Source organism: Saccostrea cucullata, unplaced genomic scaffold, assembly GCF_032062105.1.
Source record: "Saccostrea cucullata isolate Sc308-1 unplaced genomic scaffold, CSIRO_AGI_Scuc_v1 ctg1506, whole genome shotgun sequence".
NCBI classification, from domain to species: Eukaryota; Metazoa; Mollusca; class Bivalvia; order Ostreida; family Ostreidae; genus Saccostrea; species Saccostrea cuccullata.
In genome coordinates, this window is record NW_026922712.1 from 35170 (window position 1) to 107258 (window position 72089).

Consider the following 72089-nt stretch of genomic DNA (forward strand, 5'->3'; position numbering starts at 1 on the left):
ACTATATTTGTCAGAATTCGTTGAATGAATTCATTAAGAAACAGTACAATAAATATTTCAGAACCAGGATAATACATTTCACTGCATAAAACAGCTTTGTGTGCAACCAACATGGAAAAATAGGAATCTAAAACTAGAAAGTCTGCTATTGCAAGCAATAGCGTACATGTATGTCGCCCCGAATTCGACAAGACGTTCATTTTTTGTATCACTACAACAATAACCATTAGCTAAGCTTGGACAACCATCACGTCATATCAGTCCTTTCAGTACTCTGATTTTAAAATCAGAGTTAACGAGGCCCAATCTACTTGAACTGTGCATACGTTTTAACGCAGCGTCGACTCAGGCACGTCACAGTACCCTTGACTGCCGTCACAATTAAACACAGTAACGTCACAATTAAAATGACGTCAAATTGCGCTAAAATGTTTCGCTCATCTTGGATACCTGGTAGCTCTATAGAATAAACATGTTGAAAGCTGGTATTTCTATTATTTACATGTTTTTTAAAAATATTTTTTTTAATTAATGAACAACTTTGGAACATGATTTATTTTTAGGTATCAATTTCTTGGTACTTATTCATTAATTTTACCTTGTTTTATTTCAATTTGTGAGTTAAAAAAACACTGCAACCAAAAGTAAACGATTTTAGTCTTTCTCGTTGAACATGTTGAAGTGTTTATACACACCTTTTTTATTGAGGATTTAAATATGCATGGATCAACTTGAGTTAAAAAAAAATCAGTCTATGAATAATTTAAATGCAACCCCTGAAATATTTTATTTTTCTATATATTACATGATATTAGTAAAATTCGTCATTTGTCGCCTCCCCCCCCCCCTTTTTTCATGTATAAGAACGTCGCGTGTTTTAGAAAAAAATGCAAGGAGAGAAAAATATTTCAAAATGTAAGAATTGTATATTTTTTAGAGACTAATACAGTATTGCAATCGTTTATTGATGTTATGTAAACCCATGGCGACTTATTTCATATCTAGTTGGATAAAATAAATCCTAATTTTGTGTTCTGATATGCCCCCTTTTCACTGCAATAAAGGCTACCTCCAATTTTCTTTTCATTTTTTACAAGAAGAATGAAAATTGCATGATATATGTGAAAAACAAAACATTTCATCATGTATTTTTTTTTAAATTTTCAATTTCTTTGTTTATTGGATAATTTTACTATGTAATTGTGTATAAAAACACGAAAAATGGTCCATATCTTGACAGTGCCTCCATTTTACAACAATAAAGGCAAGGTAACAAAATTTCATTCTAATTTTTCTAAGCATAACACATACAAAAATATTTCCAAAAATTAAAATTTTTTATCATTCCGTTTTCGTAATTTTGAACTAGATCGGGCCTCGTTAAATATTTTTCACTTTCCCCTGGTTTCCATGGCAATACTCGATTATTTGAAAATTTTAAATGCAAATTCCAAAACTACAATTACTAATCACTAAAATAAAAAAGTTTCATGACGAATGTTCAAGGGGCCAGAGAGAACACTTGCTGAGAAAATTCGTCGCTTTTTGCATGTTTCCATGGCAACAGTAGCCCTTTTAAAACTGAATGACCACACAACACAACTACAACCAGGGATAGTCCTTTGAAGAAAGTTTCAGGATTACTGTCTCAGCCATCTCAGAGAAACAGCCTGGACAACAAAAACATGCGTACAATCGCAATAGGTCGTCCCCGACTTCGTTCGGGGCGACATAATTATTTCGTGACATTGGACCAAGACAATAACAGAAACAAACTTGATCAGATTAACCCCAGTAAAAGGTTTACGGAGTCTGAAAATACAGTCAATAAAAAGAAGACTTTATTTGTTTTGGCGTGCTTGTCATGGCCATTTAATAATAAATTAGATATAACACAATGTATGCGCCGATCATTATGATTATATGGCAGCATAGGTAAATGAATATAGATGATGAGCAAGAGAAATACCACCTTGATCCAAGGAGTCTGGAAAAAACAGTACCCCCCGGAGACAGCATTCTTTGCAAAATTATGCCTAACAAAGTCAATAGCCACACGCAAGTGGAACATTGAAGGTCCGCAAAGTATCAACATCGAAGATCCGCAAAGCACATCAACAAGCTGGTGGATCCTATTCAAGATTCGATCCATGCCATGACGCTGAAACGAGAAATTAAAAGAAAACGAAAAAACAACCGGAAAAAAAAAACAGTTGTAATGAAAATGCATTAGAAGAATGGCAGAGGTGCTAAAGGGGGATAAAATATAAAATTAAGGGGAGGGAGGGTGGGTTTTAAAAAATCTTTGCGTCTGCTTTGTTCAATTTACAGATTCAAAAGGAATATTCTAGAAGACATGCGCATACAAGAAATATCAAGATTTTTTTAAGCACCGAGCCCGATGATTTATGACGTTCAATGTTAAGAAACTAAGAGTTATCTATCTTTGCATGTAAAACATTAAGCTGCACGAAATAACCAGGTTTATCCATATTGGATAAACCCCATTATTTCGTGACATTGGACCAAGACAATAACAGAAACAAACTTGATCAGATTAACCCCAGTAAAAGGTTTACGGAGTCTGAAAATACAGTCAATAAAAAGAAGACTTTATTTGTTTTGGCGTGCTTGTCATGGCCATTTAATAATAAATTAGATATAACACAATGTATGCGCCGATCATTATGATTATATGGCAGCATAGGTAAATGAATATAGATGATGAGCAAGAGAAATACCACCTTGATCCAAGGAGTCTGGAAAAAACAGTACCCCCCGGAGACAGCATTCTTTGCAAAATTATGCCAAATGGGTCAAGGGACAAAGTCACGTGACCCATCCGCCACAAACTAAAATTGGGGCGGCAATTTTGCGGCCCAAAGTAACAACAGCACAAATCGTGCACAAATTAGGTACAAATCGCACCAAAAATATATGTATTAAGCCAAATGGGTCAAGGGACATAGTCGCATGACCCATCCGTCTCAAACTAAAATTGGCACCCAGATCAACAATAAAAGCACAAATCGTGCACAAATTAGGTACAAATCGCACCAAATAACCAAATTGGTAAGTGAAAGGCACAAATTGCGCCTTAAGATTGAAATTTGAAAATTAATGCAAATTGCATTGAAAATGATAAATGTGCAACTCGCACATAATGGGGCTCACGACAAGCATCGCAGAAATGTTCACAAAACAAAATTACACAATTGATATCATTTCTCAAAGTATAAATAAAATTGTTTCCCAAATCTGAAAAACTCCAGTATCTCCCTTGCAATGCGTCCTAATATGTGGATAACTGATTGATGCACCACGATCCTTAAACTTACTTACCACAAATGTAGCAAATGCACTATTAATCCTATGTCTACACTTCTGTCATTCTAAATTTGCAAGGCAATTTATCAATCATTTTGAGGCAAAATATGTGACCATATATGTAATAAAAGTTTGTGGGAATACTAAGTAAATGTCAAAGCAATATTTGAATTGCAAAGTTGTGTCATAATATAAAACATATATATAAACAGAAGGTAAATTTACGACAATGGTCTTATGTAAGATTTGCAGGCTGCTGACTAGGGTTTTATCAATTTATCGATACGTATCAATATACAAGAAACATATCGTATCGAAAATTTACTTCCAATACGTATCGGACAGGCATTTTTTCTTCTAATTCTGTTAAAAAGATTGGAACTTCAATCACCAAAGATCATATTTCACTAATTAAATCTGTTAAATAATCATTCAATTTTTTGAGGCAATAACACAGTTTTTAGAATTATTACTCAAGCGTAGACAATTTTAATTTAAAATGTTGATTTTACAGTCATTAAAAGTTTTGATTTGATAGTCATTAAAAGTTTTAATTTGAGGTGTAAGTTGTAATGACAATGAAACACTTAATTTTTATGAAATTCATACGTTAAATGATTTATAAGCCTTTTATGATTGACTTGTAATAGAATCCAATATATCGCATATATCTTTAGAAAAAAAAAATATTGTGTCGTATCGTATCTAATTTTTTTCAATTTTGCTCAATACACAGCCCTGGCGCCCAACTGCCACCTTCCGATCTGCGTAATATTTTTTTCTGTAAACACTTTTGTATACAAGTGGGTTGCAACCCCAATGTGAAAAATCAGTACGTCTTAACTTCAGTTGACTGAATATTCAAAAACTGCAAAGCTTTGTTTAAAGTTTATACAATGTTTAACGACCATATTTTGTACCTAAGAAATAAATAGTCCAATATTTTAAATCATGGTAGCAAAATATTTTTATTGATTAATTTTTATTGTTCTACGCCAAGTCGGCAATATTTTAGTCATAATTTGAAGATGTTGTCAAACAAAAATGTTCCAACAAGGAATTTACATGTTGATTACTAACCAATTAATTGCACCTTGATTTTAATATTAAAGTCTATGGACAGCGCATATGTGTTTGAAAGATACTTTAAGAAGTAATCTGAATTTCAAACTAATCCGAGTATTATCTCTTGATGAAAATATGCGTTTGTTTGTTTATTAAAATATGATATAAAGTGAATAATACCGAAGAAATTTAGATAAATAATTATTTTTTTAAATCAAGGCCAGGTAACTCTTGGAAACTTTCAATGTGCAAAATGACCGTCTCTGTACATGTTATTAGTCTAGCGAATTTTGGTTCATTTCACTTTTATCTTTATCTAAAATCGTCGAAAATCCCTTCATTATACATTGAATACCTTAAGATGGACGGAAACTGATATTGGGATAAGGGTTTTGAGTTTAAATGTGAAAATTGAGACGCCCTATCAATATTTGTACATAATACAGCAAAATTCTGCAAAGAGTGAAACAATCACAATTGTAATATTTTTCAAAATGCAAACATGTTCCCGAACCAGTTTGGCCAGTCTAAAATGTTGTAACAAAAAAAAAAACTTGAATGGTATCACAAGAGACAATTATATGCTTGATACCCAAAGCCACTATTTTACTCACTTTTAGTAATGCAAAGAAAGCTCATGTAAAAGCAGACTTAAATAAAGCCGCTTCAAAATCATGTAAAAGCAAAGTTAAATAAAGCCGCTTCAAAATCATGTAAAAGCAAACTTAAATCAAGCAGCTTCAAAATCATGTAAAAGCAGACTTAAATAAAGCAGCTTCAAAATCAGAATACAAATCTGGCAAAACACTGACAATGTTATCCAACATAGGTAATATAATAGTTTTCTTATATCCTGAGACGCATTAGTTACATCCACAGGCCTTTGGATCGCTTAAAAAAAATTGTGTGTGTAAAAAAAAATAAAGGTATGGAACTCTGTTCATGGGGTACCTACTTTCGCCAATAAAATTCTTTTAAATCAAATGCTTTACAATTTTACTTTCTATCCATATCTATTCAAATATAAACAATCTTCATTACTACCAAAGTTCATTCCGTAATTCCTTATACTTCTCGAGATATTCTGAAATGAATTCCCAAATTGACAATAATTTTTTTACTCGACATCAGCTTGGGCCTTCACTAATTGTAAAGCGGGAACGACGGGACAAATTTTCCCCGGAAATTGTTCTAAACTCAATGAATATTTGCTCATTTGCATTCAAGCTTTACAAGGTTTTTCTTTAATTTGATCATGTGGTGTAACTAAGTCATAAACAACATTTTAGCGGTCTAATTGTTTTGAAAATCGAAAGGTATATAATGCATTCCGGGAAAAATTCGTTCTACCATGGCTTCATTTACTTTCATAATCAACATGGCGGTAGTTGTTGATGTAGACGTTTTCAAATTAATTTTTTGCGAAAGGAATATCATTACGGACTTAACGTTACAAACTGGAGTAAGAAATCAACTTTAAATTGTTGAAAGATTTAGCAAATACTCTGCAACTCTTCGCCGCACTTCAAACACCGTCTGTTTACATGTGAATGACCAGGGGCCCAAGCTAATGTCGAGTAAAAGAAAGTAGGTCATTTTTTAGATTGATTTCAGAATATCTCAAGAAATATATGGAATTTCAGAATGAGCTTTGGTAGAATTGAAGAATGTTTATCTATGAATAGATTTAAATAGAAAGTAGAATTTTAAAGCATTAGAATAAAAAATATTTTATTAGCGAAATTAGGTACCCAGTGTAAGAGTTCAGTACCTTTATTTTTTTTCAACACCTCAATTTTTTTTCTAAGCGATCTAAAGGCCTGTGGTTACATCTCTTGTAACCAATCCATATCTTATTAATAATAAATGAATCGATTGGATTCTGTCAACCATGCAAGTTGATGACAAAACTGATTCCTGATAAATAACATTTGACGGTAGAAAAGCCATAATACTCTGACATATATATGCTGTAAAATTAATCATATGATCAAAAGGAGGGGACCAGATCTGCTGAAATGATACCTGTTGCCTGAAATTGAAAAAAGACTTTTGCTTTCTGTCTTTTGAGATACACCAGTTTGAAGGAGACTGGCTACAGCTGGCTCCTAAATAGTTAGATGCAAAACTGAATAGGTACATGTACATGGAGGGAAAAGGTACTGTAATGAAACCTGGTCCACATAAACCGAGAAATAGTATATGGAATTTATTTATTATCATTTTATAATATACCTTGTATATGTTGCTTTTAAATGTACATTAAACTTAAAAAATCTGCATAACTAACATCCCGACTAATGCCATAATTCTTTTTTTTTTGGATGATTTGTGATTAAATTGCTATAAACCAAAGAAAAATTGTCAATATGAAGTTGGTTTTTTTTTGTTTGTTTTTGTTTTTGTTTTTTTTTATATTTAATTTAAACTTTCAACCCAGATCATAATCCTTACTACAACAGATACAATTTCTAGGAAGGCGATATCCCTGCATTACTCCTCAGGCCAGTCAACCGGTCAATGTGGGCAAGACCAATGTTTACTAAACACCACACGTAACCATTGAACGATCTAATTTTATAGATTATTCCTGCCATACACGACTAGGAAATGGTGTGACGTGTCCTACAATTAAAATTCCCAAGAAATAAAATTAATATTAATTACAAATCAATAAGTCTAGAATACCTTATTTTTATTTATTTATTTAATCATTTTGGGAGTTGTTTAGAAAAACAAAATATTGTTAAACGTTTAATTATTCGATTAATTCAATTATTAAAAAATTAATTCTATGTACATGTATAATTTAGTGTATATTTAAAGAAAGAATCAGGGGCAGTAAGCATATATGAGCTGCCCAATTTTTTAAAAATTTTTTTATACCAGTGCTATCCTTAAGCTGGTTTATTTTTCATATAAAGAGATGTCCAGTTTGATGTAAATAGCAATAAAAATCTCAACATTTGACTTGTAGTTGAGTTATCACGATGTGAAGTTGTGTGATTTTTCCGGAATTGAGAAATTTCCATCAAATTCTCACATTCAAAACAAGATTTAGATATGGCCGCACGCAAACAACACGATAAAAATTTAATAGATTGTTTAAAATGGCACAATAAATTATTTCCCAGAGTATCATTCTGTTGTTTGCATGCGGCCACCATGAAAAATATATAAAACGATGTTTTTTTAGGCCGATTTTGATCGCTTCCGGTTTCGGTTTTTATATTCAAACGTAAACAACAGGTGAACAAAGTTGGAGGAAACAGAAAATGTGACAGTAGATTTATCGAAGTTCTAACCATTTAACAGGTAGGGATGAATTGAAAATCAGAGCAATACGTGTAATTTTACATGCACTGTTCAAAATTAAATCCCCTCCTATACTTATAAATGATAGAAGATTCGACATGACAGACTCCGCTAACTCCATGAACTCGGGGGGACGGTTATCATCACATGCATGTCAAACAGTTGAAAATAGAAAATGTGTATCTCAAATATATCAAACAGGAACACAACATGCTATCTTCTTTCAAAGAAAAAAATAGATTATAAACTAGGAGACTAATTGTTCTCGAACAATTAGAGGTCTTTCCACCTTCTTTGAATTTTAATTATATTTAATATTTATTCCTTTGATTTTAAATTTCATTAAAATGAAACCAGAAATGGCTTAAAAGATGAAATAAATTAAAATTTTAAAAAAATGGAAATGACCTTGACCTTTGGCCTTCAAATAATTTTCAAGGTCAAAGGTCAAGGGTCACATTGCAATTAACCCCATGCCTCTATGACATATAGTTTTAAAGTTTTGAGGTTTAATAGTTAGCACAAAAGCGTTAAAGGGCAATAACTTAATTAAGGCATCATCAGATCCTTTGGCACTAAGACATAAAAACTGTGACTAAAGTCCCTTAACACATTAGTGAAGGTTTCATGTCTTTGCATTTTACGGTTACGTAGTAGAAGCAAAAACAAGGTTTTTCGTACAAAGGGGAATAACTTTTAATAGGGTCAATCTTAAGGGACAAGAATAAATTCTTTGAAATAGTTTAAAAAGTATATATTAAAGATGCAAAGATAAATTGTATAGGTTAAAAGACAAAAGAGATAGAAAAAGAGCTTAATTTCTCAATTTTGGAATGACCTTGACCTTTGACCTTTGCAAACATTTTAAGGTCTAAGGTCATTGAATCTTATGCAGTTGGTCCCATGTCTCTACAACTTCTCACTTTGAAAATATTTAATTATTTGTAAAATTCAAAAAGTTTCAGGGGCTATAACTCATTGAAGGGGTCTCCGAATACTTTCGCAATGAATAGATTCCAGAGTCCCCTTAAGTTGTCGAAGACATTAATGAAGGTTTCATGTCTCTACGGTGTACGGTTTCGAAGAAGTAGCGATAACAAGGATTTTCGCAAAAAGGGCAATAACTTTAAATAGGGTCAATCTTTGGGGACAAGAATGAAATCTTTAAAATAGTTTTAAGAGTACATATAAATAATGCTAAGACAATTTGAAAATGTTAAAAGACAAAAAAGATATAAAAAGAGGTTAATTTCTCATTTTTAGAATTACCTTGACCTTTGACCTTTGCATAAATTTAAAGGTCAAAGGTCAATGAATCTTATGCAGTTGTTCCCATGTATCTATCACTTCTCATTTTGAAAATATTTAATTATTTGTAAAATACAAAAAGTTTCAGGGGCTATAACTCATTGAAGGGGTCACCGAATACTTTCGCAATGAATAGATTCCAGAGTCCCCTTAAGTAGTCGAAGACATTGGTGAATGTTTCATACCTCTACGGTTTACGGTTTCAAAGGAGTAGCGATAACAAGCATTTCTTGCGAAAGGGGCAATAACTTCGAAAGCGGTCATAGTTCATACGCGTTGGGTCAAATTTGTTCCTAACTTTTAATGACCTTTACGATGAACAAAAAGTTTTTTCGATAAATGTCGAAATAAAAAATCAGCGGAAGAAGAATAATAATAAGAAACAGAAGAAAATCAATAGGTCTTTCCACAGAAAGGTGGAAAGACCTAAAAAAATGACTTAATCATCGATTCTTTTTGATTTAGGCCCTAATATTTATGATTCATGAACCCGGCCTCGATCGGCCGGTTGATCTGCATGATTAGCCGCGTTTTATCAGTTGTGAAAATCTTTACATATACGGCATTAAAATGTAAATATACTACATTTCTAGGTTGGTGTTTATAACATATTTTTCTGTCTGAGTACAAATACAACCGAGTCTAGCGTTTGTGTATTCAAGTTCAATATAAGAGACCTTACCCTGGTACCTGTGTACTTTGTGTAAATGTATGGTGTGCTATAACAGTCAAAAATAAAAAAAAAATGGTAAGAGTTTTTTTTTTTTTTTTTTTTTTATTATGTTAAAACGTTAAAGAAATAAAAAAAAAATTGCTTATTAAAAATAGGGTAACATCACTAAATCTAATTAATGTTCTTTGCAGAATAAACAATATAAATTCTTTCTATTTTTCTTATGGGAACAATGTATTTTTGTTGTTTTTTTTAACTTATTAATTACAATATTATTAATGTAAAATTAGACTATTGCAAGTATTTAAAAAAAATAATTAGATTACCTTGGAATATTATAAATTCATTTAAATCACCATTTAAATGAAAAAGAAATGTTTGTCATTACAAGGTTCATCTTTTTTGTTTTAATTTAAAGTACCCAATAATGTCCTTGCCTCAGATTTTATTCATTAAACTCAAATAGGTAAATCAATAAAACTGCTATTTAAATTGATTTCATGAATGAAATAATTATATATTATACCTGGTGATATTAATAAATTATTCCCTTTTTCTCATATATAAAGAAAATCTTATGCAAATGTATATACACTGTACAAGTAACCCCCCTCATTCCATAGTTATAGACAAAATGTGCATACATAATATATATAGTAATTTAATTTTGATATTTATATTTTAATTGTAGGATGCCTGGAGATGGTCCAAAACAATATCCTGTTACTGGAGCTGTTACTTGTTGGTATTGTCAGTGTCGGCTGGAGCCAGAGTTGTCGGGGCATGTGCCCATGTGGCCTCAGTATTGTGGTTTCTTGGCTATGAAAGACACACGAACTTTGCAGTAAGACCTATTCAAGACTGGGCTGACTACCTTGAGGATGCAGCTGTGCAACCTGCAGTAATGGATGGCTCAACAGAAAGTGAAATGAGTGCAACGGAAGAGTGACATGAATTGTGACATTGGTTTATTGAGAGTGAACATTCTGCAGATTATAGGTGTCTCCATATGAATGAAAATTTTCAAGAGAGACGTTAAACAATATACAATCAATCAATCAATCAATCTGCAGGTTATGATATCCACTGCATTAGACTCCCATTATTGTTTTCAACAATATAGTGGAAGGCTGTGTATATATTGTTATTAATTAATAGTAAATAGGGATTTTTATGTATCTATGTTTTTTTTATGTTTAAATTGTGATTTCTTATCATCTGTTATATAATTGAGAAATTAAAATATAGTACATTGTACATCCCAAAAACATATTAGATTCATTGCATGAGTTTAATAAGTTCGGTTGTAAATATTGAAAGATGAATTATGTACTTTGACAAATGAAGTGATTTGTTATTATCATATGATTAATTGTTATCAAAATTAATATACTGATGTAAAATGCATAATGCATCACAAAATGTTTCTCAGATAATAGTAACAATTATAATTCATGCGCGGATCTAGAGGGGGGGTCGGGGGGGTAGGACCCCCCCCCCCCGGAATTTACCAGGTAAAAAAATGTATATAATTAAACAAGAAAAAATTTACCATGGACCCCCCCTGGTAAAGGCCGACCCCCCCCCCCCCCCCCGGCAAACGCAAATATGTGTGAAAGGGGTATGAAAGATTTGAGGCAATAAAAGTCACCACTACCTCCCCCCCCCCCACACGAAATAGGTTTTTGACTTTTGGACGAGTTTGTTTTTTTTTTTGTTTTTTTTTTTGTTTTTTTGTTTTTTTTTGCTTGTCAAGAAATTTCTGGGTTTTTTTTTTTTGGACTGGGGTGGAACTCTCCCCTGGAAAAAATTTCTGGATCCGCGCCTGTAGTTTATTATGCAGTGTGTTTATTTGCATATTGAACTTTGTTAATAATTAACATGACTATATATAAGTACGTGTTATTTTTTGTAATACAGTGTAATTACAAAACCTTTCCAGACAAACATGTACTAGAATAACTAATTCTTTGATGCTTAGGTCATTTTTATGACATTGTGAGGATGATAAACATTATCTTATTATGAGTAAATGTAGTGTATAAGGCATGAGTGGTGTGATGTTAAACTTCTATGATCTTTTTGGAAAAAGTATAGGTGGGTAATGGGAGTTCTGGAATTTGTTTATGCAAACTGAAATCCCTTATTGTTATTTTTGTCAAGTTTAATGAATTGTTATTAAAAATGTTAGTTGAATACATTTCTTGTTTGTTCACTTTGTGCATTCAATGTATTTTTATGTTAAATACATACAAGCAAATTCAAAGAATTGTGGTGCCCCGCTTTCGGTGTCTTTGTGAGTGAGATGTTATTTTTTATGACATATTGTGTCTAATATGAACACCCTATCATATATCATTTATTTAGAAATTTTCATTGAAGTTGATTTTTTTAAAGGATGAAAACCCTAATCCTGACCGTTAAAAACTTATGGCCAAAGTGAAAGTTTTTAAAGTAGGTCAACTCCAAGGTCAAGATCAAAGGGTCAAAGTTGTTGACATCCAATGAAAGGTCTTCTTACAAGGATTATGTATGTGAAGTATGAAAGTCCTAGCCATTACCGTTCAAAAGTTATGGTCAAGGTTAAAGTTTATTCATAAGTACGTAAATCTTTAAGGTCAATGTCAAAGTTGTTGATATCCAATTAAAGCTCCCGCGACAAAGAATATATATGTGAAATATGAAAGTCTTATTATCTATCGTTCAAAAGTTGTGACCAAAGTTAAAGTTTTTTAAAAGTAATGAAAACTCCAATGTCAAGGTCAAAGGGTGAAAGTTGTTGGTATCCAGTGAAAGTTCTTCTCAAAGGATTACATATGTGAAGAGGAAAGCCCTAGCTCTCACATTTCAAAAGCTATGGTCAAGGTCAAAGTTTATTCATAAGTACGTAAATCTCAAAGGTCAAGGTCAAAAGGTAAAGGTTGTTGGTATCCAATGAAATGTCTTGACTCAAAGAATACATATGTGAAAAATAAAAGTCCTAGTATCCACTGTTTAAAAGTTGTGACCAAGGTTAAAGTTTAAAAAGTAGTTAAAACTCCAAGGTCAAGGGGTAAAAGTTGTTGGTATCCAATGAAAGGTCTTTTTACAAGGATTACATATGTGAAGTACGAAAGCCTTAGTCCTCACCGTTCAAAAGTAATGGTCAAGGTTAAAGTTTTTTCATAAGTACGTGAAACTCCATGGTCAAGGTCAAAAGGTCAAGGTTGTTGGTATCCAATGAAAGGTCTTGCCACAAAGAATACATATGTGAAATATGAAAGTCCTAGTACCTACCATTCAAAAGTTATGGCCAAAGTAAAAGTTTGGTCAAACTCAAAGGTCAAGGTCAAATTTGGTGGTTCCCAAAGAAAGGTCTTGTAACAAGGAATACACATGTTTAATATAAAAGTCATAGCTCCACTAAATCAAAAGTTATGGGCAAGGTTAAAGTCTTTGTGACGGACAGACTTACAGACTGACAGACAGACGAATGAGATTTAATGTCCCCCCGCTTTCGCGAAAACTGGGGACAAAAACAACTGTTTTACATTCAAATCCGTTTTTTTACCACTTTTAGCTTAAAAAAAGATAGTTTCTATTCACATGTTTAAGATCATTTCTGCTGTACTTGTATTAAACATCCATCTTTTATTTCTTTAATCATATTTACAGGGAAAAAAATTATTAAGAATTTCCAGAAATCAATGAAAAATGTGTTATATTTGTATTGACCCCAAAATGTCTTAATAGTGTTTTTTTCATCAAAATATGTCTGAAAAGGTGTGATTCAATCATAATTCTTTTAATATTTATAATATTTTGTCCATTATGGTTGGGGCATATTTAGGGTCTTAATGCCCCTGATTCTTTAAAAATGTTTATGTACATGCAATGGGACGATTTTTTTTTTTTTTTTTTTTTTAACAAACCCCGATATTTTCATTGAAAATTATATAAAAATGGCATTACTAGATCACCGTAGAAAACATAACAAACGATGGAAATCCCAAATTATTACTATGTGAAGCCTAGATGGATAGTTTATAGACTATTTATGCAGGGTCTTGGTTTTTTAAAGCAAGTTTGTAATTCTGGTTTAAACCACGACGGATACACGTGCATTAGATTTAGGCAAATTCCCAAATGTGCAGAAATACACAAAACACTCGATATTGGTTTTGGCAAATAGCAATGGTGGAAAAAAGGTGTCATATTTTGTGAAAAACATGCATAGGGTTCCCCTTGATAACAAATATATGACGTCATTTGAATGTTGCATTGTATGGAAATTCGTAAAAATTAAAAATATGATAATTAATAAAAGGATTTGGGTCAAATTAAACTGTACCTCTATTATGTTGAGCTGGATTAGCAGGTAACAGGTAAACTAAGGAAGTTACAGTGACTCTGAGTCAGGTGCCTGCTCGACAATGGCGACATCATGTTCAGAACTGCATGAGTTTCTACAGCTAGGCCTTCTCTGTGTTTTAGGTCTGGATACGGAACTTCTTGTGATTTCTCTAAAATAAGGTCTTCTGGCCTTCGAAGCTCTTGATACACGTAACATTTGACCTTATTTGACAATAAATCGGCAGATGATGATCGATTAATCCTTTTAAAAAATTTTTGCGTCTGCTTTGTTCAATTTACAGATTCAAAAGGAATATTCTAGAAGACATGCGCATACAAGAAATATCAAGATTTTTTTAAGCACCGAGCCCGATGATTTATGACGTTCAATGTTAAGAAACTAAGAGTTATCTATCTTTGCATGTAAAACATTAAGCTGCACGAAATAACCAGGTTTATCCATATTGGATAAACCCCATTAACAGCACTGTATATTCGGCTCAACGCACTTATTAAACTCACGTGGTTTTTCGCACAAATTAAGGTCATATTGTTATAATGCAAAATTGGGTAACGTGATAATAAAATATATTTGAAGTGATTTTTAACTTAATTTTGGTCTTATTCCATTACTTTAAATAGAATTCACACATAGTAATTGGTAGGATTGTAATATGCTCTTGGATGATATATTATGAAGGTTCCCAAATGTTTTATCATGGTTTTTCGTCAAATGCAGCCGTCTTTGCATTCGTCCATTTTAAAGTTTTGCCTTGCCTAAATACAAAAAAAAGTGCAGTTTATGCATCTTCTATACTTTCTGTACATTAATATGACACTAATGCACAAGATGACAGAAGTATTTCTCGTCTGTTCGACTGCTTTTCAAGTTAAAAAGATGGGTTTTTTCAATTTTGAAGTTTCGAAGTTTCAGATCATAAATGTAAAAGATTTTTTTTTAAAGTCACAATTCACTATGTCGAAAGAAAAACAATATTTTATTATCCTATCCTTTGACACGATTTCTTCATGCAGTTTTGTCATTTTTCGGCTCTGGATTTCGACAAAACCAAGACAATTACGGACATTGTGCAAAATACTTAGAAAAATACTCATTTGTAAGAAGTCAATTTGAACATTTCAACTAAATAGAATCAAAGAAACATTTCAATAAGTAGTATCAAAGAAAGCTCGATTAATCAATTGTGAATACCAATGGTAGAATAATACACATGTAACATCATGCAATTTATAAACACATTCCCTTTTGAAACATCGAGTTTTAAAACTTAAGATAATGATTTTAGAGAATATGCACCTTTAACATGAAATATTTAATACCAGGTAATATAAGTATTATGTCTTGCACTGATGTTCGATAATTTTTATTGCAAAAAGAAATGCGACCTTAATTTAAGCAAAACAAGCTAATTCAGAGAATTCGTGTCCCCCGCTTAGGGAAAAAGTCGGCTCCCCCTGACTGAATTTGTAGAATTATTAAATGTATACATGTATACTGTAGCAAATAAAATACATGTATGTCAATATGCATATAAAGATTTGATTGCTTATTCTTCATTATGTGTCTAGAAGATTTTTTAATATGGAATTTTTATCACACTGTAATGATGATTTTATAACCTCATAAATTTTTCATTTCACATGCTGAATACTATCATTTAGTAAAAAAAAAGTATTTAAAAATAAAATAAAGATTCGACCGAGGTTCGATCCCGGGACGTCTCACTCATAAAGCGAGAGACATATCCACTAGACCACGGAATCACTTCACATGTAGTGAAGTATATGCAGAAGTGAAGTCACATACATGTATATATTCATGTTTTCATGTTCGGTATTCTCAAAATTTCACACAATTTATGGTGTTTGATTTATTTAGCCCTTATTAAACAGCTCTAATAGATGTAATAAGAACATAAAGTCCGCCTAGAACCTGTTTTATACGCAATAACTCTCCTCATGCCCTTGCGCTAAAAATAGCGACATGTAATACTATAAATACTAATAAAACAAATTTATATAAATTTATATTTATATAAATTTACGACCTTGAACTTTGACCTTTTGACCTCAAAATCAATAGGGGTCTTCATTTGGCCACAGGGAGTTGTTATATAAAATTTCTTTCCAATAGCTCAAATGGTTCTAGAGATATCGTGTGGAAACGAAATTGTTTTAACAGACAGAATTTGTTTATTTATGACCTTGACCTTTGACCTTTTGACCTTAAAATCTATAGGGGTCTTCTTTAGTCCACAGGGAGTTTCTATGCTAAATTTCATAGCAAAAGCTCAAAGGGTTCTCGAGATATCGTGTGGAAACGAAAGCGTTACAGACAGACAGAAAGACAGAAGGACGGACGGACGGACAAACCCAAATTAATATCCCCCACTTTTCAAGCGGGGGACAAAAACATGTGAGTTTAAAAAGTGCGTTGAGCTGTAGTTTAAAAGGGAAAAATTTATCATTTTCTTCTGGAAAAAAAACATTTGCATTGTAGATTCCAGATTTAATGTTAGAACTTAAGAAATTATGCAGAATTTTAGAAATAAAAAGCTCGAAATATAACCACCTCAAAATTTAATATGTCGTCTTTGGAAGAAAATTCAAATCAGATACTTCAATCAGGGTTATGAATAATTTTCAGAAAATATTGACGATATTGACGATTGAAAAAAAGTCAAAATGTTTTCGTTCTTGGAATGAATCAATCTGGTGGAATGATTGTATTCTGTTAAAGTTCCCGTTCAAGAATTTTTCACTCATATAGATATAAATGTCACTAATAACAGTGATGGATTTCAAATTTAGATCTTTACTCGGCACTCAGGGCCGTGAGCGGGGGGGGGACCCTTCTTTAGTGTCAAAGTTCGCCCTAAAACGAACCTTAATTTTTAAGATCTAACCCACAGGACTGGCTTTGACATCAAAGGACCGAGGGCTTGGAGAAGTATCACTTACCTGCTATTTTTAATTGACTCATGTCATTTGCGGTCCAGTAGTCATACCCAGAACCTTGGCTCAAAAGGCAAACGCTTTCTTGATACAATTTGAATAAAACAGGTTACTCTGCAGTCGAAGAGGTGGTCTTGATCTAACTTGTAAAGATATTTTCAAACTGAAATTTGAAAGGATTACAACGATATGAAATGCTAAATTAAAAAAAAAAATGCGCAGAGAAAAGATTAGCTTTATTTGATAATTTACGAGGGTCAATCAATAAGTAATGCAACATACAGTATATCATACTAAATGTTGAGGCATTTTATTTTATTTTTACACAGTTGAAAAGGTCTACTAAAGAGGTTCTAAAGACAAAAAACCCAATGAATTTTCGCATTGTCTTCGCTTTACTTTTAAAGTAAGCATGGTCACTACACTGAGCTGAAAACTGTTTATAAATGATTTGTGCCAAGAAAATGAAAATAACAGCGTATGTGAAAACTGTGCTTTTTACATAATTCGCCGAAGAACTCATATTTAAGGTTTGATTTTATATGTAGAAAAAAATTAATAAATGCTGTATAATTTCAGATGAACACTATAACTCAGAAGAAAAAAAGGAGAGTTTAAATATAACAATCAATTTGGCCGATTGAAATTTAGGGGGAACCCAAAAAATATCGATGCTATGTGCAACATGATATCTGAAAAAAACTAAATTTACATGGAAAGACATCGTTAAGATTGTTGTTGTTGGCATCCTTCTGTCTCGGGAGACAATGGAGATCGTGCCAAGGATCAGCATCAGTCTGTGGTTGAGTGACAGCGCCGGCTGTGGCTGTAAAGCGGCATGCTTTGTTGCAGTTCGCAGAGATGTAATGCTCGCTTGGCTGTACCGGGACTGAAGCTACATGTACCCTTTGTCGTCTGCGCTGTCTTCTCTCATCCCACTGTTCTTCCCTCCTCTTTTCACTGAGTTGGAGGCCTGCCTTGACAGCATGCATCGTTAAGATACTAAACATTAAATCATTATAGCATTTTGTAGAATTTGGACAAAGAAAAAAATTAACAATATTTCTATCAGATAGGGTGCCATATTTTCTTACAAATGCCTAAGAGAAAACATGTGGTAAACGTGGCAACGGTATTTTTAAAAAAGTTGTTTTTTTTTAATAAAAGATTTGATAAAATAGCTTGATAAATGAAAAAAAAAACATAAGTGAACTTTTTATAGCCGAAAAAAATGATAAATAATAAATTTTAAAAAAAAATGTGGAATTAAAGAAAAGATGTCATTTCATTGTGATAAAGAGAAGCAAGGGCTCCAAACATGTTTTATTAATTTTCGTGTATTTATAGATACCTTTAGAACATAGACATATCTCCAAATGAAGGACTAGTGATGGTAACTTTTATGTTCGAATTGCATCAAGTAAAGTTAAGCAGATTTCTTGCAAGGGTATAGTCCACATTTCGGTTACTAGGGTATTTTTCCTGTGTCTGGCAACGCAGTTGCATATAAGCTTAGAGAAATAAATAACTTTTACATCGGTCATATTAGATAGCTCTAAGACATTGTGATATCTTTTTATTCCCTAAACACACGAAAGCAATCAAAGGAAGATTGTACAATGTCAGATATGTCATGAGAAATGATATTTGTCAGTGCCTTCGGGGCATCCCTAAAGATGAGTATGCTAAGGTTTTCTGTGCATGGATACAAAGACATAATACATGTGTAAACGATATCAGGGAATTCCTTGAAGGATTGACGCTATCAAAAGTATTTATTATGTGCTTTTTTATATTTTTCGATCACATGTTGCATCATTTATTGAACGACCTTCGTAAATTTACGATCTATAAGACCGTATTTGACTGAAAATCAGAATAAATTTAAGGAACGCCTTCTTAGTTCTCTAATATATATTTTTGATGACAAAAAAGTTTTCTTCTAATTAGGATTCTATTAATCATCACTTGCAACGGAGTTCTGCAAAGCAAAACGAAAGTGGGTAATATGTTTCGGGGTTGATAGCAAATGCTCCTTTTTTATAATCGCAGCAGCGACCGATCTATAAAGTGCACATGGGTAATGAAACCATTTTTTTTAGTTCAGTAAAATAACTGTTAAATAAAATAATGTACGCATAAAGCATGACTAAAACATTTTAAAATCTTGTTTTAAACTTAGAGTTAATTGTTGTTATTATGTTTCAATTTCATTATCATTATCCATCAGATAATTGATAACTTATGTTTTATAATAAGAGTTTATAATTCGTCGTCAATCCATTATATAAATAATGAACTAACAATTAGTATGAAAAACATCAGTCAGCATTTGACTCCACTATTTACCTGGGTTTAGAAATTGTTCATACGATGATACCTAGAGCATGCTCTTGCGTATCGACTGGAATCAACTGAGATATATAAACTTCGTATGCAGGTGAAGGTACATGCATATTAATTGCTGCATTTAAGTAAGGGGCATTGACGATTATAAAGTTTAAGTCATCACGTTTAACATAGAGCTTGTTTGTAAGATTACCATTATCGCCTTTTTCAAGTAAAATACTCAGTAACCAGATTTTCAACCACAATCAACCTTTAATACACTAATTCTCTGCAGTTTGTCTTTTTTGTCCTCAAAACATATAAAGAATCACAGAGAATGATTGTAAGGACTGTTTGTGAGTTTATGTCTACGAAGACAAAGATTCGGGTTTAAGTTTCAATTTTTATTTTTATCATTTGTAATCCATATTCTTAAAGTTTGAATCCCTCTTTAATATATTTTTTCATTTCTTAATACCACAATAATATGATTTATTTAATTCTAAATTTAGATCCAGTCAATCCTGGTGCAGAAAATGTACATACAGTTGTTGCTATTGCAATGGCAGTATTTCTTAGCGTCGGATCCCTCTTAGTCGTAATAGTTATTTTATACAATAAAAGGCAAGTATGTTGTGACATTTTAAGTAAGCAGGTACACAGTCCTTAAGTTTCGAAAATTTGTACTTGTTAGCTCACCTTAGCAAAAAGCTTTCGTGATCAAACGTTGTCCTTCGTCTGTTCATACGTTTGTAAATTTTTCACATTTTCAACCTCTTAAGAATAATGGGACCAGTTGGAACCAAAGCGTCCTTGGGTAGAGAATGGTTTTAAAATAAAGGACGAAGCCGATTTACAATTGGAGATAATCAAGAAAAGACAAAAAAAGTGGGATTATTTAAAAAAAAAATCCTCTCAAGAACCGCTCGGTTAGAAAAGCTGAAACTTATGTGGAAGCTCATTTAGCAGTGTTGGTTTAAATTGTTCAAATCATGATCCTGGGGGATATGGTTGGCTTCAATAGGGAATCCAACTTTTACATTGAAATATATTTTACATTAAAAAAAATCTTGTAAAATTTTTTTCTCAATAACCCCAGGGTCAGAAAAGCTTATTTGGAAGCATTTGGGGGGGACAGTAGATTCTAAATTGATCAAATCATGACTCCTAGGGGTAGGTTGGGGCCAAAATAGGTATAAGAAGGAGAAAATTCTGGTAAATAACAGCAGAAACAAAGCTACTCAGGTGAACGTTGTTAGAATAGTACTGTTCATTGTAAGGAGGGATACTGCTCTGGTTTTTGACGAGTAGAAATATTCAAGGTATGACTTAGATACATGTATTTAGATGTGGGATATTTAAAAGACCGTATTTTTCTTTCCTCATCACAAATGTACAACAATTATCATTTGACAATGAATCTACTTGTTATTTTTACGCTATCAAAAATTTTAAAATATTTTCAAATGTAAGTTAACTTCAGGATGAAGCACCAATATTTAAAATACATCAAATAAATATGATTTTCCAAACAAACTAGAAATATGTTAGCTTTTAAAAGCTCTCGATCTAAGAGCAGATATTTGCCAAAAATTCGTAAAAAGCGTACTGATCTTGACACATTTAACTTTACAGATTAAAATTTCTTCAACAGTATTTAAAAAGTAAGTAGATGTATTCGCAAAAATTATTTTTATTTTTAAGCATAATTTTTTTTTGTAAGTATATATAAGATATCTATGTAATTTTTAAAGATTTTAGTTTGATTTGTTTATTCAATTCTTTTAAGGTTTTTTAAATTACATATTTTTAAAACATAAGCCCGGACAAATTTTTTTTATTATGACATGGCAAAAAAAAATCAAAATAAAAACATGATGTTTTATTAAGGATTTAGAACAAATCAAATTGAAAACGACAATAATGCAAGCCCTGAAACAGAGGAGGATCAAGAAGACTACTCTCAGATGACAAGGGCCTCTAACAACTACAACTTGCTGAGCTTCAACAGATTTAATGTTGTCTCCAGAGTCAATGTCACAGAGGAAGAAGAAATATACGATCAAGGTGGCGCTGTTACCCCTAGCCAGACGGAAGACGTTCAGGATAGTTACGTGTCGTTAGCTCTCAGACAAAACCATGTGACTCCTTCGTCCAATGGTATCAAGGAAGTTATTTGCGATGTAGAGGAAGAGGTTGTATCTGATAAGACGTATGCCTCTCGAGATAGCTATATTACACTTGCACTTAATCCAAGCACTTCTCCAAAAACTGCAGGAAACACTAAAGGAAATACCAGAAAGGGTTCAAAACAAAAGACACGGGCAGGATGTACAAATAAAAACGATCAGGATATCTATGCAAATACTCTGCCAAGATTTCCTTTAAACTATTACGTACTTGAAAATGACAAAATTGGTTCAAAGGGAAAAAAAGAAATATGAATGATACATTATGAGAAAGTAATCCTGAGTAAAACTCATACAGAGAGGAAGTGGATGGGGGGGGGGCGAATTTAAAAAAATACAATATTATAATGTTTTAACAAAACTGTGACTGGGCGAATGTAAGACAGGGCAAAATTGTTTGCAAGTGTGAAATGGCGAAAATTATCACGTTTACAATGTATAATCAATTTCATTAATGTTTCAATATAATACATGTACTTATTCTAGATGGTATTCTTTTTGTGTGTTTTAAGCAGGCTAGTCATATGAATTTATTATTTCTTATTAAATTATTTTATTATAAATTATTAATTATTAAATTTACACATATACACTGTACATGTAAAGATATACTGTTAACAGGTTAATTGGAAGTGTTTCCTATAAAAAGCTTATTGTTTTAATTTGGTTTTAGTTTTATTATTTTTTTTTTTGCCCGTATATATAACTTTCAAAAGTAAAAAAAAAGTTACAAGAAAGAGTAACTTCAATATCAGTAGTCATGTTGAAAGTCACCATTGCGTAAGTTATATTGTCGATCGATTTTATTGATTTTAAGTTGTATAATCGATATCGGAACATTAAAATTTTTAATAAATGACAATGTTAAAATAAATATATCTCGATCAATTATAAAGTTTGTCTCTAATTATTACATTTCATGATTTGTGTTTTAATTCATGTATATATTTACAATATATTTAATGGAAGATCCAAAGTGTTTTGTGCAGTTAAAGAAGTTTGACCTTCAGTGATTAATAAAATAAAAAGATATCGCCAAGAGACATAATTATAAATAGATGATGCTATTTTTAGCATTATTTTATATAAGATAAATAAATTGATTTCATAGCTACAGTATATATGTTTTCTTGATTAAAGAAACAACAGTGTATTCTTTGTAATTATGCATCATTGGTTAAATCAGTTTCCTATGATAAATAAGGCTTGTATGTTATATTGAAAATAAAATGAGTTAAACTCAGTTTAAGGAACTTCATTTAATATATTTCATCTTTTTTAAAATCCCATATACATATTTTGATAGTGCTTAAAGTGCTTCTATAAATATTTTTAACCAAATGTATAGATTAATTAACTTATATATGTTAATATTAAGTACAAATCCCGATGATCTCTGATTGATCTTCAGTACAATGTAGTGTCAAAATTATCATCACTTTAAGAAATAAGTTTTTCTGGTTATCATTATAGTATCATAGTGAATTTATGAGATTGGTCACCGTCTATTTATATTTTACGTTTGTACATCACATCCTACTGACAGTAAAAAAATCCATAGTAATTTTTTTTTTTTAAAATGTTTCTATTTTTCCTTTGTTTTCTTCTCCATTCCCTTAAATACCTTTATATACATTTATACTCGATTTTACCTGTTGTATATAAAGAATAGATACTGTAGTAAAAGATACCTTATACATGTATGAGACACATGATATCCATTTCATGTCAAATAAGTGGTAAACTAAGCTTATCAGACACAAATACGAACTTCTTCATGCGTGTCTTCAATCTGGGTTAATATTTCACTGCAGAAGTAAACAGGGGCTGTAGCCATCTATTTGATTAAAAAGGGTAATTTTACTGCTTGCAATATGTCTAAAGAAGAAGTCTTGCAGAGAGGAAACTGGAAATCCTGGTGGGAGTTTTTATTTTCTTCTGTCGGTTGTTTAGTTGGACTTGGTAACATATGGAGATTTCCTTATATTTGTTTCAAGAACGGAGGAGGTTTGTTAAAAATTAAGAAAACAGACTAACAGTAACAATTTCAGCATTTGTCCTAATTAACTAGCTAACCAATTCTGTAAAGAACACGTGCAACTAATAATCAATCGGTATTTTTGAGGTTGAATTGAATTTTTAAAAAAGTTAACAGTTGTCCATCTAGCAATTTCTTTATGTGTCGAATGAACATGAAAATTCATGAATTCAAAGTAGAACTTCTGGCATAAATGTAAATATAGTCCCCCACCCTCAGAATCTGCAAAATCTCGGTCATAATGATATTGTAGAAACAAACAAATTATACATAAGTCGATATACTTTTACATATCCTGTGTGTTCTTAGGTATGGCATTTCAAACTTCAATTTTTGCTTTAATAGTTTTTAAATTTGGGTTTTCATGTTTTGAAGTCAGCATTTACAACTCAAATTTTAAGAAGATATTCTAACTTTTAAGTTTTTAATTTCAAGTTAACAATTTCAGGTGGCTTAAAAATAAAAGACTAGATTTATCTGCTGTAAAGTTGAAGAAACCAAGATCAGAGTTTAAAAAACGGGGGAAAAAAACAGAAACAAGATGTGTTTGTGAAACACTATGCGCCCGGTGGCAACAAAGTTAAAAAAAAATATTTTTAGCATATAAGGTCACAGTCAAGGTCACATGGTCAATGGTGTCATTCGAAAGAGCTTAATTGGTATTGTATGTATAACAAATACGAGGTCTCTATCTTTCATGGTCCAAAAGTTATGGCCAAATTTTGAAAAAGATATTTTTAGCATATAGGCACAGTCAATGTCAAGGTCAATGATTTTAGTGTCAATTGAAAGAGCGTCATTAGTGGAGTAAGCATACCAAATATGAAGTCTTTATCTTTCATGGTTCAATAGTTATTGCAAAAGTTTGAAAAAGCTATTTTTAGCAAATAGGTCACAGTCAAGGTCATAAGGTCATTGACCTTGATGTCATTTGAAAGAACCTTTCTAGTGGAGTATGCATATCTAATATGAAGTCTCTATCTCTCATGGTTCAAAAGTTATGGGGAAGGTTAAAGTTGTCAAATAAACAAACAGATAAACAGACAGACAGGACGAAAACAATTTACGCCTCGTATCTATCGATTTGGGCGCATAAACACAAGACGTAAGTTGGAATTACTTACCTTTACGTTTGAATATAACGTGTAAATAATATGCTTGAGAACTAATGAATTATTGCTTACGAATTTTTTATGTGTAAACGTATAGAGAAGACGTAAGAATACATCAAATGTTATTTTAGGACAGCATTGTTGATCCTACATATTAAGCGATGAAAAAATTGTCATCACGACAACAGATACCTTTTTGACACTCTAGAAAGTCAGGTATTATATCACCTTTACAGAGGGTTGTCGCCAAACTGAAATTTACGCTCTTGTAATTTTGTTCGTATTGCAGTCTGATTCAAAGTATTTTGGCACTCCTAGCTTTTTTTTTATTAATATATCTTCTAGAAAGGTCTTAACTTTAATTCTTGAAAAATATTAACAATTCAGATTTAAGCCTCTTTATTACCGGTACAAGACATGTCCTTTATTGATAACTTCAGAAAGTTACAGACCAAAACTAACATTTCAAATTATGATAATAAAGATAGGAAAAAAGTTTTCATTAATTCTAAGACATCAAGTGAGACTAGTTCTAGATTTGAGTATTCTTCCCAAACCTTTTGATTCATAGAGCTAGGCCTCAGACTATGCACTTGTCCTTAAGCTTTTGCATTAACAAAATTCTGTAAAGGATATATTTTCGTATGGGTTTTATATGGCGCCTTTTGTTGCAAGCGTACATTTAACACCAAAAAATCACTGCTAAAGTATCTAGGTTTTCTTCACCTGAAAATATAAACTTTTTTAAATTCTAGGAGCTTTCCTGATTCCATACTTCATATTCATGTTCCTGTGTGCAATGCCAATGATGTTCTTGGAGATGACTTTTTCACAATATTCTAATCTGGGACCTGGAAGGGTATGGATTTGTTGTCCGCTATTGAAAGGTACAAAACAGAGAATTCGAATATAGGATAACTGCACGTAAAAATACATGTATATTTGTTAGTTTTAATTTTGAAACATTGAAATATTGTTGAGACTTGTGTAAGTATACTGAGTATAAGCTCTATGATATTTTACTCAAATAATCAATATCAGTCTCAAATTTGTTTATAAACTTTATTTTTTGCTGTAACAATTTGATAGTCAGCAAATGACAAATTAAAAACATGTTTATTGCATTTTTAACAGCGAAATACTGTAATTTATACATTGAATAAAAATGATCATGACAAGGAGCATACGGCGGGTGTGACCGGTCAGCAGGGAATGCTCACTCCTCCATGGCACCTGATCTCACCTCTGATGTTTCGGAGGTCCATGTTTGCTCTGCTCCTATTTTTTATTGTGTTATGGACTTTGATATTGAATGCTGTTCGTTATCTCCATATCCTTCTTCGTCACAGTGTGAAAGGATATCAAAATGATATCCTTTAACAGTGTGACAAAGATCAGAAGTGTGAGAAAATTCTTGATTTCAATATTTGTTAAGTAATATTTTGTTGAGTTAATAAAGCATTCTGACAGAGATAAAGACTGCGAAAATTTCGCAAATATGTTGCTGAAATTCATGTTTACAATGTTTTTCACTTAGCTTATGACGTAAGCCTAAGACTGCAAGACTACAATTACATGTAAGACATAGGCAAAGGAAAAATCAAAGAAAATGTAATAAACAGAAAATTCAATGTTTTGTAGTTAAATTTGAACTTTATTTCATTCGTGGGACAGGATTTTTTGATATTTTCACTCCTGCTTCGCACTCTTGAAAATATCAAAAAAAAAATTATGTCCCACTCGTGTAATGAATTCCATATTCATTTTCAAAACATTGAAAATCCTCTATGTATTTATTCAGACATTTAATAATTTTTAAAATTTTCCCAGGAATAGGTCATGGAATGGTCGTATTGACGGGGATTGTTAGTACTTACTACAACGTCATCTTGGCCTGGGCCCTGTATTATTTTGGAATGTCTTTCTTCCCCAAACTTCCATGGACAAGTTGTGATAATGACTGGAATACTGAGTTCTGTGAGCTACGTGGGATGAATTCGAGTTTGCCAAATTACACACTTTTTACTAAAGATGACAATGTTAACATCACACTTCCTTCATCTGCAGAGGAATTCTGGACGTAAGTATTATGATAAATAAGTAAGTAGTGTTCAAGTTTTGATTAAGATCACATTATTTTATTTGAGAACAAAAGATAAGTCAAGACTATACTTATCAAAGAGCCATTTTATATTACTTTTGACTGATATATTTCTTTGAAACGTGTAGTTTCAATATTTGTTGATGTATTTCAAACAAACTATAAATTCTGAATAAGAGTTTCTTGATTGCGGAAGTAAATATCGACAATTAACACATATTTAGTGTATATAATAGTATTATAGGAAATTTTAACTCAAAATGCTCATTAATTAATAGCTTGCCCTTTTTGAGTTGAATAGTCGACTCTTCAGAAGTTTTTATCTTAAAGTGACAATAACGGAAACAAGCTTGTCAGTTTTAATGGTACCTTAATTGTGCCTTTAATATTAATATTGCTTTTCTGGGAAAAAGACATACAATTATCAAAAGCGATATATTCAGCAAATTTTAAAAGGATATATAAACCAATTCATTACCAATTTAAATGAAGGAAAAAACAACAGGTGTTACGTCAAAATGGCGCTTAAAATTGGGTCCATTGTTAAAGTTTCCACTTGATACAGGAACGTTATCACGTGCAATACTTTGAATATTTCAATTTTTCAAAAGATGGTTGAACTGAATTGAAATTGAACGGAATTCATTTGCTCTCATTGTTGACACTTAAAATTCTTATCCATAGTTTAAGGTTCATGCAATTTAAGCATTTGATAAAAATTGAAAAACAAATTGTGTTAGAATATATGGCGTTTCAATTACATAATGGTTCTTAGGCAAACGTTCCGTGCATCTCTCTCTCTCTCTTTCTCTCTAAATAAAGTGTTTGTTTTCTTAGGGAAAAAGATTTTAACTTTAACTTTGACATTTTAGAAATCACACAATTTGTGATTATGGAGAATTTCATTTATTTAAAGATGTTTAAGTATTTTTTGACAATTTCTTTGATATATCTTATTCGTCATAAGACAGAAAAAGATTTAACACTGCTAAATCTTGCCTGGTTCTTTTCTTAAATTGATGCATGTGTGTGGTTTTCCTTGTCGGTATTTATCTCCGATATTTGAATATTAATATAAAACCCGTGTTCAGAATCAAATTATACGCTTTTGGATTAAATTATCACTATAGAAATCTCTGTAAAGAAACTCCTTATCTTAAGAATATTTTCAGGGGAAATGTCCTTGATATCTCTGATGGCATTGGGAACCCAGGGACTGTCCGCTGGCAACTTCTGTTATGTCTGCTGGCCGCTTGGTTAGCTGTTTTCTTGTGTTTATTCAAAGGAATAAAGACTTCAGGAAAGGTATTACAAGAGTGTATTTTGGTTTGTGTTATAAAACTATACTAGTATATCATATTTTTAATTGCAAACGGGATTTAGATTGAGGAAAAGTTATGCTTTAGAAGGAATCATTTGCCTAAACCATTTCTGAGACAGTTTTAATGTCTATTTGTGCATGTTAAAAAATTATAATCAGTTATTTTTTCTTCTTTTATTGATTAATGCAATGTCGTCAAGTTACTGTATCGTGGTAAACTTTTTTTTTATTTTGAAAAATGTTAATATGTTATTAAACAACACAATGTTGAAGGAAATTCTGCAAAAATGTGCGTTGTTCTATCGTTACTCGTATTAAGAATCTCGCAAAAATCAGACCATGTGAAAACTTAATGAAAGGAGAAATATGATCCTAAATAAACATTTTATATTTTTACAGGTTGTATACGTGGCTGCCACGGTACCGTACCTATTCCTGTTGATTCTGTTTATAAGAGGGTTGACATTTAATATTGATGGAGCAGCAAAAGGTCTAGAAGTGTTTCTGATTCCACGCTGGGAAGATCTACTTAGATTCAATGTAAATTACGGATGATTTTGTTCAAATGTAGTGTATATTTAAGTATATTACATATGTACTTGTAACTTGAATTGTAACTTTCGTGCAAAATACACTCTAAAAAATTAACATCTATCATTTATTTAAGAACTAAATGATCATTTTTTGGAAATAAGTATACTGCTGCTAAGCAAAATCATACCGAAAAAAATGATGAATTCATCGGATTTTATCAATTTTATGATAGCAATCTACTTTTTAGTATATAGTTGCTCCACTTGTTCACAAACCTTTTTTCTATTACTTCTACGAAGGATAGGTTATTCAAGAACATCTCCGTAAAACGAATTTTTTGCTGTTACCTTCAACATGACAATAAGATATATCGACGGCGCAATATCAATTAACAAGTTATAGTTACTTTTATTCATACTAATATGTCGATTCGATATGTGTCCAAGTAAACAAGACACAAGATGTCTTTGGGTATTTTAAATAAAAAGACCTTAATGATGATATGAAAACAAAACTTCACGATAAAAAGGACGACTTCATTTTTTTCTATTGGCAACCTTTCTTGCTCCGTAGCATAAAATCATATCATTAGCATATGAACTTATGAGGCAAGGGAATGTAGAATAAGAATATCAAAGACTCATTTGAAGTCATCGTTCCAAAACTTCTCAAGTCAATACACTTGTTTAATCTATCTTTTGGTCAAATGCTAACAGACATTTTTCATACTAATTGTTCGTGTTGTTTGGCAATTATTAACATGTACACACTGACATTGTTTTAAAAATTTTCTGTGTACTCGGTCATGGCATGAGCATACGGCGGATATGATCGTTTGTTTGAAGATGCTTACTCCTCCATGGCACCTGATCCCGCCTCTGATATTTTTGAAGGCCCATATCTGCCCTGCTCCCGATTTGTATTGTTTAAAAGAGCTGTGAGCATGAACACTGTTTATTATCTCCAAATTTATGTTTTGGTAAATTTCCTCGATAAGATGTGGTGTGATTTGTATTGCTTAAAGGAACTGATTAATTTATGTTTTGGTTACTTACTTCGTTTAGGTGTGGTGTGATGCTGCAGTGCAGATGTTTTACTCCGCTGGACTGGGATGGGGAGGCATTGCTACCCTGGCAAGCTATAATTCTTTTAATAACAACGTCTTCAGGTGAATTCAAACATATCATGCTACTTTCATTTAAGCTTATGAATAGAGCTAAAAGAAAAAAATTACACTCGTACTTTTTATATCTACACATTAAAATCACAATCATATGATATAAAATTAAAGTGCTGTATAAAAACTTTGCAACTATATGAGGAACAACCTTCTTCAGGAACAAATTGTGTGAAGTTTAATGCACAAATCAAACAAGCAAGCAAAGTACGAATTATATATGCAAGACACTATTTTGGCGACCAAAACAAAATTTTGATTTTTAAATAAGATGCCAAATTAAAAACAATTGTCACATGTGAATTTATCTTAAATTTTTCAAGATGTTTTATTTCCATTTTTCCAGAATAATGGTTTTATCATGAGAAATTAAAACCTTTGAAAATGTACTAGTTATTAAAGACAATCGGAAATAATTTCAAAATGAGTATATGCATATTTTTTCTTGTCTTACAGAGACGCCATGATTCTCCCTGTTGTTGACGTAGTGACAAGCGTCTTTGCCGGATGTGTGGTTTTCGTCACGCTGGGTTTCATGGCGGAGGAAGCCGGTGTTTCTATCGATAAAGTTGTTAAAAGCGGTAACATTGTAATGTCTTGCTAATTTGTTCTTTTCTTTTCTGATTCTTTTACTTTTATTTCAAAATTAAAATATTTTAATCTCAAATAAAAGATAACTATGTAATTCATTTTTGTTGGATTGATTGATTAATTGTATGTTGTTTGAAGTCCCCACCCGACACATATAGGAACTTTAAGCACTCATACAAAGAGCAGTGACTTTAACTTCTTTACTTCTGGTTCCAGTTGGTAAGCAAAAGAAGCGTCCTTGCTAAACTTGTTAACGTCTCCAATTTAACGGGGCGATAAGAATTGAACGCGGGCCCAATCAGATCACAGAAACACTTACTCCTAGGCTTCCATGGCCCGTTCAGTTTGCTTTCTTTGCAATAAATTTGGGGTTAAAATTTCAGGGTTAGACGTTCCATATCTGAAAATTTTACTAGAAAAAGACGTTGGCACTTCATTGCACTTGATCTGATGTTTTGGAAGTCTGTGTGCTCGGCTCCTATTTTTAATGGACTTTGTTATGGATTTTTGAGCTTGATTTCTGCATGTTCGTTATCTCCATTTATTTCATTTTTAAGTTTTATGTTCGATACAATGACATTGTCAGCGAATACAATCTATCATTAAGTCAAAAGCTGATTAACGCTTATCAGAACTTATTGTTAGGTCATTATTTACACACTGAAATGTCAACGGATTTTTTGTTTATTTTCCGATCACGATAAGGAGCACACGGCGGGTGTGACCGGTCGGCAGGGGATGCTTACTCATCCATGACACCTGATGTTTTAGTGGTCCGTGTCTGTTCTGCTCCTGATTTGTATTAGATAATGAACTTTTGAGTAGCATACTGTTTGTTATTTCCATTTTTTTAGTCTATTTGAAAATTTCAGAAATAAAACTACTTGTACCATGTCATTCAATTAATTTTTTTAATTGTTTTTTTAAGGACCCGGAATAGCCTTCATTGTGTACCCTGAGGCTGTCTCCAAGCTCCCTCTTCCTCAGTTGTGGGCAGTTCTTTTCTTTATCATGCTTTTCACAGTCGGACTTGATAGTCAGGTAAGAAAATCTACTGATACACTTCTTAAAATTATAATAAATGTAAATATACTTTTATGTAAGTTGTTTTGTACTTTTTTCAAGCAACAATTGTTTTGTAGCTATATTTTGCAATACATTGTTTCTGAAACGCAAATAAGATAACCGACGAAACATTATCAGCAACTTTATTACAAGCAAACAAAAAAATTACATTTCTTACAAACCAAACAAACAATCAACGCCATTTTCCATGGTATCAGTCGTTTGGCAAAACTTCCACTGAGGAAAGCAGACTAGAATATTTTGTTAAATGTTACTAGGTACAATTTTATTGTCATCTTAATCATGTTCCCCAAACGAAGTTGGGGAACATATTGTTTTTACTCTGTTTCTTATTATTATTATTATTATTATTATTATTTTTCTTCTTCCTGGGAAAATCTTTTCCGCGAATGATCTCGTAAACTACACATTTGATCAAGGTGAAACCTTTTTAGGGTCACTAGGCATGTTATGTAGATTTGCGGAATGAAGGTCATTTTGCACGCACGTGCTTGCAAGAGCGCGCACGTGCAACACGTGAAATGACTAATATAATGGATACAGCCGTAACTTTTCTATTTTTTGATGAAATGTTTTGAAACCCATAATATAAGGATATATAAGTAGTACAGACAAGATGACATGGTCAAAAACGCAAGATCTCATGCGCATGCACGTGCGCTTCGCTCTGATTGGATGAAACTTAAGTCTCCATATCTTTCTTGTTTTTCGACAGAATACTCTGAAATTTTGAACTTAGTCATACATTAGGGAGATCTACAGCCTGATATATAAGAATTATCATGAAAGCATGTGCATGCACGTGTGCTTCCTAGAGCGTGCACGTGCAACACGAGAAATGTCCAATATAATTGATATAGACGTAACTTTATAATTTTTTTATGAAATGCTTTGAAACTCATAATATAAGGATATATTAGAAGCATAGACAAGAGGACATGGTCAAAATAGCAAGATTTCACGCGCATGCACATGCGCTTCTCTCTGATTGGTTGAAACTAAAGTCTTAACATCTTTCTAGTTTTTCGACAGAATCCTTTGAAATTTTCAACATGCTTATACATTATGAAGATCTACAGCATGATATATAAGAATTAGCATGAAAGCATGCGCATGCATGTGTGTTGCAATCTGATTGGCTGAAACTTTGAATGCCTATAGCTTTCTTAGTTTTCAACAAAACGGGATGAAATTTAGAGTATGATTAGGTATAATTGATTCCTACATTATGGTACTATCAAAATTGAATGCACGAACATGCATGCATGCACGTGCGCGCGCAAAATACGCAAAATGACCAATATACTTAAGAAACAGTAGCATGTATATCTTAAACATTTTTTTATAGATTCTTACAAAATATAGATATGTTAATGGTTTAGACAACATGCCATGATCATCTTGCATGTGCATGCACGTGCTTGCGCGTACAATGCATTAAATGACATATAGTTGAGATCATTGTAGCTTTTATAATTCTTTGATGAAATCCGTCGATACTGATCATATTTTAAAAATGTCTTACAGGAATTAGGCACAAAAGGGAGTTGGGGAGCGTTTGGGGAACATCTGTAACGGTTCCCGTTACAATTAGCACTAGTTTCATTTTAGATGGTGCACATTCAAACTTTGACAGGTGCTTTACATGACAATTTCCCTAAAGCTTTAAACAAATGGAAGACTTCATTAACAGGCATACTCTGTTTTATTGGGTTCTTGCTTGGGATCCCATGTATAACGCAGGTATATATACATAAATGACCATAAGGATATACATTAGCTTTTCGGAATGGTCATTGGATGTCATATTTTATGCTATATCTGTTACTTTTTTATAATATAAAACCGAATTAGTAATTAATGTACAAAGGATCAATTCGAAAGAAATGAATTTTTTTTTACAAGATCCTCATTATTTTATTCTGCAGTTATGCCCCTTGGTGTTGAACTACGGTCACCTAAATTAAAGCAAATATTATACTCTAGTCTATACTATACTCTATTAACCTAAAATGTATCTGACCTTGCCTTTTTTTTAATAACAAATTGTTACTGTTTACATTGATTCCTTTAGGGTGGTATCTATGTCCTAACCCTCATTGACTGGTACTGTGCCAGTGTGTCTGTAATGTTGTTGACACTTCTAGAAGTGACGTCATTGGCCTGGCTCTATGGTAAGGGATTTCCTGTTATTTTTACTTCTGTTGCTATTTATATTAATTAAAACAATAAATTAACGAATACTAGTATATTTTTTAGGTTATTGAAGTAAATGTGCAATATTTTCTTGTATGAGACAAATGCAAGAACACTCTTAGCACGTTTCGTTTTCTGTTATTCTTTGTTATTCAGATCTAGGATGAAAGTGAGTTTTCCTTTTTGAACATTTTCTGTGAGCTTTTCATTTGTCTGCATGGCTATTACAATTTCTTCGAAGCACTGGAAAAATACCGAAACATTTTTTTTTCAAATCGCATGCTGTTTTTGTCAGTCGTGCTAATAGAATGATTTGCATCAAAGAATAATTTATAAAAGTTTAAAATGTTGTACCTTGTATGTTGTTTTTTTAAAGAGATAATTTTGCTTTTATATCATTCTAAGGTTTATTTGATGTCTTTATTGATAAAAAGATTTTTTTGTTTTTAAGGTGTGGAAAGAATTTACAAAGATTTGGAAATGATGATCGGGTATAAACCAACGCCTTTATGGAAGATTATGTGGCTATTTGTAACTCCATTGGTGATATTGGTTAGTTTTTCTTCGTAACGAGACAGTCTTTACGATTCAACATTAAAAGCAGTCGGATATGAATATATATTGTTTCTGTAATTCTACTTTTAAATACCATACGACATACATATACCAAGCAATAATGTACGATTCTTAATGATTTTGTCCATTTCTTACAATTCTTTGTTGAATTGCTTTGTTTAGATTATCTGGATTGTCAGCTTAATTCGTTATTCGCCAGTAGAGTACGGTGATTATAAGTACCCATCATACGCCGTGGGAATAGGGTGGGTGATAGCTATCTTATCGTTAGTGTCAATACCGGTAGGAATGGTAACAACACTCTTAAACACGGGGGACAACTCTACACCTCTTCTGCAAGTAAGTCAAGTTCTAAATCAATAGCAACCGTTTTACCACTGTCATGGAATAAAATAATCTTTCTGTATGCATTTCATAGCTGCTTTTAAGCAAAATATTTTTAGATGAAAAATATTGAAAAAATTTCTCTTAGACTTTTGCAATTGTATTTCAAATTAAAGGTGAGATCATAAAAATATCTCAACCTTGTATATTGACAGAGATTAAGACTTTCATTACAACCTACAAAGGACTGGAAACCGGCGATACAGACTCTTCCTGGTGATGTCGAGATGAGAAAAATGCTTGTTTAAAATTATATTTTAATACAAATACATGTACAGCTGTATTTGTTTTAGCATTTTGCAATTAATGAGCATGTGTCTGTGTTATGAGACTTTTAAAAGTATAAAATATTAATTTAATGTTTTTTAGTTAAGGTACATGTATGTTAAATACTCAGTACATTATTCTGTAATAAAAATAAAGCATACCTTTCTTGTGAATTAAAAAAGCAAAAAACATATAAAAAAAATACTTTATTCAATAAATAACCATCGTGAAAAACTGATATTGTGGTAACAATTCATTAACTAAAGTGTATTACCAACAACACGTACGCGGAGTACACGTTTGTATCTCTACCAGTGCGTGCAGTGCGCGTGCACAAATACTGCAGTGTACAAATTTAATTAATACATGTAAAGCACCATACAGTAGCTAAGATTTCTTTAACAAACATTCAACAAATTGGTCCACTGCATCCATTTAACAATCTTATGCATATTTTTTTTCAATAAAATTTAAATTTACTTATAATCACACGTATATATTCCCTAAATTAAAAATAATAAAACAAATCTCATGGTTTCGATTTCTTAAAAATATCTTGTACCTAGCTTACATACATGTATCACATTTTCAAACACAGCCAAACAATATCAAAATCTGACTAGCATTTACGATGAAGTTGAATAATTCTAATAAAACAAAACAGTAGGTTATGTCCTTGCACTAAATCCTTTTGAAAAATGATATTCCACAGACATTTTATGATACAAATTTTTTACTTGGTATTCCTGGTACTCCAGTGCAATTTTTTTCAAAAACTCTATCATCTTTGATCATATCTTTGAATGAAAAAACTATTACGATTTTGTTTATACTTGAAATACCAAATAAAATAAACTTTGCAATAAATAATATCACAGTATAACAGTATTTGCAATATATAAAAATACTGATGTAAACATATTTTCAAATCGTGATATTGAAATTGTCCTTTTATTGAATTCTTTGCATAGAAATTTTTTCAATTATATTGAAAGATTAAAAATACACAGATACTTTGACTGTCGTTAAGACTGTTCTGTTTGGACAATGACTCTATTAGACACTTGACATTCGCCCCTTTGATTACACCCTAAAATCAGAAATTCATACTCCGTGCTGGCCTGTAAACCGAATACCCTGTGGTCTTGCCTTCCATACAAGGAGAGTGTTCGCCAAGCTCGGCTCTGACCCCGAGGGCGATACAACAGGAAGTGAGAGATGTGCTGCTCAGCGGCGATGTCCTGGGGGCTAGAACTGTAAATCTGTACAGACGTGGCGAACTGCCGACAAAGGCTTTCAACAATCACAGGAGCTAAATTAAGAAAGATCATCAAGTTAGTATCATTCATTTAATTCAATATTGAATCGTTATTTTCACCGAGTCGCAAAATGATTTTTATAAAAGTTTCCCGCTTTTATCCTATCAAAACGTTAAATAATTTAAATTAATTTAAATGAAGATTTATAAACAAACCTGGAATGACACTTTCTCCTGGCAGTAATGTGGTACACTGAACAACCTCCGAGTTAGCACTTCTTCCTGCCTGGTTGCTAGCACTTACACAAAAATAGTAGGTTGTTGCTTTGCAAAGATTTTCAACTAATACCACAACCACTCCTGAACAGTTTGGAACATTTTTCGCAGCAAGTCTGTCCTCTGGGACATTTTTGACAATCAATGTATCCTGAAAATGTAACATGCTAATTTTCAGCTTGAATTTAATATGCTTTTTTTTTCATCTAAATTGGAAGAATCCTTCTAAAATTGTTATAGTTTGTCAGCGGAAAATTTCTTTCAAGACGGAATTTTATTATAATTCTTTATTGCTATAAAATCTTGAATCTGTTTCAGGAATTATATGATTTACACTATATATGCGAACCTTGTCATGATATTTGTATAAAATATTTGGAAAATACAACTCCAGACAAAGACCATTTTTGAATTAGATACAACTTTTTTGTTTATAATAATTGTATTTTTTTACTACCTGGTAAAGATTAAAACACTGAGCTATATCATCAATTCAGATCATATTTTGTCATGTTAATTAGATCCGTGACTGCATACCTCGATTTCAAGACTCTTTTGTTCCTCCGAGCAATAATGAATTTGGTATTCGTCTATGACGTCATGTGAGTGTCTGGGAGGGGAGAGCACTAGTACGACTGTGTCCTCGCTTCTGGAGCACCGCGTGACGTCAACGCTTGGTGTAACAGGAGCTAAAAAAGAATGCTTCGTGTTGAAATCGGAGAAATGACTCGGTTAGATCAAGAGATCGAGGGTAGGATTTGCAAAGTGTTTTTGCAGATTAGCATGAACACATGTGTTATATTAAGAATAAGGATGATCAAAAATAATACCAAGTAAGTAATTCATGTCTCTTATGATATTTCTTTCCTTTCTGAAATCTACAAGTTTTCCCGGCAAGACGTCACAGTCTGAAGGTTGAAATTGTGCGGTTTCACAGTCAATTGTGGCCTTCACCAGTCTGCAATTTTAAACGATCAAATAAAGAAAAAAAATTTTGTGTCACAAATGCCCATTAATTTTTTTCAAAAAAGTCATATTGCATAGTTTAAAAATCAGTTGAAATCTATCAGAGAGGTTCTGGCCTTTGATCACGAACGTTTAACTAGATCTAGAATCTTTAATACTTACTTTTCACTTAATGTATTTGCCACCTGGAATAAAAAAATAATTTAATGCGAGTTAAATTTCATTGTCTACATGCTTTACATATTTATGTTTGACATGTATAACTAGGTAAACAGATGTGTAACCTGATTCTGTTTGTCCCTCAAACACTTGTAATCCTGAGAATGTTGACATTACAGATTTTATTACCACACTCAAATGATCTTGTTTCTTTTTAATTTCTCTTGAGAACAGAATGGTGACCCAAAGGATCGAGGACGATGTGCATATTTTGATTGAGTTTTAGAAAAGGAAAAATGCAAGCTGTACTTTGCTGTGTGAAAAATTACCACGGTAATTAAAAGAAGACCGAGAAATAATGAGTGACACAAAATTCATTACAAACAATAGGTAAACTGCATTATATCATAGAATTTGCATAGAATATTAGATTTTCTAAGTTAATATGAAGTTACTATTCATTTTGACACCGGAATATAGTTAATTTGAACACCAGATTACAGTTAATAAAAACTAGAGGTATAATGAGCACTGGGCTCACAAAATGATAACCCCGTCTCCCATATGAAGATAATAGCAATGTGTATGTTTTGTTATGAAAGACCCGAAATAAGTGTCGGATCAAAAAGTAAAATAGGAGTTGCACAATAGCATTATGTAATAAATATTCGTTGCAATTCTCATAAATTTCATTCAGTTATATAAGAGGAGTTGTAGATAAGAAATTGGTTTCCAAGTCTTTTCGAGGGTCATGAAATAATGAATTTTTTCAGACCACCTGATGTATTACATTTATATACGTACCTCTAGAAACTCACTGACATCCTCGTTTAGCACCTCCGATGTGTAACTATACAACGCCTGTGAAGATCCTAAGATCCGCTCCATTACTTTTATCAGTTCTTCTTGCTCATTTTGACGAATGCGTTCCTCGTACTCTAGATCCGCCAGGAAGAAATTTCTCTTATTTTCAATTTCAGCTAAGAGCATGTCACACTGTGCGTTGATTTCGCCCCGCTTTCTGTCTATCTTTTGCTGAAATAATTTGACAACAACATGCAGTTTTGAAAATAAACTCTAGTTATTATTTTAAAAGAGTCCAAAGAATTTTGTTAATCTTGAAATTATGCTCTTTTGGAATACTCTTACCTGCATTTCTTTTAAATTATCTCTCTGATTCTGTAGAGCCGTTGTCACTTTATCCTGACTGCTGCCTAATTTTTGAAGATTTTTATCAATTGAAGCCTAAAATGAAAAAAAGTTATCCTCTGACACAATTCTTTTCATTGTCATAATAAAGTTAATAATGTTGTATATACTTTAAAAGGGTAGCAACAAACCTTTATGTCTGTATATGCGTCTTCTATAGTGATCATGAAGTGACCTTTGTGAAGATTGGAATCTTTGCAGGCCATGCAGGTTGGAACGCAACATTCTTTGCAATACAAGGAAAGTTGGTCTGCGTGAGTTGTGCACATACCATTCACAGACCGATTAAGATCATCTCGAGGGGATACCAACTCGTGGGTATTGAAAGGATCCTTCTTCTGGTGAGTCAGGAGAAGGCAATTGGAACAGTAAGACACGTTACAATCTAGGCAAGACTTTTTAGCTTTTTTCTTTGCTATATTACAAAGTTGGCATAGCACTGACAGTTCGGTCCCTGTGTCAGATTGACTAGAAACGGAAACATCTAGAAGTGAGGCATCGTGGGTTTTTTCTTGTTGATTGATGTTTTCTTTCGAGCTTCTGTCCGCTTTGTAGCGTTCTATGATATTTTCTAGAGCAATTACTCTAGGCAAACTAGAGATCCCGCCACTCACGTAACAATTATCTCGACAAACGGGACATCGTATAAAGTTGAAATCAAACAAATGTTCTGCGCAAGGAGATCTGCAGAGCACGTGGGAGCATGGAAGAATTATGGGATAGGAAAATAGTTCCAAGCAGATTGGACACTGTAGATCGCTGTCCACCTCCATCTTGGGTTTCACTGGACACTTTGATGGGGCCACACGGACGTGCTCAAAAGCGTGGTTCCCGTTGGTTGCAACGACGTTAACTGGACTAAATACAAATCCTTCCCCAAAGTCCTGAAAGTAAGATATAGATGCTGTTACGATTCATTGAGAAATTTCCCTTCTAAGTTACCTTCAACCTTATGAGTATGGAAGAAAATCCTTCAAATCAGAAACCTAGATAAATATATTATTTGGTTTCGGGAAAGGCTTAAAACAAATTCCATATCCGATATTAAATGGAAGTTATTATGAATGTGTTTCGTCAACAAATCCGCCATACAGATGCCTAATGAAGCCTCCATTTATTAGATGAATTACTCATCCCACATGACAAGGTACACAATGCATCTAGAGTAATGTTTTCCTGAATGTAAACACAGATCCATTAAGGAACAAACTTTCCGCATATTGATCAAAAATGGGTATGTCTTAATCCGCCATTTCATCTACCTATTAAGATTATTAAGGAGAATTCAAATTTACCTTCTGAATATCAACGTGTAATTTGGCGGCATCTTGAATTCATGTTTGTGCAGCAATCACCAATGCATGACAAAACTAAGATCAATAATTAAATAAACTTTTCTTTGCGAGAGTCCCAGAAAATTAAAACCAGACACGATCGATAGCACTTTTTCCCTGTACAGGATGCTAGTTGTATGCTTAGTGTCTACAATGAATCCAAAACAGTTCTTCCTATATTTGCTTTCCAAGTTGCACATGAACAAACTTTGATAAGGTTGAAAAATTTCAGCGATTGCTTTACTTTTCAAACACACTCTCCTGTAAATAATCTAATCAATATACCGACACCAAAGTTTGAATGCATGGACAGGGTTAATTTTCGAGGACCTATTTTGGCAGAGACTGAATTGGTAGACGGAATTCCACATTACAATCGTAGCTCCGTGTATTCTTGCCTATCAATCGCTATTTTAGCCACACGTATTCAGTAAGTTTGTATGAATGTCGTTTGGCAGGACGGTAAGACTTTAATCTCGTGTAAAAAGAGATTTTTCATCAAAGGCAGTATGGATTAATCTTATTACGACGACAAAACTGTTTCTAAACATTTTTATTCTTTTTCGACACCGCTTGTGTCAGCAAAAGTTTAAATAGCATACATTTTCTTTTCATGTATGTGCAACGTTTGCTTTATCGTTCATTCACTGGTCTACAAATAAAAATGACTTCAGACCTCCTTTAATCGTAATATTTATAACTTCTGGAGAGTGCTTATGTAATTCATGGTAAAAGTAATCAATTTTACTACCAATTTTTATCATTTTATTGTCCTTCAATGTGTGTTTGACAGATTACAAAACATAGTTTATAATCAAAATTATTCTTAAAATGTAGGTGTTGCATGCTCATAGGAATTTAAAAATGGAAATGTTAGATGAACCTTTTTTTAAAAGTATAATATTAAAAATATTTAGCTTTTCAATATTATTATACTTGATGCCTTTATAGGTTACTTCCAGGACTTGCTTATCTAATGATGCCTGAAACATAACTGATTGCGCCCATGACAAAAGGGTCCTTATGGCATTTCTACTAAAACAGAGAAATAACGTCATAAAGATGTGACGTTGCAGAATGACGGTGAACTTCGACGCAGATTTTTTTTTAACCAAGTGTTTTGACGTTTGACGCATCCAGAGTTTTTATCGCTGTTTCAAACACGTGGAATTTATTTTCATTTACAAATTAATTTAATCAATATCTGAATCTCCTAATCCATTGATTTTTAAAAGATGTAAATAAAAACATTTAGAACTGGTTTCTTAACAAACATTATTAAATACGTCTCTAATAATACCAAGTTTTCCTACATGCGTAAATGTATAGAAGCTGTAGACAAGGTGTTTTCTGATAGGATAATGGACCTTTATACTCTAGATAAATTTTATTTACATATTCATAACATTTTTAGAATACATCTTAGACTGGGTATATCGTAAAAAAAATTGCAAAGGAAAATTGTCTTCCTACTTCTTTTAGATCCGCTCCACCATTCTCAAATATACATCGCGATCGCGTCGATCACACGTAAACATTGATTCATCAGTGCATACTGTTTAAACTGTTGTTGAATTGTTTGTACAAATGTTGAAACTAAACATACATCTTCCACGTTTTCTACAAATCTAGCAAGAATGTGAAAGAACGATAGTCATTTTCTATAAATAAAAATAGGAGAGATAACTCTGATGTCAACAATCGATGTTACAGAGGTACCAGACATTCATTTTAATTGCGTACTTTTTCACATTTCAGCTGCATGTTCGCATGAATTTACTCCCGGATTATAAAAAAGATATTTTATGACCAAATAAAAACACTTTTAATCGTCAGCTTAATTATGAATTTTTAAATAAAAAAAATATTGTTGTACTTTGGGAATAAGGTTAATGTAGAAAAAGGGAAAACAAAGAAAAAAAGAAAAGAAGGAAAACTGCAAAATTGAACAGACTTTAATTTTTTTTTCAGATCTCTTATCTATAACTTTTTTTGCATGAAATAATTTCATGACAAATTTCATTTTTTAAAAAATAATAAAAATGTAAAGCGTCTACCTTATAATCATGATTAAATAAGTTAAACTTTAAAAATGTTGTTTTGTCTTATATTCGTGTTGCACAAAGACAATTTAGAGAAATTAAAACAAGCAAAAACATCCAAATGAAAAAAAATGTTCTTAATGTTCTAACTTAAATAGAGCTGGTCAAGTAAATCTGATGAGAGAGAGAGAGAGAGAGAGAGAGGGGGGGGGTAGATAAAAATATTTATATTGAATCTATTTATCTAATATTGAGAAATGTGAAATTCTATTGAAAAAGATGAGTTTTAAAAACAAATGAAATAATAAATGAAAGAAAATATCATTTTTGTTCTCTAAGCTATATATACATGTATAGCTATTTATTTTCAAGATCTCCAAATTTAATATACATGTAACTCTTTGGTACTTACGTGTTTTTTTTCACACGGAGTTCAAATGTTTTAAGCATTATCTGCAAATTAATTCCTTAAGCCATGACGAACTTTGTCTTTCATAAAAGCTGGATCAGCATTGAATGTCTCTTAACAGATCAATGCTGAAAACTCAATCATCAATGAACTGATAATCCCATTGCTGTTATCAGTGTGGAATAATATATTGTTTAACCTGCCATTAAATTATGGATAAATATTATTAAATATGCTCAAATATGATTTTATTTGTTTTGGTTGATAAAAGAATCCTTATAAGTTCAGGGTCGGGTTTTATTTCTACATGTAAATGCTAACAGAAAATAAAATTCAATGCTGAAAATACATGACATAAAACCGTTTTATTTTGGCCGCAGTGCAGGGGATGGGGGTGGGGGTGGGGGGTGCCCTTATATATTTCCGTAACATGTAGGCTTTACAAGGCTTAGCATATCCAAGCTCCTGGCACCAGGCACGTAGCATCGTTTTTGAAAGTGGGGGGGGGGAGCCAGAGAATTTTTTTTACTTCCCTGAAAAAGTTGACAAGCCAAAAAAAGGAAAATGTTGCACAAAGTCGAAAATCCTATTTTGTGGGGGTGGGGGTAGAGCCCACCTTTTTTTAATGTCAACTACTTTCAGTACCAATTTTTATACTACGTTTTCCGTACATCACTAATAGTAGAGGGGGGTAGAGGCCAAATTTTTTTAATGTCAACTACTTTCAGTACCAATTTTTAGAATGAAGGGGATTTTTTTTTAATTAAGTTATTAATAATATGATGATTTTCTAAGATGTTTACATCCCTACAAAATCTGACATTTCAAAGCTCAGCCAGTTCACAGACAATTGTCAGGAAATATATTATAAAAAACAGTCATATTCAACTGACTGTATATTTAGGCATAAACAATTACATGTCATTAATCTTTAACCCACCCCTACCCCAACAAAAGCTATTCATATAAACCGTAAATGGCATCTTTAATTTAATTCTATGGGTGCATGTGCTTCTAAACCCATCCACTTCATAAAATAAAACCAGATTTTCTAATTCTAGGGTATCATTATATACATGACTAACAATACTGAATTCATAGCAATTCAGTTCCAGGCTCATAATTTTTATGATCGCTGTGCAATTTTGAAAATGGCAATGCTCAGAATTAAAGGTACAAATATAAAATGAAGACTAATAGGCAGAATTATTTCGAATCTAAATTAAAAAAGTGAATCTGCAAGTTGTAGGGTAAATGGTACTGGGTGCACCTAAAACTTTTGAAGTAAAAAAAATATTTTTTATCTATTTTAACTCGTGTTCACAAGAATTGTAAGTTTCTGCCATTTAGATTTTTACCCCCCCCCCTTCACCAACATACACATTATCCTACAAATGTTAATCCTGGGTTTATCTATTGTGTAAATAATAGCGGATTATAACTCATTCATTTGTTTGTAAAATTTCCACCTTCTGATTGGTTAATATTAAAATATTTTTACTACTAGACTGAAAAATATTTCGTGTATCCTTTATATTTTCAAAAAAAAAAGCGTATCATTATTGACCCAATGCAGACAGACAACCTTATAGATGCAGTGAATCAACCGAATTTCCTTTTTATTTACTGTCTATTGTGTATCGTAATTACAAATGTACATGTTACATGTACCACACTTCACAATTTTTCTGTCTTTATATAAAATTTAAAAAGAAAGAACAATCAAATAAATTTTCACTTCACAGTTTCGCAGTAGCATTTAGGTAGCGTAATGTTGTTCCAGATAATTATAATTAAATTTTTTTCCACATATATGGTAACTAAAGATGTATCGTTTATGCTGAAATCTTGACCTATCGAGAGCAATGTTTAAATTAAAATAATTTTCAAATGAATTCTACAGGCTTATCAAATTACTCTTGCATGGATTACCAGTAAATATTTTGTTTGAGAAAATAATTGTTTAAAAAAAAATGAATGGATGTTGCCCGCTGTTCAGGTCTCTCCCTGGTGTCATAGAAAAGTGAAATGTAAAACAAACACCCCTAATACTATACGCCATTGATGGATGTATAATATATATAACAATTATTAAAAGAGACAATGAGATAAAAATAATGTGCATGGAAAAATATTAAATATTATACAACTATTAATCACCGTAGTAAAATTACAGAAGAAAATCATTTAACGTTCACTCTGAAAACGTTTGACGTTGTTGAAAAACATGACGTCATTATTAACCTGTTAAAGTATATTAAATAAAAATGAAGAAAAAACCTACTAAGAGTAGACGTAGGACCATAAAAATTCATATTTGACAACTTCTAACCTTATTCTATCAGAATCCGTGAAAAACTCAAAATGCATAAAAATTTCCATAAGGACCCTTTTCACATGGGCGCAATCAACTTTGTTCACGTTCATTAAAGTTATAAAATTAACAAAGCCCTACCTGCCTGCAGAAAACATTCGGGTATGACTGATCGATCAGGGTAGGTACAGTTTATACCTGTACACCACGTAAAACTGTTAAACTCTTCATCTCCACGAAAGAATCAAGAAGTCGTCGAGAAGGGCAAATACAGTAACAAAAGCTCTGTAGATAAGGCAGGGGTTTGATAGGAGCACGGCTTATTGTAAAGCAAACTCCATTCAAAATCTCAAGGAGGGAGTAATAAAGTTTATCATTGAAAATGCTATCAGAATGATTAACTGCTAGTGTTTCCATTGTGTAAGGAAACAATCGTAAGTGAGATTGGTTAAATTTGCTTTTTGATATACAACGGTTTTTGCAAAGAACATGGACCTGGAATTATACTTCCTAAAATAAAAACTTTTAATAAAGGCGTAATGCGGTTTAATTTTGTTTTGTTCAAATGTTGTTTGCCCTAAAATCACGATTCTTGGTTATGAACTAACAGAAAAAAAGTGAAATTGTATTTTGAAAAAATAGAATTCAGAACAAATTAGTTTAATTCTGCATGAACATTTTTCCAACTCCATGAATACAAGTTTTCTAATTAAGTTTAGAAAAACATGCACGACAGTAAGAGTGGATATTATCATTCTTGTCTTATTACGTCTCTCTATGACAAGTTATACCAACAAGATCTCATTCAGACAGAAAATCAGGTTTTCGTAGCGATTGGCTTTAACAATAAGTGTTGATAATCAATCCTTGAGTAAACAAAAATTAAACTCCTACCTCAATCATTTCTCTGCCTTATATACCCCGGCAAAGGAAGGCAAATCTCCATGTAACATTCTCTAACGTTTATCATAAATAATTAAATTATTCAGGAATATTCAACCAAAATATTTCATCCGAGGAGTGTTCCCTCTCTTTTCATATACATGCAAAATCTCGTTAAATATCAAGTACAGGTGAAAGTTTATACATCGTTATTGTGTTTTCCATCGATTAAGTAAAAGGGATCAAGAAGGCATACATTTTTCTTTGTTCTACTTTGTGGGGAGAACTTTAAATCTATTCATTTTTGCTATTTTAAAACAAGAGAATTTACTTCTTGTACAAATGATACTTATTTATTTACGAAGCTCTACAATATATTTGAAACATGGTACATTTGCAGCCTACTTCCCACGGCAGACCTCGTTATATTTAGAGAACTTTATGGTATTTTATGGGCATTAAACGCGGTTCATTTAACGCAAGCTACTTAAGGCAATGAATACATCAATATGCATGGCATATAGCGCGTAACAATAGAAAACAACCTAGGACCGTCTACCTTTTATATTTCTTTTAAATGACTAAACAGCAAAGAAGATTAAATATTAAACGTTGGAATAGGTCCCCAAAATCAAATATTCCATTTGCTTTTAATTTCGCACAATATACTATTCATTGATTTCAATCGTATAGATATAAATGAGAATTTATCAGGACGTTTGCATTGATTTCTCAATTAAATATAAACCATTCCTTTGATCGATTTTTATTTACTGTTGATTTATACTGCATTCAAAATTTTTCAGTTTTGAAAGCAAGCACTTTTTTGCTTTCCACAAATTATGTAAATCTTACATTAGTCTCCTGTACAACAGACTTTAAAATAATCAGTAAATTTAACCAAAAACTAGTAGATAAATAAATAAAAAAGAAAGTGAATTGTAAATAAGGACAAAGCTAATCTATGTCAACAAGAGTTATAATTATTTTTTCACAGAGTTACATGAATATTCGGTCCTGTTCCCCCTTATTTTTTCTTAATTTCAATTCAGTATTTTACACGAGCAAATTGCAGAAGGTATCCTATTTGAGATAGTATTTGATGTTTACACTGTTTGAGAAATATAGAAAATAAAATAATTATCATTATGTACAAATTTATGACGACACCCTTAACCATGCTAAAAATAAATACTTACCTTGTTCATCAGGACAGAATGTCGCATCATCCTAAACAATTAACCTTATTCTAATAATATTAGTCGTTTCTAAAGTTAACGTGTGTAGGTCATATTGATTCCCAAGAGGATAAAATACTTAAAGAATCGCTGTGACATACAAGGGTATAAGCTCCTCCATTATCCCGTAATGGATACATTGTTTGTACAAACATCCAAGTCAGAACGTAGAATGTCTTTATCATAGGTCGCCTATTTGCAGATTAGGAACAAATTGAGTATGAAATGTTTTGAAAGAACATTAGAGGAATTTCAAACATGTCATACACTTAAGGCAGCTTGCTTCAATCTCGTTGACCTAATGTATTACAAGAGGACATTTTCTGGTGAGAAAATTAGGGAATTTATATGTGTCAGTCTAAAGGATTGGAGAGGTTCAGAAATAAAACAACCCCGCTTTAAGATCTTTTCTTATAATGCCCGAAAAGAATATCTATTTCCTATTTATTAAAAGTGCATACAGCACATGTAAACACGTGGGCTTTAATGCATTTTTGTGAATTAATCCTTATGTGGGCATGGTAAAACTATTAGGAGTGTATCGATTTCAGAGGATTCCCGTGTCCTTCTGGATGTATCATAATTAGTTACTTTTGTCATTCACCTTTTTAACAGTTTATTTATTTTTCTACGAGGCAAACTGAATATGTAATTATTTTGACGGATTTTATTAAGTAACTGAATCTTGAATTTGTCTTCAACTAACTTGCAGTTATTGGTGCTAATTCATTTTCCATTCTCTTGCATACTATATTCATATCTGAGGGATAATTTGTTTGCTTGATTGTTTGACGTTCAACTCAAGAATTTCTCATTTATTGAAACGCCAACACCTATAAAACTCGGCACTTAGGGCGTTTGGGCAGTGAGAGATGTTTTTCACGCCAGCACGTATTGCGACACGGGACCTCAGACTTCACGGTCTCGTCTTCCTGCACTGAGATATTGAACGACGTAAGGATCACCTACTTACTTAGCGACTCTAGGGCAAACGGTCAACAACTGCGCTTCGTAGGCGATGTTTGAAGGGTAAAAAAACCCAAGTATATTCCATTTGCAGGGTGTTAATTTAGGATAAAAGTTATTCAATATTTAAAAATATCGAATAGAACATTTTCATGTTTCTATGAAATAATTGTGTTTTTTTCATTTGAAATTACAATAAAGATCTTTTCAAAGGCCTTCTTTCAGACTTTTTCCTTGCATGGTATATTCGATCTTTTGAATAAATTTGATATTATTTATCTGAGCCTTTCAGAAATTACTGTTAGATGAAACTCCGTAGCATGAATAAATTGTCTGAGTTAACGGAATTCTATGTTCAGGTATACGTACTCGTGTTGTCTTTCTTTGTCTATATGTATGTCGTATACATGACCAAGAAAATAAATGGGAAGGATATCTACCATTCACATTTTCCCATTTTCATATCTATACCTTGCCTAACGGTGATCTAATGATCTAAAATTTCTTTGAAATCCATCCACTACATGAAAAATATCTTGCAAAAAGCATTAACTTATCATGAAATATGTGGAGACAACAAACAGTATTCGAGCTCAAAAGTCCATTTAATATTAAAAAGTGTGAGCGGCCGGGGCAAATACGGACCTCCAATACATTAGAGGTGGGATCGGATGCCATGGAGAAGTGAGTGTCCCCTGCCGATCGGTATCACCGTACCCGTTGTGTGCTACTTGTCATGATCGCGAAATAAAGGGGAAAATCCGTGGACAGCTCAGTGTGTAAACAATGGCCTAACAATCAGTATGAAAAAAGCCAATCAGCATTTGACTTAATGATAAATAGTATTTGCTGACAGGGTCATTGTATAGACCATAGAAATTACAAAATGAGGACTTTGAACGAGACTGCTTCATTAAAATCTTTGTCAGTAACTCACATCGTTTTAGAAATTGTTCATACGTAAGACATGCTCTTCCCGTATCGAATCAGCTGAGAGATACAAACTCTGTATGCAGGTGACAAATTAAAGGTATAACGCTGCATAAGTAAGGGAAGTTGATGATTGAAAAGTTTAAGTCATCACGTTTATCTTAAAGCTTTGTCGTTAGATAACCATTAGTTACGTCTTTTTCTACTTTAAGATCAAAATATGAAAAAGAAGTGTCAGACTCTGTGGTACCTTAATTTGGAAATGTTATAAAAGAAGTAAATGTGTGATTAACCATTGTAAGTTCATTCTCTTCCGTGGGTTTAAACAAAAAGCATGCACAAAACAGTTACTTGCAATTGTACGATCAATGCTGTTAGACGAAAACAAAATTTTCCTTTCTGATTTATTTAGCAGGAACAAAATCGTTTTTGACTTGTAAATTCAATGAATATACCACTCGTCATTAAAAATAAATGTGAATGCATGTTTCCATTATGATAACATTATATGCATGCAAAACTGTAAACCCTGAAGTGCAATAATAACTGTGAATCACTTAACATATTATTATTAGTATTTCACAGTATGGCTTGTTGATTAGAAAACATATACAGTATTAGGGAAATTTAAACATGTAATGAATTCAGTTTTTTTATCTTCTTCTTCTGAAATGTTAAGGATATTTAAATTGCACTGCATGTATTTGCAGAAAGTTATCGTTTTATTCATTTGAAATAAGAGGGCAGATCACTACATAGGATTGGTGCTCTCTAATGATAGGTGCTTTCAGCTTCTATAAATTCAACTCTTTTTATCTTACCTTTTTAACCGCATGTTTCGGTCTCAGATTGGTAGCGCTATTGGTGCGAATGCTACGGAGATTCTTTCTAGACATCTTAATCTTCTCTATAAAGTGTGATCTAGAGGAGAAAATAAAAACACAGTTACAATTAAGTTTATGCTAAAAACAGTTGCACTCTACGATCACACAATCACGATTCTAAACAAAACGAGATTATGATTTCAAATCTTAGCCACAACCAGAATCAACTGCCAGAATTAACCGCTAATTATAACCAAGTCTCACATAACTGTTATATGTTTACATGTACTCACAACTTTAAGTGTTGTTCGTTGTATTTATTATATAATAGCTTATTAATCTCTCCATGAAAGAATCTGATGCTTTAATAAAACATCGATTTGCAATAAAGATATACATGTACCTGCAGACAGAAAAAAATATTCACAATGCTGGTACGCAAGGACACATGTTCGTTAATGTTCGTTATTAGTGCAGTATACTTTATATCACAAATAAAGATAGACTGAGATATAAAAACACAAAACATCTGTTTGCACTAAAGATACCCGCATAAAGATGGAATCATCGTGAATTTAGTGTCGTTTAGATTTTTTTTTTCAAACTAGTCTTGCTTTCAAGATCACAATTGAATCTAGGTTAGAAAAGGTCAAGGACAGAACAGTTTTTATAGGTTTGACATTGTTCTCATGAATTTAAGAATGAAAATGCAAAGGTAGCATATGGATAAGAATAGGCAGCATTAGCGAAATCCGCTAATTACCACCATACTCTCATTTTCTCACAGCATGCCTGGTTATAGAAAATGGAAGAAGAGTTAAGTGAAAGAAGAGTTGAAATTAATAATTTAAGTTTCTGATGGAAAATACGTTTTGAATGTATCTATCATTGTCATAATCTGTCAGTCGACCACGTATTATCAAATAACGATAGTGTATTTCATTCAAATGTTGATTTAATATATTCCAGTGAACTTGAAATAAAAGACACCACAGAGTCGTACCCATATGTTTCATATTTGTACATTTTTCTAGAAAAGGATGTTAATCTAATACATGTAATGAAAATTTATGATAAACATGATTAATTCAATCTTTTATCATGAACTTCCCTTATTTATGTAGCAGTACACCCTTATCACTCCATATTGGATTTATATCTCCAAGTTAAATCGAAACGCAATAGTATGCCCTACCTATGATCAATTATAACGTTGCTAGTTACTGCTCGACACGTAGATGAAACAAGAATGTCTACAGGCTTGAATGAAGTCATTGTTTTGCAAGTTCTATGGTCGATTCAATGGCCCTATTAGCAAATTCAATCTATCATCCAGTCAAATGCTGACTGACGATTTTCATACTAATTGCTAGGTCATTACTTACACCCTGATATGTTTACTGATTTTTTTTCGTTTGCGCAATCATGACTAGGATCACAAGGCGGTTATGACCCCTCGATAAGGGATGCTTACTCCTCAATGGCATATAATTCCTCTTCTAGTGTTTTGGGGGGTCTATATTTGATTTGCTATTGGTTTGTATTGTTTAAATGAAGTATGAACGCTGTTTTGGGCGTTTTTAAATTTGTAAGATTTATTAATAAATAAGAATAAAAAATTCTTTGAAAATAAAGTAAAAGGCCTCTACAATTACTATGTACCTGTCTTTGTTTCGGTCGAATTCTAATATACAGCCCTTTTTTTTACTTTTTCACACAGGTATGGTTGCAAAAAGAAGTCTACTGATGATTTTAGAGGTCAAAATTCAGTGTGAAATAAAAGCTTTCGTCTTCTGGTCCAGTTTTTTTTTTTTTACAATGTGTTAATTAAACGAGAAGGGATGCCGTATTTTCATACCGTAATATAATTCATAAATATTCGTAAAATGACGTAAGTGAAACATGCTGACCGACCTTTCCTTAATAAAGATAAACCATCAGAAGTCTTAGGTGTTAAACTGCACACTTAACAGGAATAAATCTAGATAAATTCGTGACGATAGCATTTAAAACATCGTCATAAAAATCCAAATGCAATTTCAGATCTCTTAGAAGAAAAAAAAATAGAATGCACCTCTAATGTTATCTCTTGTGATGAAGATATTTCCAAGCAACGAAGAAAAAAATATTTTCTTTAAGTTAATCCTGAAAAAAAAAAAAAAAGTTTTTTTCTGGCATGCGTACGTACCATTTTTCTAGGACTTTTAGATATCCAAATCATAAAACACACTGATATGCAGATAAATGTACAATTGATTAAAAAATGCAGCACTTCTTTCCCAATACAAGTCGCGACATATTACCTCATATTGAAACGAATTTAAGGATTGACAATCCTTAATCCCTTAAGCCGCGGCCTTCTTATACCCTTACCGTCATAGTCCTTAAAGTCAAAGAACGAACTTACACTGAAAAAAATCTGTGGTCATTAACTTGTACACCTTCCTTCAATTTATATGCAGCAATTGTTGTAGCTTTTCTAATTGTTGAATAAGTAATATATGTTTATATCACGAAATTTGATTTTAATAAGAAAGTAATGCAAAGTTTACACGTCCTAAAATCCTTTCTTTGTGAAGGATTTGTGGGCAAAATTTAATTTGTATGTTCCGAAAATGCGATTTAATATTTTAAGATGAATAATCGTTTAAAAAATAACAACCATATTCCCTATTTTTATTACGCTAATGGTAATCTAATAACCAAACTATATGATAAACGTGATGACTTTAACTTTTCTATCGTCAACTTCCCTTACTTATGCAGCAATATACCTTCATCACCTGCATACGGAGTATAATAGTATATATATCTCAGTTGATTCGATACACAAGAGCATGCTCTACGTATGAACAATTTTTGAAACGAGGTAAATTATTGACAAATAAGTTGATGAAACAAGAATATCAGTGGCCTCCTTTAAAGTCATCATTTCCTAAGTTCTATGGTCCTTACAATTACCTTGTCAGCAAATACAATTTATCATTGAGTCAAATGCTGACTGACGTTTTTCATACCAATTGTTAGTCCATTATTTATACACTGAATTGACGACGGATTTTTTCCAGTTATTTCCTGATCATGACAAGGAGCACACGGCGGGTGTGACCGGTATGCAGGGGATGCTCACTCCTCCATGGCACATGATCCCACCTCTGATGTTTCGGAAGATTTCGAACAGTGATGGATCTAATTTAAATCACACAACAAAAATCAATTTGTGAACAAGATAAAAAGCACGGACCTCTGACAATTCCAGATGTGGGATCAGGTGCCTTTATTAGGAAAAATATACATGTGTGATGGTATACATTGTCAATCTGCACATATTGACGTTGGAACCAATCTGTACCTTCCTCTTTCCCATATTGTCAGCGAGTGGTACATTTTGTCACCGGCAACAATATAAATCGAGACAAGTCCACTTTCCTTCTGTAGAATGGACGACAAAATGTTCAGACATGCATACATCGGCAGCCGCAAAATTTGCTATAGAGTTAATCGTCAGTTCATTGTTTTAAAAAAGTACTTTTCTTGATTCTCGAAGAGACAGATACCAAAATACAATAGACACACGGGCCTATGAAAGAAGTGTACCGGTATATAAGTAAACAAACAATAATGAAGAGAAAAACACTTTCGGTCAGAAAATTTTTTGGAGGATTGATTTTAACCATATGATATGCCAAGATTTATATCGGAATTCTGGTTCTTCATTGTTATAAATTGTTATATATCATTGGAGATTTTGATTATTATCTAGATTATATTTTAAAGTGATTCTTTTAACTGTATAAGAATGAAATATATGGAGATAATGAACACTATCCAAGCTCAAAAGTCCATTCAACAATACAAAATTAGAGCAGAGCATACACGGATCTCCGTGACATCAGAGGTAGGATCAGGTGCCATGGAGAAGTGAGCATCCCATACCGACCGGTCACACCTATCGTGTGCTCCTTGTCATGATCGGGAAATACTAAATAACGGAAAAATCCAACGATTATTCATTGTGTATATAACGACCTAACAATTAGTATGAAAACGCAAGTTAGCAACTTGTTTTTCAAAAATATACATCGTTTTAGAAATTGTTCATACGTAGTGTATACTCTCGAATATCGAATCAACTGAAAGAAGGTAACCCCGTACGCGGGTGATGAAGATATATATCACAGCATAAGTAAGGGAAGATGGCGATAAAACGTTAAAGTCATCACAATAATATACTGTAGAAGTACTCTTATCCGCATGGTATTAATTTACGCTATGTACGCGGTCACAAATTTTCCGCAGAAATTAGTCCCATCGAATTTAATTCAAATATAAGGTATATAAGGAGAATCTTAAGATATCCGCGTAATTCACTACATGTACCAGCGGATTAAACAGAAATAGAGATTCCGCGGAATTATGACCCCGTGGAAAAAAGTACGTTTACAATATCTTAATATGAAACAGATATGTCAGACTCTGTGGTATCTTTTATTTCAAGTTCACCGGGACATAGTATTTCCGAATAGAAGGAAACAACAAGTATTTTTCTTCTTTTCAAGTATAAGATTTTAAACGAATTATGCTTCATATAAATAAAAACAAAATTGGGATTATGAACTTGACAAACTTTGAAATTCTTCTCATTAAATATGCCTCTTTATTACATACTTAGTAATAAATACAGGATTTTTGCATATGCAATATGCCTGATGTCACACTAGTCGTATCAGCCCTGCAGGGCTAACTTATGTATGGATCTGTGGGACTGATGCGGATGAATATTAAACCCCTAGAAAATTAAACCTCGCAAAACAGTATTTGTGATAATACATATTTTTACATTAAATATTATACATATTTTATACATACAGTGTGTTTTTCTTTTAATTTCAATTTTTTTTTTATTGTAAGAATCATCAATTTGACAAAAGATGGTTTCAAATTACAGATCCGATATATTTCAAATGGAAATAGAAACATATCCAAATCGTGTGAAACAGTAAGTTTTGTATATTCATGTTAGAATTCCGTTCATGATTTTTTTTTGTCAAGTTGATGTGTACTTTATTTTATTACTAAGTGTGTAATAAACATAATAAAACATACCCTTTATCACATCACATCCTGTATCAGCCCTACTAATATCAGTCCTTGGCCCTCTGGCTGATATTGGTGTCTCGGGCTGATACAGGATGTGATATGGAAAGGGTAGGTATTATTCTCTATTTACATGGAAGTTTTTAGAGTTCTTTTTGTTTAGCATCTTTAAGTGCAACGGTTTACCGTTTTTAGCATTTAAGCTTCCGTACCTTCGATATCAGTGACCGAAAGTGGAGGTACTTTTTGATGGAATGAATTCAAAACATTAAAAGTCACAGTATCCGTCTGCCTGTCTATGTTTATGCGTATGTCTTTGTGTCAGTCTCTCTTCAAGACCCTATGAAATATTCCTCCAAATAATATTCACTGTACAGCTGTTTAGCAACAATGTGTCTAAATGTTTACCTACGGGCTACAATATTGAAGTAAGGGTAGGAACATATCGTTGTTAGGTACAATATGTACAGGACGATAATATGTTTAAAAACTTCACGACGTTTTCTTACAATTCTTAGCTCCACTGGTCAGAGACCAGAAGAGCTTATGCGGTAGTAATGCGTCCGGGTGTAAAGACGAATAATGACCCCCATCGAATAATGACCGGGGGTCATTTTTCGACAGCGAAAAATGACCCCCGGTCAATATTCTACGGCGAAAAATGACCCCCGGTTAGATAAAGAAGCATATTGGCCAAAATGCTCACCTGATCTTATTGGGAAAAATTGATGATATGTTGATCTCATAACATTATACAATTATAGCTATATTTTAAGGTTAATGCGATGATTCAGAAACTAAAGCAGTAGAAGGTTTATCGAGCCTAAAGGGTTAAGTAAACATTGTGTTTCGATGGTGGAAATCATCGTACTGAAAGGAAAAATCAGCAGTATTATATATTATTATATCCTCTGCTTGAAAAGTGGGAGGGTATATAGTGATCGGGATGTCCGTCCGTCCGTCTGTTATGATTTGAGGTATCCATCTCTTATCTGCAACCCCTCTTATATATAAAAAGATGTGTTTTTGAAACAGATATGCCCCTGTATGGCAACATAGCGAAGATTCAACTTTTTTTACATGCAATTTAAATATATTGGTACCCAAAGTAGGGTCTTCTCACAAGAAATACAATTGCAAAATAGGAAAGCCCTAGCACCACTTGTTTAAAAGTAATGGCTAAGGATTTGTTTTTGAAAGGTAGGTCAAACTCAAAGGTCAAAGGGTAAAAGTTGATGGTTTCTTAAGAAAGGTATAATGTAACAAAGATTACATATGTGAAGTATGAAAACCCTAGCCCTTACCGTTCAAAGGTATGGCCAAGGTTAAAGTTTTCTTCATAAGTACGGAAATCTCCAAGGTCAAGATCAGAAGGTCAAAGTTTTTAGTATCCAATGAAAGTCATGCCAAAATATACATAAAGTATAAGAATACTAGTATTATGGCCAAAGTAAAAATTTGGCTTTTTTGTGTAAAACGGGACAAACTCCAAGGTAAACACTGTAAAAAATGTGTTTAGATGATAGACACTTTCCGAAGCAAATTCTTGTCACACTTTTTTTAAACACGTTGGATTTCATCACGTGTAACGAAAAGTGTTTAGAGCCTAAACACTTATATGTTTAGACTTTAAACACTTTACAAAACATGTTATGATACATGTTTACAAATTAAACACTTGGATGTTTTTATTGTCTTCCTGCAAGAAAACTGGAAATATAACAATTGTTTACATTTTAAGTTTTATTCAATGAACATTCAAACATGGATTTATTATGATGAATTTTAAATTATACTTATATGTTAAATATATATTTTTTACACGCTGGTACTAATTTTAATCAGCTTAGCAAGCAGTCATTCCTCCTGTCTGTATTAAGTCTCAGAAATTCTTTCACTGAGCAACACATGCATAATTTTTTTTTCATCCGTGAACATCAGTAAGTAATCCACTCCCATACTATAAGAACTCTTTGGGTTGTTCAAATCTGTAACGAACAGCAGACTTCACAAATTTCAGTTTCCTCTAGAAAGTAAGAAGTGCTGAAAAATGTGAGAACGATGGCATGTCATTGTGGACTTAGAGATGAACTCATTGAACAACTATATGGTATTGGTACCGATATAGATATTGTTAATGACATTCTATATATTTTACTCCTTTCTATACTTCAGGAATGCAAAATAACCGAAAGGAATCTTGATCTACAAATACATGTGCACCGCATGTCTATTTACATACCCCATCGTGGTCAATTTATGCAAAATGAAAATAATAGTAAACATACCTTTTATCGTAGTAATGTTGTATTTTAAATGCATTTCACAATCTCTTCATGATTATCACTTTGATGAGCATTCACTTCCTTTAATCCATCTTCTTTAGCTTACATTGGGATGTTCTTTGTTTCGATAAATTTATCATTCGAATTTATATGTGTCATTTCCGGAAAGGTAACTCTGCACTTCACGGAAAATGTTCAATTTCTAAACACTTATATCTAAACATGTGTTAAATCTAACATCATTTAGATATAACATACGTTTAGACATAAGTGTTTATCTGTTAAACACAATCATATACATGTTTAGGTCTAAACACGTAACGGACGTGTTTATTTTCTAAGCGTATTTTTCAAACATGAAAATATAAATATGAAAGTCATAGCTCCAATAAATGAAAAGTTATGGTCAAGGTTAAAGTTTTTTAGGGCAAACAGACCACCAGATAGACAGACAGACATACAGACAGACTAACTATATACCCCCGAATCTTCGATTACGGGGACATAAAAAGAAATGGTCTTCAATGAACTTTTCATATTATGATACAGTATAAAGAAGACGTTGCAAAAATGAAAATGTTTGTTCTGATTTTCATATTAAATTCTCTGAAAAATATACTCAGAACTGAGTATAAGGGTGGAGTAAAACAAGAATTAAGAAATGTAATAATGAATATGTACTGTGTGCTTAATCAAAAGGTTATGTCTACATGTAAAGTTTTTTCATTTGTATTTTACACTAGCCCATAGCTTTAAAGAGTATATTTTAAGGTGTTATACTCACCCCACCCCCTTACTTATTTAGGAGGAAGTCGATTATCAACAAAAGCAACAACAAAAAAACTACCCTACCTTTATTTTTCTATAAGGAGGGACTGAAACTAAGCTTAAATAATCTACTGTTCTTCTAATTTTCAACTGTTACTTTGTCACAATACTTTCAAGTTTACCCCCACCAACATTTAAAGTATGCTTCAATCATGGCGAAGTAAATTATGATATGATAATACCTTTGTGAAGGCTTAACTTCATTTCAAAATTTTATCTAGAGCCTCTTTCAGTATTATTGAAAGGTTTAGAGTTTTATTTATATTTTCGCTTTTCATTTATTTATTTATTTATTTTTTTTTTGTTTTGATTTAACGTAATGTTCTTTGGGGGGGGGGGGGGGGTACCTTTAATCATATAGTGATAGTTTGAATGTATAGGATGGAACATAAAAATAATATACAGCATCGAGGCGTCCTGTCATCCATTTCTATTTTTACTCACTCGTCCGAATGAAACCTTATTAATCCGAACAAATTACTTATTTGTACGAACCGATAATAATTCGTCTGCTACAAATTTCTACTTTTTCCCAACATTTTTTTTTTTCTGAAACAACGTATCAAGGAGTCAGTAAAGAAAAAAAATTATATTCAAAAACATCACTAGCGTGCGTTTGATCCATTTACATGCACCACCTTTGATTTTTTAGGTTTGCTCCTTTATCAGAGAAATGAAGATTAATTGATTGATTGTTAATTGCTTAAAACTGATTTGTCAATATTTCGGCAGAGAGAAATGAGGAACTTTATTACCCCTACGTGCTTAGAAGAACAAAGATTAAATATATTCGAAAAATGCATGAATTACTCGAAGAAAGAACAATTATAATATACAGCATATTTTTTCCCTTTCACCTGTTATAAATTTTGTATCACTTTGAAGGGGGTCATTTTTCAATGGGGGTCAATTTTTTATAGGACTAACATATAAAATAATGACCCCTAGGACTCTTTTTCTACAAAAATTGATATTTTTCTACGGGTGGGGAGTCATTTTTTGTCGTTGAAAAATGACCCCCGATCATTATTCGATGGGGGTCATTATTCGTCTTTACACCGTCGTTAGTCCGTCTGTCTGTCTGTAAACACTTTTTCAAAATGCTACTCCTCCTCCAGTTTTGATCTGATCTCAGTATAACTTGGCACACAAGTAGACTACACTAAGATACTTAATTCTGTATATCGGTTTTTGATTTCGATGAACTGTGTTGCCGTGGTTACAAAGAATAGAAATTTTATGAAATACTTTTAAAATTCTACTCCTCGTATATTTTTGGTCTGATTTCAATATAACTTGGCTCAAAAGTAGACTACACTCAGATACATAATTCTGTGTATCGGCTTTTGATTTCGATGAACGGTGTTGCCGTGGTTACCAAAATAAGAGAAATTTCTGTGAAATACTTTAAAAATGCTAGTCTTCTTACAGTTTTGGTCTGATTTCAATACTATAGTATAACTTGGCACACCAGTAGGCTACACTCAGATACATAATTCTATTTTTCAGTTTTTGATTTCCTTTAACAGTGTTGCCGTGGTTACTAAAAATGGAAATTTCTAAAATTATTTTAAAATACTACTCCTCTTACAGTTTTGGTCTGATTTCAATATAACTTGGCACACAAGTAGACTAGCCTAAGATACATAATTCTGTATATCGGTTTGAAAGGTGTTGCCGTCGTTACTAAAAATAGAAATTTCTGTGATATACTTTTAAAATGCTACTCCTCTTACAGTTTTGGTCGGATTTCAATATGTCTTGGCACACAAGTATCTGTTTTTGATTTCGATGAACGGTGTTTCCGTGATTACTAAAAATAGAAATTTCTGTGAAATACTTAAATCCCATTTTTGTGAAACTTTTAATGAAAAATTTAACTTTCATTTTACTTATTAAAATAGGACTTGAATTGTACGTAATTTTCAATGTTTGTTTGTATCATCTGTCCTTAAATTATATTTCACTGGGGGGAAAATTAACACTGGGGGAAATCGCACTCTATAACTACTATACAGAGTAGGACCCCCCCCCCCCCCGGAAAATTGACTCTGGTGTGGGATTTCCGCAGGGGAAATCCTACTCTAGAGCCAGTTTTCCTGGGGAGAAAATCCTACTCTAGAGGCAGTTTTTCCGAGGTGAAAGATTTTAGGGTGGAAGCCTACTCTACAAGACCGGTACATTTAACTGTCGAGCTGAAGGCCACAGAAAGTGTTTTCCTCTTTTTTCATGCATAAGATTTTGATTTTTGAAATTAGATATCTTTTCTATAAAAGACTTGTAACTTATGTAAATAATCTGGATTAAAAGTTTAAAATGGAGTGATTTTCATTTGTAGTAGTTGTATGTTTTTTACTTATTTCTGTAAAAAATAAATAAATAAATATCCTATAGTATAATATTTTTCCATGGGTTAAAACCCCATTACAAAAACAAGTGCCCGTGATTTACTAGTAAAACTACATGTATTTGAAATGCAATTCGTATTATTTTTCGCTGGTGTAAATTGAACTTCTATATTTGTACATAATATGAGATAAAAATAATTCTTTATAAATTACCCATTTCTTTGTCTCATCAACGAGATCTTGTAAAGGTAATTGAAATTCTACCCGAGGAAGATAACTTTCACACCACTGTTTTTCAATAAATTGGTCATATTGCTTCGTAAGTGAAGAGTGCATGCTTTTGATATTCAGATCTAAATGACGTGCGTTCGAAAATCGGAATTCATATCGCTTTCGCTACTTAATTTACTTTCTGTCAGAAGACTATTATATCACGTTTATAATCACAGGTACTTGTGGACAGGAACCCCCCCCCCCCACCCCCACCCCCTCATATACACCCCTGGTCAAAATATTTTTTTTTCTTTTTTTGTCATGAATTATGTTTCTAGTACTTATTTACAACGTATTCCATATGAAAAATCCAAAAAATAACATCGATTTAACGATTTACTTAAAAAGTCATACCCTGGTATTATCTATTTTATAATACCAGGGTATGACTTTTTAAGTAAATCGTTAAATCGATGTTATTTTTTTTTATTTTTCATATGGAATACGTTGTAAATAAGTACTAGAAACATAATTCATGAGAAAAAAAAAAGAAAAAAAATATTTTGACCAGGGGTGTATATGAGGGGGGGGGTTCCTGTCCACAAGTACCCGTGGTTTATAATGAGTTCAGTACTTACATTTAAAGGGCTCTAAACACTGCTTGAGTCGCCCAAGAGGCGCAGTGGTAAGAGTCGCGAAGTAGAGAGTTGATCCTTACGTCGCTGGTTCGGATCTTACTTTGGGACGTGGAGACCGGTCCTTCATATTAGACCGTATAAACCGAGGTCCTGTGTCGCAGTAGGTGCTGGCACGAATGCCAAGTATAGATCTCTAGGAGTACATGTTCGGTTATGATCAGTATGAGCCCCAAAAATCAAAGTTGACGGAGTTCTTAAAGGGGGGGACAAAGTATTGTACATTTTTATAAGCCATGACGCCATGTTATGAATGACGTCCTAAAATTGACGTAAATTCAAAATTTCCATGAAGTAAAGGGGTGCTTACTATACAAGAGTAGATCTAAATAAGCTACTCTTTTTTATGATGCGCAAAGTACATAAAACTCACGTAGCATAAGCTGTCAGGTCACTGTTATTACGTGAATCGCGGATATGAGATAACATACATATGTATCTTAAAATTAAAACTAGCGATGAAAAAAAATGAGTTTATGTAAGAAGATTTTAACATTCTTATTAATTTAATTTAAACAATATCTTATTCACAGGTGTAAACGTATTAACCTATTTTTGCCCTCGCTCTAACATTCTCATTCAATTGACAAAGAAGAATTACTAAAAAAAAAATTGCTTTTTTGGAAAATGGAAAATGTAAAAATCATTTATTCCGAATCATCTTTAATTATGTAATGCATTGGTTTGTTCATAATAAAAAAGTAATGATGTTAAAAAAAAGACCAAAAATTTTGCAAAATTATTTGACTAAGATAACAATATTTTTATGATTACACAACAAAATTAATTTTTACAGTCAAAGGATGGACTTGCAAAATTGAACAAATTTCAAATTAATGAAGAGTACGAACATTGTAATATTTTTTTTGTATATCGCATGCTCGCTATCTATCGTTTTAATTGTGAGGTTTTATTATGAATTGAATTTTATATACAAAACTTTAATGGAACAAAGTCAGTTAAATTTATCAAATTTTTTGAGATCTTTGAAAGTTCGTTATAAAAGATGTAAATTTCATTATATTTAACCTCAACGGGACTCAAAATCAGTTCGCTATATCCGTAAATTCGTTATATCAGAGTTTGTTATAACAGTAAAAGAACGAGGGCGCTTTTGATTGGCATTCGGCAGGAATTTGGGCGTGCTTGAAAAGTGAAAAATTTATCGACATGTCTCATGAAATTTTAACATTATTTTTATTTATCGGGTCCCTGTGCAACAGGAGGGGACAATATTTTCCCGAAATTGAGCTTTGATTTGCTAAAAAATAACATGAAAAATGGCCAGATCAGACATTTGGTATAATATGGTATATTTTTACACACGTTTTTCTAAAATTTTTCTATCTCTGGGTCTTCTCTCCATGATTTTTAAACGTTATTTGTGTGTATTTTTATTCAAAGAAACGAATACACATTTTTAAAAAATGGAGAGAAGACCCAGAGACCACGAAAAATGAACTTTTCCCCAAAAAATCCACATGTGTGAATGTGGTACTTCTTTGTCCTTTTAAAATCATCTGTATATGTGTAACGGTGATAGCTCAGTATGTTGCGCTACCTGTTCAGTGCACTGAAAGCGAAAAGTTTTTGGTTCGAGCCTTACATGGGGCGTTAATTTTTTTTTCATGCAAACCATTTATTTTGTCAGTTTCGTTTCATGTACTGATGTATTAAAATTTTGAATTAGATCTATAAATTTTGGTTCAGTTTGGTTCTCTAGCGAAATCAATTCCAATCTTCTATGATTCTCTAATTATATGTACACGTATCATGCATATATATGCACTAAATATTTAGGTGTTTATGTTTTGTGAAACATTACTACATGTATGTTATAGTACCCCCTAACATAATAAACATAAATGTTACCATCTGACAAGGTCTTTCAAACTAAATGGGGAAAAAACCTATGGACGTGTTCGTAAAATCTGACCAGCTATGTTTAGCCAACCATATATATTTATAAAAGTTATGGTAAAACACGTGTGTTTGTTATGTATGCAGATTAAGTCCATCGGTAAAGGAAATCGATTGGTTGTTTATTTGTTTACGGGTGAATAGGTTGAGTCCGTGCCACGCGTGACTCAGTCACGTATAAGGTAGATTTTCGGGTGTTTTAAGTTATTCGAAGTTCGCTGCTACATTGCAACAGACTTATGTTCGCTAAGATCGGAGATAGAAATCAGTCTATTCTAGACGAGACTAGCTTCACGCAGAAACAGTTGCTGATTATGCACAAACAGAGCCGAGATTACAGGCATCTCTGACACGTTTGAACTCCATGTGGGGGGAAAATTGGCACATTTGAAGCTGCAGGTACAAACTGGTAATTTCTTTTTTGCGACTTTCTCAAAGAAAGAACGAAAGTATAAAAATAGCATTTGAATTTTAAACACTGTTTATTCGATTATTTACGATAATGTAAAGGGGACCATATAAGCACCCTCTGTTTTTCACATTAAGGCAACAAAATTCATTCTGTTAATTGTAATTTCTGAGGGCTTGAGTGATTGAAACCTTTGTCAACGTCTCATCTTCTGCCAGTGTTGTTTCTTTCATTATTACTAAGCTTCATAGACCTTAGGACTACATGTATGTAAGCTACGGCTTCGACCCTAACAGCAGATAGAGGCACACGCAGAACAGAGAATCTGGACAGGTAAGCATTTGGACACAGATTAATGTCCGCTTTTCAGCTTGAATTTAGCTATGTAAAAAAAAAAAAAATAAATAAAAACATGTGTAACTTGAGAATTAGTATAGTTCTGGTAAAGTCACGGTAGTAATTAATTCACGTACTTACCTGATACATGTATATATAAATTTATATCTATATAATGATGGTTGGATATTGGTAGCAATTATGAACAAAGTTCCGATGTTTCTAATTCATAGTTACGAGACACACTCTTTTGGAAACTACATGTATTTGAATGTCATGATATGGTTCGAACAGTTCTAAAATTTTACAATTCTACGTTGTACTGTGACACATTGATGCATAGAACTGCATATAGCTAGTTCATTATTCTGAAGCTGTTTTCAAATCTTGGAAATAATGTAATTGAATATATAGTTCCTGATATTAACTCGAAAAATGATGAAACATCGTTTTATTTTAGTTAAAATTTTTATACAATAAAACTTTTGTTTAGTCACAGTGGTTTTTATGCTCCTATTTCTGGACGTTGTTTAATACCTAGAAATGAAGAACATAAGATAAATGTATATTATTGATGCTCCATAATTTGTATATTATATAATCCGATGCTGATAAATATGATAGCCTGATTCAGTTCAGATCATTCTGTTTAAGAGTATTGGTTTAAGAGAGTGTTTAAGATAGCCTTCATTATGCATCTTGCATCACCAAATATAGAGTTGTCTATCTGTTATGAAGAAAATACGACTCAAGAGTTGTTATCATGATGATCTTTGCAAGACCTAGTGTTACATGTATTGATGTAATACAGACAAGGCCCTTTTCAAGTTCTGTAAGTAGCTTGGAGAAGCTGGCATGGTTTGAGATGTAATTTAATACAGACAAGGCCCTTTTCAAGTTATATAAGTAACTTGGAGAAGCTGGCATGGTATAAGATGTAGTTTGATACAGACAAGGCCCTTTTCAAGTTCTGTAAGTAGTTTGAAGAAGCTGGCATGGTCTGAGATGTAGTATGATGCAGACAAGTCCCTTTTCAAGTTCTGTAAGTAGTTTGAAGAAACTGGCATGGTCGGAGATGTAGTATGATGCAGACAAGGCCCTTTTCAAGTTCTGTAAGTAGCTTGGAGAAGCTGGCATGGTCTGAGATGTTTTTTGACACAGAGAAGACCATTTAAAATTCAGTAAATAGCTTGAAGAAGCTGGCATGGTTTTAGAAGTAGTTTGATACAGACAAAACCATATAAAATTCAGTTCGTAGCTTGAAGAAGCTGGCATGGTTTGAGATGTAGTTTGATACAGACAAGGCCCTTTTCAAGTTTTGTAAGTAGCTTGAAGAAGCTGGCATGGTCTGAGATGTAGTATGATACAGACAAGGTCCTTTTCAAGTTCTGTAAGTAGCTTGGAGGAACTGGCATGGTTTGAGATGTAGTTTGACACAGACAAGACCATTTAAAATTCAGTAAATAGCTTGAAGAAGCTGGCATGGTTTTAGAAGTAGTTTGATACAGACAAGGCCCTTTTCAAGTTCTGTAAGTTGCTTAAAGAAGCTGGCATGGTTTGAGATGTAGTTTGATACAGACAAGACCCTTTTCAAGTTCTGTAAGTAGCTTGAAGAAGCTGGCATGGTCTGAGATGTAGTATGATGCAGACAGGGTCCTTTTCAAGTTCTGTAAGTAGCTTGGAGAAGCTGACATGGTTTGAGATGTAGTTTGATACAGACAAGACCATTTAAAATTCAGTAAATAGCTTGAAGAAGCTGGCATGGTTTTAGAAGTAGTTTGATACAGACAAAACCATATAAAATTCAGTTCGTAGCTTGAAGAAGCTGGCATGGTTTGAGATGTAGTATGATGCAGGCAAGACCCTTTCAAATTCTTGAAGTAGCTTACATGAAGCTGGAATGGTTCATCATGTACATCGTTCATACAATTATGTTTTGAAATTTTTAACTTTTTGACTAAGTTAGCAGTTTTGGAATGTAGTATTTACTAGTATATTTAGCCAAAGCCCTTTACAAGACCTACAAGTATCTTGATGAAGCTGGAAAAGTCCGAGAGGTATTGTTATGCAAACACTTCTTTTTTTTGGATTTGTAAGTATTTTCGAAGTTGGCATGACCTTAAATATAGTTGCCTTCTTGTCTTTTCAAGGTGTGTAAAATTATAGTATCTAATTGAAGCAGGAAACTCGTTTTATCGATAAATACAAGTACACAAACTTCAAAAGATATGCAAAAGTATAGTGCAATTTGTTTGAGATGTATTTGCAGACATAATATTTAAAATTTCAATTGACAAAGCGAAACTACTGAACGTACGTATTTATTTTTTAATAGCTTAACTACTAATATAACATTGTCTTGTTTATTCTGTAAAGGAGGCCAAATTTGTAACGGTGCTTCTAATAGGCACAAACTATGTGGGATCACAATATGATTTTGAAATTTTTGGAGCAAAGTTTTTTTCAGATATCTTTAGTCAGGACAGACGGACCGGATGTTTGCAAAACTTTCATTAAAGAATTTGTCTGAAGACTTCCAAAGCTGCGTTTAAATTCAAGATTCGGACAAATCACCTCTAGTCAAAACCAAAGAGGAATAATGTTTACATTCTGGTAGGTGTAGTTCAGTTCATTTGTCCTATTGCTAATAACCAAGAGATGTAAAGAAAAGGTTAATGATAGTGTTTGATCAGATGAGTATAATTTATGATTGATTTAAATTTATTTCGTATTGTAAAAGTTATTCTTATGTACCTGGGATTCACAATCATGTACAAGAAACATAGAAATTCTGAATGCACTCAAACTTATAAGTTTATATACGTAATTTCATTCTTCATAGTGTTTTAACGGGGTTGCTATCTCAACTGCAAATGCTGTTATGTATGATTCACTGATAAGAATCAACGTAGAAGGCTTTTTGAGTTCATCTGAAGACGTTATGGTAAAAAGAAAAGAATACTCTTCAGTCGGGAAGGATAATTCTTTAATTTATTGTTTTATTCAAAAAGTCATGAAAGTCTCAAAAGGAAGCTTGAAATTGAATCTTTATAAACAACATATTGCATTTCATGTATCTTAAGGTTCATTGATACTCTGATAAGAGAGATAACTCTGAATGACATAAATGTCTAATATTCCTTTATAGATTTGCAAGTTGAAGTGTCTTTTTGTGCAATTGCTTGTATTCTACTTATAAATATAATTCTTTTTTGGAAAGTCATTTAGGTTCAAGCAACATTTTATACGAGTGAGTAGATGGTTTATGAATCTTAATGTAATTGATAGTTCTTTGAACATATTTATAAAAATGTCCTCGATCTAGCTTTAAATACCAATTTTTAAAAAAAAAGTTTGATATGAATTTATAATTGATTTATGAAGTTTTTGCATTCATAGCAAACGCTTTATAAACTATGCATAATAATAAATGTGCAGTAAATAGAAGAAATTAAAGTACCACAGAATTCAAGTATAAAAATCTGCAGTTTTCTTCAAATGCTTGAAAACCTATAACATTTAACATAGATATAATTGTTGCAAAAAATTGTCGTTTGGAAAATGCATGTTATTTGGTGAATTCGTTTGCACTCCTAAAAGTTATTATATTTTCTATTTTCCTATATAATATTATTAACTTTCCATTATGAACTTTGAAGAATGAATGTTGGTAAATACGCATCACTTTGAGAATCCACAGACATTTTTATGATAATTTTCAATTATTCAAGGCCTTGTTTAAAAAAAAAAGGATTACCTTGAAGTCTTGATATCTAGGGGTGGGGTCATATACGTTTTAATAGTTTTATTTCTATGCTTTCTTTATCGTCGAAGTCTGTTGCACTCGCGCATGCGAGCTCATCCTATATAAAGTGTTTTTGAGTTTTTATTTATAAATATTTTATGTTCGTTTGAACTGGTGAATTAGAACATAAATATATTTATAAAAGTTATGGTAAAACACGTGTGTTTGTTATGTATGCAGATTAAGTCCATCGGTAAAGGAAATCGATTGGTTGTTTATTTGTTTACGGGTGAATAGGTTGAGTCCGTGCCACGCGTGACTCAGTCACGTATAAGGTAGATTTTCGGGTGTTTTAAGTTATTCGAAGTTCGCTGCTACATTGCAACAGACTTATCCCCCGCCCCACCCACCCCTTCCAGTATGATCGTTATTTAGTACATGTTAAAATGTTCGTTTTAATGTTGACTGTCGCTTTATTTGAACCTTTTTCTTTTGTAGAATGATATGGAATTCAGAAGTTAAACTAAAGACTGTGCTTTGTATACTGTATACACTTCATTAAAGTCTGTTGCTCTCGCGCATGCGAGCTCATCCTATATAAAGTGTTTTTGAGTTTTATTTATAAATAATTTATGTTCGTTTGAACTGGTGAATTTAGAACATAAATCATGGACATTTAAACCATAAATGTTTCGTACAAATGATTCCTGCAGATCACACGCCAAATGCGCCCATCTTCTTTTACAAAGATTTGTTAAGAATTTTGCCGGGAACCCAGAAAAACTTCGCTCTATCCATGAATTCGCTATATCCGTGTTCGTACTAAACGAGTTTTACTGTAAATGTATCATTCGAAAGGGCAAACCTTTACATGATATAAACTTGAAACTTACTTCATTTTTTCAATCTTTGCCAAAACTTTTTGAATTAATGTTGTGGTTGGCAAGGGAACAAAGTTTTAAGTTAAAAGGAAGCATCAGATAACAATTCATGTTTCTATATTTGAGAATAACTTTCTTCTAACAAGATGTCAATAGGCGATGCATCATCGATTTGGGAAGAAATCAATCAATAAAGTTTTTAATAGGGATCATAATCTCGAATCTTTAGGCTAAAAATATATAAGATAATTAAGATAAAACATTACCAGAACTCATGCTTCATGGTCAATTGAAACAATACAAATGAGGTAGCAAAGTTGACACGGATCTCTGATATTACAAGAATTGGATCAAGACCGAAGGAGAAGTGTGTACCCTGTCGAACCATTAGACTTTCCTTTTGGTCATTGTCATGTTCGAGCAATCAGAAACATACATAAACATTTCAACGTGAAAATTATGAAGTAAGAATTTCTTAGAAAAATCTCGGACAACTACTTCCGATTTTCCTTTAGATTGCATTTGCTGCCAATATTAATTTCGGTCTCTCTGTCCGTCCGTCTGTCTTTGTGTCTGTTCCCAAAAAGATACATCGAGAAGTCTTTGAGCCCGTATACTACTATGATTTTTTCCTTAACAACTTCCTATGGTCTTAAGAAGACCCTTATTGACTTTGAGGTCAAAGCGTCAGAGGTCAAAGTCAAAAATCCGTAAATTCTGTATGTTTGACCGCTTTTTTCCAAAGCTATATCTCTAGAAGCCTTATTTCGTATATTTCGTTGCTTTTATTAGGGCTTTTCGACTTTTGTCGAAAAGACCTATTGTTTTCGTCTTGTTTATTATTATTATTATTATTATACTTAGCAATTCTTTTGCTCAGATTTTCCGGAGTACCTTTAAAAGTAGGTATTTTATTTTATAACTATTAGATAGCTTATATAAAAATGTCCTGTCTGTAATGTTTTGTACTTCCGGTCATGTCACTTCCGGTTTCTACAAAGGGAAAACTAAAATTTCTAAAGAAGCCGAAAACATTTTTAATTTCAATGTGTAGACTCCCAAATTTAAGATTTGAATTTTAGAGACCTAGTCCTATAAAAATGTGCGCGTATGTGATTTTTGACCACAAATACTTTTGGAGATATAAGACTTCAAACATTGAAGAAGGGGGGAGGAAATTCTTGAAAGTCAAAATAACGTCATAAAAATTATTTTGAGGATGTAAATATGTTTAAACTAATCAGTAGGACATATCCTGTAAGTTTCATATCAATCAGACCTGAACTTCCGGTTTTATGGGTCTTTTAATTTTTATGTTAAAATGAAATCAGTTATGTAACAGTATCTCTAAAAGTGATTATGATTTTCTTGTAATATTTTGTATACAGAATGACTCTGATACTCTTCCGACTTCATAAGTTGATGAAATCAAAAATTTGGAAAATAAGGGATTTCTAGGGGCCAACATTAAAAACAGACCTTTGCCTGTAACTTTTTTATTTCTCAATGAATTTTCAAACAGTTTTCGGATTTGAGTTTAGCATAAAGAGTACAATCTAAAAAATATGGTCCGTGGGGTCACTTTTTGACCCCTTATAGGAGTTTTAGAGACCTGAAATATTGTATTTTTAAGTCTTTTCATAAAATGATAGTGTAAGGGTTATCTTTCTTTGTCAACCTGTATGGAGTCTAATATGCTCTCTATGTTTCAATTTTGATATGCATATGAAGAGTACTTCCGGTTTTATGAGTACCTTAAAATTGTCTATGGAGATTTCAATGTTAAATATGAAATGATACAATGTTCCATATCTCAAAAGGGAAGTAAGCAATTCTTGTGATATTTCACATGATTAATAACTCTATCATTGTCTCCAGTTGGGAAGGTCATGAAAAGAAAAATCCCTTAAATAGAAAGGACTTTTGGGGTCAGTACAGAAAACAGTCTTTTCTCTGTAACTTTTTTATTTCTCAACCAATATCCAAACTAATTTTGGTTTTGCATTAAGCATAAAGAGTGCAGTTTAAAAATTATTGGCCGTGGGGTCACTTTTTGACCCCTTATATGAGTTTTAGTGGATTGAAAAACCGTTCATTTTCGTATGTTTTAAATATTTATGAAAGAGTTATGTTTCTTTGAGTAGACACTGGTGGACAAGGAGAATCGCTATGTTTTCATTTCACTATTGATCTCAAAATAACTTTTGCGATATTGTATTATTTGAGTTTTTTAAAATATTTAATTTAAGATTGTTCTTTTCAAGGGGTCGAAAAGCCCTCCGTTTTTGTTGGACGACAAAAAGATCTAGTTATTATTATTATACTTAGCAATTCTTTTGCTCAGATTTTCAGGAGTAACTTTAAAAGTAGGTATTTTATTTTATAACTACTAAATAGCTTATATAAAAGTATCCTGTCTGTAATGTTTTATACTTCCGGTCTTGTCACTTCCGGTTTCTACAAAGGGAAAACTGAAATTTCTAAAGAAGCCAGAAACATTTTTAATTTCAGTGTCTAGACTCCTAAATTTAAGATATGAATTCTAGAGACCTAATCCTAAAACAAAGTGCGCGTATGTGATTTTTTACCACAAATACTTTTCAAGATATAAGACTTCAAACATTGAAGAAGGGGAAAGGAAATTTTTGAAAGTCAGAATAATGTTACAAAAATTATTTTGAGGATAAGAATATGTTTAAACTAATAAGTAAAACATATTCTGTAAGTTTCATATCAATCAGATCTGAACTTTCGGTTTTATGGGTCATTTAATTTTTATGTTAGAATGAAATCAGTTATGTAACAGTATCTTTAAAAGTAATTATGATTTTCTTGTCATATTTTGTATACAGAATGACTCTGATACTGTTCCAACTTCATTAGATTATGAAATCAAAATTTTTGAAAATAAAGGATTTCTAGGGGCCAATCATTTAAAACAGACCTTTGCCTGTAACTTTTTTATTTCTCAATGAATTTTCCAACAGTTTTCGGATTTGAGTTTAGCATAAAGAGAACAATCTAAAAAATATGGTCCGTGGGGTCACTTTTTGACCCCTTATAGGAGTTTTAGAGACGTGAAATATTGTATTTTTAAGTCTTTTAAAAAAATGATGATGTAAGAGTTATCGCTCTTTGTTGACCTGTTTGGAGTCTAATATGCTCTCTACGTTTTAATTTTGGTATGCACATAAAGAGTACTTCCGGTTTTATGAGTGGCTTAAAATTGCCTATGGAGATTTCTGTGTTAAATTCGAAATCATGATTGTTCCATTATCTCAAAAGGTAGGCAAGCAATTCTCTTTAAATTTCATATGAATATTGACTCTAGCATTGTCTCCAGGTTCTAAGGTCATGAAAATAAAAAACCCTAATATAGAAAGGATTTTAGGGGTCAGTACAGAAAACGGCTTTTCCTCTGTAACATTTTTAATTCTCAACCAATCTTCAAACTAATTTTGTTATTACAACAAGCATAAAGATTACAATTTAAAAATTATGGGCCGTGGGGTCACTTTTTGACCTCTTATAGGAGTTTTAGTGGATTGAAAAACAGTACATTTTCGTATGTGTTTCAAAACCACGAAAGAGTTATGTCTCTTTGTGTAGACACTGATGTACAAATAGAA

General features: G+C 32.4%; 2 protein-coding genes and 1 long non-coding RNA gene across 7 annotated transcripts; 2 read left to right on the forward strand and 1 right to left on the reverse strand.

The window, feature by feature from the left end:
* The first annotated feature begins 23322 nt into the window (after positions 1-23322).
* LOC134262275 (sodium- and chloride-dependent glycine transporter 1-like) lies at positions 23323-34941 on the forward strand. Its single transcript, XM_062744649.1, has 13 exons — positions 23323-23520; positions 25419-25550; positions 26494-26743; positions 27937-28069; positions 28485-28625; positions 29684-29787; positions 30253-30377; positions 31316-31428; positions 33085-33216; positions 33548-33647; positions 34121-34221; positions 34408-34584; positions 34785-34941. The coding sequence occupies exons 1-13, from the start codon at positions 23388-23390 to the stop codon at positions 34875-34877; spliced, it is 1734 nt and encodes a 577-aa protein (XP_062600633.1). The 5' UTR covers positions 23323-23387; the 3' UTR covers positions 34878-34941.
* Positions 34942-35576: 635 nt separating this feature from the next.
* Positions 35577-49785, reverse strand: LOC134262276 (E3 ubiquitin-protein ligase Midline-1-like). Of its 5 annotated transcripts, none has more exons than XM_062744650.1 (9): positions 49701-49785; positions 38896-39648; positions 38705-38800; positions 38360-38590; positions 37559-37581; positions 37261-37388; positions 36968-37119; positions 36371-36581; positions 35577-36208 (listed from the first exon to the last, which is right to left on the reverse strand). In XM_062744650.1, exons 1-9 carry the CDS (start codon positions 49773-49775, stop codon positions 35922-35924), a joined length of 1956 nt encoding a protein of 651 aa, XP_062600634.1. In that variant the 5' UTR covers positions 49776-49785; the 3' UTR covers positions 35577-35921. The 5 variants fall into 5 exon arrangements, with proteins under 5 accessions (XP_062600634.1, XP_062600635.1, XP_062600636.1 ...); XM_062744651.1 differs by lacking the exon at positions 49701-49785 and adding an exon at positions 46945-47099; XM_062744652.1 differs by lacking the exon at positions 49701-49785 and adding an exon at positions 45758-45810.
* Positions 49786-64046: 14261 nt separating this feature from the next.
* On the forward strand, positions 64047-68234 carry LOC134262281 (uncharacterized). Its single transcript, XR_009990994.1, has 3 exons — positions 64047-66778; positions 67063-67084; positions 68078-68234. It is a non-coding gene; the product is annotated as an uncharacterized LOC134262281 (long non-coding RNA).
* Positions 68235-72089: the final 3855 nt, after the last annotated feature.

Bases quoted from the DNA above. Each gene is read 5' to 3' on its own strand.
- LOC134262276 (XM_062744650.1), bottom strand. From the start codon at position 49,775: ATGTCTAGAAAGAATCTCCGTAGCATTCGCACCAATAGCGCTACCAAT. The intron at 39,649-49,700 runs GTAAGATAAAAA...TCTTACTTTCAG, and splicing joins CGAAACATGCGGTTAAAAAG to GACTTTGGGGAAGGATTTGT. The intron at 38,591-38,704 runs GTAAGAGTATTC...AAATTATTTCAG, and splicing joins ATAATTTAAAAGAAATGCAG to CAAAAGATAGACAGAAAGCG.
- LOC134262275 (XM_062744649.1), top strand. From the start codon at position 23,388: ATGTCTAAAGAAGAAGTCTTGCAGAGAGGAAACTGGAAATCCTGGTGG. The intron at 33,217-33,547 runs GTATATATACAT...TGATTCCTTTAG, and splicing joins GGATCCCATGTATAACGCAG to GGTGGTATCTATGTCCTAAC. The intron at 34,585-34,784 runs GTAAGTCAAGTT...GTATATTGACAG, and splicing joins ACTCTACACCTCTTCTGCAA to AGATTAAGACTTTCATTACA.